Genomic DNA, 60,948 nt, shown 5'->3' on the forward strand with positions numbered 1-60,948 from the left:
GCCAGCCATCGGGCCGTGGGTGGCAGAGCCCCAGCAAGCTCTCTGGACCCCGAAGCCTCAGGGGAGCTTCTCGGGTTGACAGTCACCTACAAAGTTTGTCACATGTGACAACCAGGAGGAGGGAACAGCCCGGGACAACTGGAAAGTTTGCATTTGAGTCCCTTTCCGACTTGCGCCTATGGGTCCCTCCTTTGGACTGGCATGGCAGTCCGTGGAAGACTGTGCCCTTAACTTTTGAGTTTAGCAGATTTGTTGCAGAAGGATCAACAAAGAATACCCTCATCTTCTTTTTTCTTTTTTAAGGGGTAGTGGTAGGTCTATTGGGGTTGAACCCAGAGATGCTCTACCACTGAGCTACATTCCCAGCCCTTTTTATTTTGAGACAGGTTCTCGATAAGTTGCTGAGGCTGACCTCCAGCAACTTCTGATCCTCCTGACTCGGCCTCCCAAGTCGCTGGGATCACAGGTACACACCACTGGACCCGGCCACCCTCATTTTCTTGCAATTTGGGACAGGACTGAATTTCTCCCTCGGGTGCTAAGAATATGATTTTGCTTGGAAATCACACCTAAGACTTCCACGTGTTTGGGTGGGGAGACATTAAAGCTCAGGACTTACTATTTCTAACCTTGTACAGAGGTTGTGAGATTCCTATGCAGGCAAAAATGTTTGAGGAGAGCCCTCTGGCCTCTGGTCTATGCAGATTCCTCTGATATACCTTTCGTTCAAGCCTATGGGGCCCCTGAAGTCCAGCAAGACCAGTATCTCTGTGCCACACTTTGGCGCACGGGTCTCCATCTAGACTGGCCATTCTGTATCAGGATCAGGCCTCCAAGGGTTTCACTTAGGATGTGTTAGGAGTCGTCCATGAGTTAGTTGCATGTAGGTCATGGCGCATGGAAGCCTTGTGGACAGAGACATCTGGTGTCTGACCAGTGGACATTTTCTCCGGTCCATTTCCCAGGGACAATGTGAATTTCCATCCTGCTCTGCCGTGGCCCACACAGCACCTGAGATGGGTGTGACCTGCCAAGATGTCACTCAACCTGCTGACTTCAAGACATCTCGAAGCAAGACTCCCCTCTGGAAACCTTATCCCTGCCTTTGACGTACCCCTTAAATAAGCCACCAGAACCTGTGTGGACCAGATCTATCAGAGGCTTCGGCTTTTGTAAATGTATTTCTGAATATTTGTGTTCTGTTATTCACTAATCACTTGAGATTTTAAGTTTGAGGGTGGCTTAGATTCTCCTGGGCAGGAAGAAGAGACCCCCCGATAGATGCTGATCCTCAGAACCTCCACAGCTCTTCTCCTAGCTTGGGGGCATGGCCTGCTTCTCGTGAAACACCAGCCATTTCTCCAAGAATGACTCAGTCCCAGGCCTCCTTTCTGTAAATTGCAAAGTACATCTGTTCCCAGAGTCTGCTGCCCCACAGAGAGGGACAGGGGACTTTGGCCTCATGGTTTGTTCATTCCTCTGGGGGACAGGGTGTGGGGGGGTCTCTCGGGCTCTCCAGGGTTGGCGGTGTGCACGCCAGACTGTGGCTGGTTTTCTCTCAATAGATTTGAAATCAAACGTGTCTCAAACCACCAGGATTAATTTCCTTCTGAACACATTCCCCTCTCTCTTCTGCATTAGGAATTCATATTCCTCCCAGGTACAGGGCCGGGACTTAATTTCATGAATCCTGACCTTATCATGCTAAGACAACATCACACCCTCCCTGCTCAGGGTCACAAAGGCTTCTCATATGAGTGGCTCCCAGCAGGGTGTGTGTGTGTGTGTGTGTGTGTGTGTGTCCCTGGCTACAGAAGCGACAGAGGGCAATCTTGTTCGAGCAGGCTGCATTTTTTAAGTGTTGGGCATATTAAGTTCTCAATACATGCAGATGCTGGGGTCATTTGTAGCCAATTACACATCTAGTATACATTTCTCACTTTTCCTTAGTAACACAATCCTGATCTTGTTGCCTGGAATAAAGACATTTCCCAGTCTCTCTTGCCCCTCTTCGTGAGGTCATGGGATGACATTTTATTCCATGTTGTATGAGACTCCTCAAAATCTCAGCTTTGATCACTGCTTTTGCTTTTCTACCTGTTTCTGCTGCTTGGAATTTGGATATCATGGCTGGTGCTTCAGCAGCCACAATGGACTAGGAGGTAAACCTGAGTACAGATGCTACCTACTGAAGATGGTACAGCAGAAAGGTAAAAGCATTGGTGACATTATGGAGGCCTCAGTCTTAGACTGTCTACTTCTGGAAGGAACAAACTCTTATGTGTTTATGCCACTGTCACTTTGAGTTTTCTGTTATATATAGCTAAACCTGATACCTAATTGGTACCTTTTTAGAACTGAACTGAATGAAAGCTTTGATGAAATCAGGAGTGTCCTGCTCCTGTAAGTGATCAAACAGAGATGTCGGATTCACTGATTCATTCTTCACATGTTTAACGAACACCACTGTGTGCCAGGACTTATTTGGTCATGAACAGAACAGAGACGTCACGGAGTTGTAGTTGACAGGGGAGAAACACGTGTAATTACACATGTTAACAAGCACCACAAAGGAGCCACACAATGCAGAGATGGGGAGTAACAGAGGGGACGGTGTTTCGATGTGTCAGGCAGTGTGATGGTGACATTTCAGCTGAGGAGTGGGATGTGCATTCGTCAGCTTTCTGCCACTATGACAAATACCTGAGACAATCAACTTGTCAAGAGAAAAGGTTGACCATGGCTCCCAGTGTGGGAGGTCTCAGTCTGCCGTTGGCTGGCCCCATTGCCTGGGATCTAAAGACCTCCCACTAAACCCCGCCCCTTAAAGGGCCCACCACCTTCCAATAGCACCCTGCTGGAGGCTGAGCCTCTAATGCATGGACATTCAGGACCCAAACCGTAGCAGGGATCTTAGTCTCTTCTGGCTGCCGTAACAAAACCCCATAGGCTGATTCCCACGGTTCTGCAGTCTGGAGGTCGGGGAGGACCTTTTGCCAGGTTGGCATCTTCTGGAGACACCCTCCATGGCAGAAGGACCAAACAAGCTCCCACGAGCCTCCCAAAGAACCTCTTCATGTCATCACTGTGGGAAATAAGTTTCAATATGTGAATTTGGTGGAGGGGGACACAGACCTCCTGAGGACAGAGGGAGGGATGCAAAGGAGCTGCTGGGGGGAAGAGCTGGCGGGGGGGGGGGGGGGGGTTTCAGCCAGAGGGGACAAGATGGGCAAAGGCCCTGGGGCAAGCAGCTTTGCCGGTCTGAGAACGGAAGGAGGGGGCCATGATGGGCGGGGTCCTCTCTCCCAGTCCCGGTGGCCAAAGTAGGGTGGGTTTCCCAAGTGCTGGGCAGTCCTAATGCCAGGTTTTCCTACTTCATTATGGTCCTGGCCATTTCCATCTACATCCGGGTAAGACTCTTGGCCCACATTATCCCTACTTTTAGATGAGGACACTGAGGTTCAGAGTGGCCCTGGGGCTCTCTCAAGGTCACACCACTAAGGCAGAACTTGCTTAACCTGTGCCCTCAACTAACCCTGGGAGTCCCGGGTAATTTATTTATTTGTGCTTTGTGCTTCTGTATCACAGCTCTCTCTGGGCTTTTCTTGTTGGAAGCAGATTTTTATCTTCCCTCCTGCAAACCCGGAGGACAGGAGCCAATCTGAGACACCCTGGGGCTGTGAGCTGGACTTCCACAACTTGCTTGATCCTGAGAAGCTTTCATGAGTTGTTTATGCAAACAAGAGACTCTCTGGCATTTTGACTGGAGAGTCTGATTGAGGAATAATGAGACTGGGCCTGGGACTGTGAATTCTAAACCCACCCCACTGGGCTCTCTTAGGCTCAGGCAGGGCTGGAGGGTTTTGCAGCGTGGAAGTAGAGCGCCCTCTGCTGTCCAGGAGGAGGATGGCACCGACCCCCAGGCATTCCCAGGCAGGGCCCTTCTCTGCCTTGCGCCGGTGTTTTTCCTCTGTTTTCCCCTGGAGGGTAATTATGCGTCCAGATCAGAGTTGGGCAGGGGCCAGAAGAGTAAAAGGAAGGTCAAGGTTGTCCCCACCTTCCCAGAACTCACGATCTAATTCTATTGACAGTTATGAGAAAGGCATCCAGAAACCGTCCAATTTACACTTGGCAACTATTTCTTGGGCACCTGCCGTGTTTGGAGTTCTAGGTGTGTAGGTGTCAGTGTCTACGAAGCCCTGCACATCCAGGGACCGCTGGAACGTTGTTCTTGTCAACTACGGCCAGGTGACAAGCACCTGAAGATCCAGAGACAGACAAACACCTCTCACAGGGAGCAGAACTGTGGACTCTTTTTTGAGGGGAAGGAAAGTGGAGGTAACACCCAAATAAAAATAGTACTTTTTTTCTGACAAATAATAAATGTTCATATCAAATGATTCAAATAGTTCAGAAAAGAATAAGCATGAAAGTAAAAATGACCTGGAATTCCACCACCTAGAGATAACTACAGATGCAACTTTAGGAGACCATCCATACGGCTTGCTCTGGTTCATACCCAGACCTGAACCAAATCACTTCATTATACAGGAGGTGTTTTACTGGGGGCCCATTTTCTTTAGTTCTTTTCCCCTACGCTGCTAGTGTTTTGTTTATGTGTTTGTGCAGACCTCCCCGCCAAAGGTAACTGATGTGGAGAGTTTGGAGTACATCCTTTCACACCTTTCTCAAATACTTCACTACAAACATAGCTACAGAACAACATTCAGTTCTCTGCTCTTTGATGCAAGGAGCTGGCATATTAAAGAGATCCATCCCAAACCTACTAAATTAATACCTTGAAATGTGGGCCCCTGAATCTGTATTCCTAAGACTCAGAACATGGAATTCAGGGTATTCTGGTGCTACCGGCTGTATTCTAGTGAGCAGGGAAGACCATCTAGTGAAGGCTCTTGTTGCTTTAAGTAGAAGGGATTAGTTGGAGATTCTGACCAGGAGGATCTTGAACATGGTAACAGGCCAACAGACGGAGGTTTCAGGTAAAGAAACAGTTTGTACAAAGGCACAGATATAATAAAGTTCAGGGTGTGAAGGAGACGGCAAAGAGTGTGGATGTCCAGGTAGGGGCTGTGGAAGAATATGAGGCTGGAAAGATTCAAATTAAAGAGGGCTTTGCCCGTAATTCCAGCTATTCAGGAGGCTAAGGCAGGAGGATTGCAAGTTCAAGGCCAATTTGGGCAACTTAGACTCCACCTCAAAAAAAAAAAAAAAAAAAAATTGAGGCATGCTTTAATCCCAGGCTAAGGAACTTAAAAATAATGATTTGTGGAGATAAGGTCTTGCTGTTGTCCAGTGTGTTAGTCAGTTTTTTGTTGCTGTGACAAAATACCTGAGAAAAGCAACTTTTTAAAGGAGGAAAGGTTTATTTTGGCTCCTTTGGTCACGTGGCTCTGTTGATTCTGGGCCTGAGGTGAAGCAGACCATCATGGCAGCAAGGGCCTGAGGAAGTGAGTTGCTCCCCTCATGGCAGCCAGAAAGGAGACAGAGGGGAGAGGACAGGAGAAGGAGAAAGAGAGGGCTCCAGAGGTTGGGGACAAGATATACTTTTGCAGGGCCTGTCCCCAGTGACCTACTTCCTGCAACTAGGCCCCACCTCCTAAAGGCTCCCAATAATGCATCAACCCATTAGTGGATTAAGCCATTGATGAGCTTAGAGCCCTCATGAGCCAATAACCCCCCCACCCCGCCTTCCCCTCTTCTGAGCCTTGCTGTGCTAGAGATCAAGGGAGTCTTCCAGATGCAACCCATAACACCCAAGTTGGCCTTCAACTCCTGGGCTCAAGCCAGCCTCCTTCCTCAGCCTCCAAGTAGCTGGAACTACAGGCACACACCACCATGCCTGGCAAACAAAATCTTGTAATCTTGTACGGGTCTTTTTTTTTTTTTTTTTAATCTTTTTTTCCAGTGCTAGGGATGGAATCCAGGGTCTTGCACATGCTAGGCCAGCACTCTGCCACTGCCCTCACCCCCAGCTTGGGAGTCAAAGCTAAATATTGTCCTGCTGCATTCTCTAAATGATGGAACACAGGACGGTTTTAGGTGATATGGACCCCTTTGGTCATGTACGGAGAACACTGTCTTTATAGTTCCTTTGAAAATGATCACATCAAAGAGGAAGCCTCAGTCAGGAGCTAGTCTATCTATAACATTCTTCTGACAGTGGCTAATTTCCTTTTAATACAAAGGGGACAGGCCTCCGGCTTAGAGGCCTGGCATGAAACCAGACCAAGGGAGAAGACGTCACTCATTTATTCTCTATTTATGGTAAGGAATCCTTTTGTTGTTGTTGTTTATAACTTTTTTTCTTTTAAAACACATTTGTTTGATTTTTTTGAAAAGCGAGTTGATAGGACCCCAAACTTCTAACTAAATAGTGGTATAGGTGGCACTCAAATGTGGCAAAAAAAAAAAATGCAGGTGGTCCTGGGTTCCTGCATTGGAGAAATAATGTTATAGGAAATGGGGAGCTATTGAAGGTTGTTGAGCAGGAGAGTGACCTTGAGTTTTAAGGAGATGATTCTGACAGCAGGATGCACCCATCTATTCCACGGGTATTTATTGAACAAACAACTGATGGGTGCCAGACAGTGTGCAGGTGTCTGGACATAGAGTGTGAGTCCAGTGTGGTCTCTGCCCCCCAGGAGCTCATCGTCTGATGGACCAAACTGATGTTTAAATAGGAGATGAGGCAGCAGTAGGTGGGTGGTGGAGGGCCGACTGCAGATCAGGGGCGCCCTCTGATGGGTTTGCAGGTGGTATGATTCAGCTGATGGTGTAATTCAAGGCCAAAATATTTGTGACACAGTGAGGACTCAGGAATTCTGAGATTGGCTAGAGTGGTCCCCATCAGTGGGATACTCAGGGCAGGCTTCCTGGAGAAAGGGCCCAAACAGGGACTTGGACATCATCATCATCATGGTCAACATTGCCCGGGAGGCCAACTCTTCAGGAACAGAAAGGCCAGTGCCAAGTGTTTACACCATATTTAACCCTCATAAAACTCTATGAGGAAGTATCGTTACCACTCCTTCCTTGCAATAAAAAGCAGGTGCATAGCTGGGTGTGGTAGTTCACACCTGTAATCCCAACCCTTATGGAGGCTGAGGCAGGAGGACCGAGAGTTCTAAGCCAGCCTCAGCAATTTAGGGAGGCCCTAAGCAATTTAGCAAGACAGTGTCTCCAAAAGAAAAGAAAGAAAAAGGGCTGGGGATGTGGCTCAGTGGTTAAGTGCCCCTGGGTTCAATCCCTGGCAAACAACAACAACTAAAAACAAACAAAACAAAAACAAACTAAAAAACCAAACAGGTGCAAAGAGATTCAGGCCACCGCCTCCTGTCCCAGAGCTCCTAAGTAATGGAGCTGAGATGGAAACCCAGTTTTTTTGGTCTCTGGAGCTCATCAGGAATGGGAGGAATATCAGGTTGGCCTTCTGAACACCAAAGAAACGACCCCAAACCTCCCACCCGACCAGATCTGCAGCACTTGCCTATTTCCACGAAAAAGCTTCAACGTGGCCAATCTGGCTTCCCAGGGTTTGGGGCAGGAGGCGAGGAGAGAAATTTTGGAGGAAACACAGCGCCATCTGTCGGCCACCCTGTGAACTACCAGCTCGAGGTTTTCCTGCGAAGGTTGAAGGAGGCAACGTTCCACGATGTCATCACGACTTCCTGAGGCTGAGTTTATGGCCGCTCTTGAGATAAAGAGCAAAGTGCCTTGAAAAAAATTACTGCGGAGCAGGAAATGAAGGTGGTAGAATCCAATATAATGCCAAAGTTCGAGCAGTGGTGCAAAGCCTGCCACATGAATTCCATGAATCCTACTGCAGGTGTATAAGTGAACCAAAAGATGATTTTTCAAGTTATGCACATTATTTTTTTCAAGCAGATGCTCAATTGTTAGGTCATAAATATAAGTCGTTTTTATCTGCCTACTTACTAAACGTGACTGCTATTTTGGTGGGAAGAGGTGGTTATGAGTGTCCTCAGATGCGGAGCCTGCTTTGAACCACAGAAGGTCAGGGCATCATGCCCTTTATGCAAAGTTGTCTCAAAAACCCTATCAGAGCCATACTTCTGTTTTAAAGATGGTCAAGAAAAACTAACTCAGCCAGGCACGGTGGCGCAGGCCTGTAATCCCAGCAGCTCAGGAGGCTGAGGCAGGAGGATCACAATTTCAAAGCCAGCCACAGCAAAAGCGAGGTGCTAAGCAACCCAATGAGACCCTGTCTCTAAATAAAACACAAACTAGGGCTGGGGATGGGGCTCAGGAGGCAAGTTCCCTTAGGTTCAATCCTTAGTACCAAAAAATATAAAATAAAGAAGAAGATTAACTAACTCACTTGCCCAAGGCCACCCCGTTGCAGGTGGACACAGTGAAATTCAAAGACAATCCTGGGTGCTTCTCAAGAATACAAGCTGCCCGACTGGAGGATGTTATGTTGAATGAAATAAGCCAGGTACATGTTCTCACTTATACATGGCCGTCAGCATGTCCTGTGCAGCCAGACCACCTGGCTCAGGGGGACTGAGACCTCAGCTCTGAAGGACTCTGAGTTGACAGTTATTTAATCCTCAGAGCTTCCCTTTCTCCTCCTGCAGGATGGGAATAATAATGGTCCCAAGTCATAGTTTTTCTGAGAATTTGCTACATGACTAAAGCACAGTGCATGACTCAGTGTACACAGTCAGAATATCAGCATCTGAGGAAGGCGGCCTCCCTCTGTGTAATCCCATGGCAGAAGGCAGAAGGGCAAGGGAGGGGGGCGGTGCCAGGCAAGAGAAGTCAAATTCACTTTTGTGCCAGATCCACTTTTTTAACTGCTAACCCACTCCTGCCCTCAGGATCTACCTGCTTATTATGAGGCCTCACCACTCAACACTGTCACACTGGAGATTAAGTAGCATGTGAACTTTGAGGGAAATATTCAAACCATAGCAGACTGGATTCAAGCCCCAGGGCATGCCCACACCTGCACGGACAGACACACACACACACACACACACCCCACATACACAAACAAAAAACTACAGGACATAGTTGCACTGAAATTTAGCCATTCATTTATTTAACCAGTATTTATTGAGCACCTACTATGTATGGATAAGGCAATATACTAGGCCTTGGGAATACAGCATGAACAAGACAGACCAAAAAGCCCTGCCCTCATGGGACTTACATTCTAGCAGAGGACTATTTATGAGACAAAATCAACATAATACATAAGTAAATTATAGAGCAGCACCAGTGGAAATATAATGTGAGCTACATATGTAAGTTATTTATTTATTTGTTTGGCAGTGCTGAGAACGGAACCAGGTCCTTGCACATAATAGGCAAGTACTCCACCACTGAGCTATACCCCCAGACCTATATATATTCAATTTAAAAGTTTCCAGTAGTACCATTAAAAAAGTAAAAGAAACAGGTGAAGTAACTTTTTTAATTTTAAAAATTAGAAAGTATAATTTTCATTAATCAAAATTATATTCAATTCAAACTATTTAAAATTCAAGTTAATTTAAGTGAATTTAAATGACCTATAAATATTAAGATTAATATATTAGAATATTAGAATCTATCCGAATATTAGAATTAATGTATTTAAAATTAACTTTTTAGTCTAATTTTTTTGGATGTGGCATTGAGGATTGAACCCAGGGGCCCTCCACCATGGAGCTACATCTCTGACCCTTTTTATTTTAAATTTTGAGACAGGATCTGCTAAGTTCCCCTGGTTGGCCTTGAACTTGTCATCCTCCTACCTCTGCCTCCCGAGATTACAGGCGTACGCCACTGGGCCTGGCAATTTTTTTAAATTTAAAATTTCAGCCTGGTATGTCCAACATATTATTAGCAGTTCAACAAGAGGCTCAGCCGCGGTTCAGATTGTTAGTAATGGCTTGGGGCTGTGCCACTTGCTGTGTTGGAGGAGGTTGGAGGTTGGGCAAAAGGAAGAGATTCAGGGAAAGGGACCAGGAACACCAGGTGGGGAGGGAAGGGCATCGAGCTGACGCAGGGCAGGAGACAGGGAGACACACAGACTGTCTCTTGTAACCAGCCCTCGGGCTCTCCTGCCCCACAGGCAGGGCTTCTGGGCCATGGCTCCTTTTCCTTCCTTCCATGGCCAAGCACGCCCCTGGCTCCCCAGAACCCTGAAAGGTACCTCTGGACACCACCCAGCTTGGCAGGAAGCCCCTCAGCACCACCCCAGTGAAACTCCGGAGTTTCCAGGGGCTCAGGGAGGTTCCCGCGGTCAAAGCAGGTTCTGGTGACCCCAGCCCCAGCCGCGGGAACCACACGGGTCTACCTTCTCTCTCCGTGGGTTTGCCTGTTCTGCAAATCTCGTGGAAATGGAACGAGGCCTGCTGTGACCAGCTTCTTCACTTAGCATGTCTGCAAGGTCCATACAGGCAGTGTCATGGGTCAAAACGTCATTCCTTATCATGAGAGAATGATATACTATTGTATGTTGTACATCTTGCACTTTGTTAATTCATATGTTGATGGTAGTTATGTTGTTTTTTTTTTGGGGGGGGTCCTGGGGATTGAACTCAGGGGCACTAGACACTGAGCCCCACCCCCAGCCCTGTTTTGCATTTTATTTAGAGACAGGGTCTCCCTGAGTTGCTTGGTGCCTCTCAGTTGCTGAGGCTGGCTTTGAACTCGCGATCCTCCTGCCTCAGCCTCCTGAGCTGCTGGGATTGCAAGCGTGCGCCACTGCACCCGGCTGGATATTTATGTTTTCTCCCCACTTTTTGGCTACTATGAATAATGGTGCTGGGAATATCCGTGACGTTTTTTGGGTTGTTTTGGTTTTGGTTTTGGTGGTGCTGGGGATCTGAGCCAGGGCCTCATGCATGTCAGACAGACACTCTCCACTGAGCTCCAGCCCCAGGACTCGAACGTGAGAATTTTTGTATGGACACGTGCTTTTAGGGGTTTGCCTTGATTTTAATTTTTAAAATCCATTGCATAAAATCTTGATTACTAAGGTTGTGGGTGCCCCCTGAAAATTTGTACTGAGGCAAGTGCCCGGCTCCTGTCCACCTAGTCCCATCCCACAGGTCTAATCCCTTCCTGTGTGACTTTGGCCACGTTGCTTCACCTCTCAGAGCCTAGATTTCCTCCTCTATAAAATGGAGACAATCCCTGCACCCACTCACAGTGAAGTAAAGGCACACATTACAGACCCAGCGCCATCCCTGAGCACAGGCCTGGTGTAGTGTGAGAGGGTCCCCAAATGAACAGGACCTAGCTCTGTCCTTGACAGCTGGCCCAGTGGCGTAAAACTTCCTGTGGCTTCTATTCCCCTAAAGAAATGGGCTTTCTGCGTCCTTCTGCCTTAGCCTGACTTCCTGCAAGGCCCTGGGGGTGGGCCCCAATGCTGCCCCCTGGCTCCTAGCACCTTCTGTCCAGCTGCCATGGTCCCCCCTCCGCCTCCCCACCCTCCCCTGCCCACTCCCACCGAAGGCCACGCTCGGGCCCTCTGCGGCCATGAGGCCTGCACTCTGCAGGGCTGAAGTCCAAAGTTCAGTCCCCGCGCTAAGCACACGGATAAATATGAACCTTGGAGAATTTCCCCAGCTCCAATGTAAACAGCAGGCAGGGGCCTGATTCACCGGCCGCTGGGGCCAGGGTTGGGGGCTGGGGGTGCCCACTGGGCTTGGCTCGTGGGTTTGGGGGGGCAGCGGTGCAGGAGCCTGGCTCGTGGCTGCCGGCAGGCCAGTGGAGGCCCTCGGGCGGGGGAGGTGGCAGCTGGTGGCCCGGCCGCGTGGCCCTCGGCGGAGCCATGGTGGCCAAGCTGAGCCAGCTGCAGACCGAGCTCCTGGCCGCGCTGCTCGAGTCGGGCCTGAGCAAGGAGGCGCTGATCCAGGCCCTGGGGGAGCCGGGGCCCTACCTGCTGCCCGGAGAGGGTCCCCTGGACAAGGGGGAGGCCTGCGGCGCCGGTCGAGGGGAGCTGGCTGAGCTGCCCAACGGGCTGGGGGAGACGCGGGGCTCCGAGGACGACACGGACGACGACGGGGACGACTTCACGCCGCCCATCCTCAAAGAGCTGGAGAACCTCAGCCCCGAGGAGGCGGCCCACCAGAAGGCCGTGGTGGAGACCCTTCTGCAGTAAGGACCCCTCCCCGTCCCCAGCTGCCAGGAAGGAGCCCCCAGGGCCACCCTCCGCTCTGACCAGCCCCTCTGCCAAGTCCAGAGTCCTCCTGAGCCGTGGCCTTCAGCTTAGCTGTCGGGGAAGGGGACAGGGCCCAGGCCAGCGCTCGGGGGTCCCTGTTCAGAGGTTGGAGCCTCCAGACACCAAGAGCCACGGTCTTTGGCCGTGTCCTCGGGAAGTGGGGACAAGCCCTGGGGAAGCTCTGGGACAGGGACCCCAGACACCTGGAGAACAGAGGGGGTGGGAAATCCTTAGCCATGTGGCCCTTCGTACCCCTAGTCCCTGGCTCCCCACGAAGTGCTCAGATGGTCGGCCCCGGGGGCAGAAAGCACCTCTGGGAGGCAGAGCTGAGACTGGGGTTTTGGGGGGCTTCCCTGGCCCCCCCCACGGGGAAAGTCCAGGTCTTTCTTAGCTGAGGCAGAGGGGACTTCGGGGTGGGAACTCTTACCTCTCCTGCACCGCCACGGGTCCCCAGCAGGCTGCATGTCGAAGCCCCCCAGTACTGTCCTGTACCCCCATCCGCTGGCCTTCTCCCCACTCCTGGAGAACTGGGTGGGTCCCTGGCGATGCCTCCCCTCTCCCCAGCCGAGCTGCCCTGGTTACTAATTACCCACGCGCTTTATTATTTCTCTTTTGTTTTATAAATTTATAAACAGCAAAAGGCTCTGATAAAAGCTGTGATCATTAACTTGTAGGATCGTGGCCCGCAGAGGCAGGAGCCACCCCCCAACCCCGCCGTGGGGGTGGAGAATGGGAGAATGGGGGGCACCGGGTTGGGGGAGAGCAACCTGGGGGCTACGGGACCACCAGTCCCCCAAGCTCCCTAGGCTCCCCGCTGACGGCCACTGTTCCTGCAGCCCGTCTGCCTGCCGAGGGGCCCTGTGTGTGATGTGGAGCTGAGCCCGGGGAGGAAGCTGTTGACCACTCTGCTTCACAGATGAGGAAACTGAGGCACGGAGCCGGAAGGCACTCTGGCCAGGAGCCAGGGCCCAGCTGGGGGAGGCTGAGGATTTGAGGGAGTGCTCCAAAGTGCTCTGTGGGGGACCGTCTTTTCTGTCCAAGTGCTGATCCCTGCTTGGGGTGGGGGAGGCTGGTGGAGGGACCTTCTCAGAGGCTCAGGGAGCCTCGTGGGGCCCTCGGCAGGGGGCAGGGGAGCAGCCAGGCCCCCGACTTGGCAGGAAGAGGAGGGCAAAGGCTGCGGCTCTGCAGGGGAGGGGCAAAGAGCCAGGCAAGGCCAGACCCAGGGCGAGGGCCACCTGGACAGGGTGGGGCTGGGCCTGACCTGCTCAGGGTCCCAGGTGGAACTGGGGGGCTTTGGGGAGAGGGCTGGGGTAAGGGGCACCAAGGGTCTTTCTTACCTGGCTCTGGGGGGCCTCTGGATCAGCAGCCCCTGTGGTGGGATGGTGGGGCGAGGGAGGCTTGTTCCACAGCATTTGGGGGGGAGCAGAGGTCAAAGTGTCCTTGGGGACCAGCAGAGATCTGGAAGCTGGGGGGAAGAGGGACAGCAGGGAGGAAAGGAGAGGCTGTCGGGGAGGCCGAGAGAGAGGGCAGAGGAGCCAGGAGGGGAGAGGGGTTCAGGGCCAGCTGGGAGAAGGGGCAGGGGAGAGAGTGAGGCACCCCAAACTGGGAGGAGGCCGGAGTGCCTCCCTCCTGCCCCGATTGGGTTTTCTTTAATGCTAACAGCATGCTATTTACTTTCCATTTAAATTTGAGATGTTGCTATAAATTATCAACCAGCTCCTCATTCCTGCAGAGTTTATAACTAACTACCTGGGTTACTTATTGTTCAGGTAACAAAAGGGATCTGAAACGCCCCAGGGATAAAAGGGGGGCCTTCAGCCTCAGGGCAGGGGAGAGGACCCCGGGGAGAGGGCTGGGGGACCCCTGATGGAGGCCTGGGCAGTGGAGAGGCTGAGGCTGGGGAGACCACAGAGGCAGGACCTGCAGCTGGAGATCTTTGTGTGGAGCAGGGGGTATCTGGGAAGAGGCAGGGAGGGTCCCATGTTTGAGGCCACAGCAGGAACCTAAGTTCTTCCCTCAGGTCTCCACCCTCAGTCCACTGTGTGACCTTTGGGAAGTCCCTCCCCTTCTTCTACCTCAGTTTCCTTATGTACAAAATAAAAGTAACCTGAATTCCCTGGTTCCACCCCGCTGCCAGCTGACCACCTTCCCTGGCCTCTTCTCTGGCCTCTTCCCTGGCCTCCACGCTTTCTCATTTTGCTCCCTTATGCTGACTTTGCTGCCCCTCAACACACAAGTTGATTCAACCTCTGGGCCTTTGCACATGCTGTCCCTATTGCTCAGAACCTCTTTTCCTGATCTTCCCGGCTTTTAGCTCCCTGGTTGCCCCATTCATAGGTGGGCCTCACCCCCATCTCTCTCCTTCACCACTTTCACCTTCCCTTTCACCTTCATTTAGTTATTATGATCATATTTGTTTTCTGTCACCTGCCATGAAAATAGGTCTCCTTCACCACTCACACCTCCCAGCAGCAGCCCTGGGGCTGACCTGAGACATGTGGGAATGATGGACCAGTCTCCGAGGCCCTGAGAGCACCTAGCTAAAGGAGGTCCAGGGTTCCATCCTGAGCATCCTGCAGGCCCCCCCCCCAGTCCTGAACAGCTCAAACCCCAAAGCTGGAGCTCTGTGCTCCTCCTCGTCAAGCAGCGCCCAGGCACTGAGAGCTAGGAAGACAGTGGCTGAGGTGGGACAAAGGACCTGACTGGGGCCAGCCTGCCTGGCCCTCATCCCAGTTCTGTTCCAGCTCAGGCAGCTGGTTTCAGTTTTCTAAGCCTCAGTTTCCTCTGCAAAGTGGAGATGAAAATCACATTCCCACCCAGGATTGAATGGCATGGTGCCCGCAGAACTGTGCATGGAGGACTCGCAGTGACGGGTAGCTGACCCTACTGTTTCAGGTGACCCCATTTTACAGACGATTCAATTAAGGTTCAGAGAGGCAAAGGACTCACCCAAGGTGACACTTCCAAGTACTGAGGCCAGGACTGGGCCTGCGGCATCCTATGCCCACTAGTGCGGAGCCCTGTGCCCATTAAACTCTGAGGCCCCCCAGGCTTCCAAATGCATGGGACTCGTTTCTCCCTCCTGAGGATCTCTGAGAGATGAGACATTTCTAGCCAGAGTTCACAGACAGGAAAACTGAGGCCAGGCTCCTTCCCAGGGCATTCCGATCCTGGGCAGCAGAGTTGAGATTCGGACTCAGATCTCAGGCCGGAGATGGGGGAATTCAGCTCCTCTTCTAGGGGAGCAGCCCTTCAGGCCAGTATCCCCCATTCCATGACCTTGGGGACCAGAGGACAAAAGGCCCAAAGTCTTGGCTGTCCGGTTGACCCCAGGGTGGGCAGAAGGCGAGAGCAGGAGGAGGTGGGCAGATCCTTGGGCTTCCTGGGCTCTGCGGGAGGCCGGGTCTGAAGGACCACATGGTGGATGGGGATGTGAGGGTGAGGACCAGCATCACAGTATCCTACCCTTACTGAGCCCCTCCTGAGGGCCAGGCCTTGCTCCAAACCCTCCCTGAACGCTCCTGACAGGTGTGAGGGGGCATGGATCACCCGTGTTTCCGAGCAGTGAGGGCAGGTGAGCTTACACAGCTGCGGGATCTGAACCCAGCTTGGTGCGACTCTCAAACCCACTGGGGTCAAAGCAGGATGCACCTGGGGCCTCGGTCTCTTAGTTCTGAGCTGGGGAAGCTGTCCCGGGAAGGGTCAGGTCCTTGGAGACCAAGGGGGTGCATGAGTGTAAGAGAGGGAGTGACCGAGAGACAGAGACCAACTCAGTAGGTTCTAGAAAAAAGGAGCACTGGCTACTTTCCCCAGAAAAGGGAAAGGGAGGCCCTCTTAGCTTTTGTTTGCAGACTGACTGTTTTATTTTTATCCTTTGGTACTGAGGTGTGAACCCAGGGCTTTATCTATGAGTAGTTACATTCACAGCCTTTTAAATTCTTTTCTTTTAATTTTGAGACATCATTTTGCTAGATTGCTGAGACTGGCCTCAAACTTGCAGATCCCCCTGCCTCAGCCGATCGAGTTGCTGGGATCTTAGTTACGCATCACGATGCCTGGCCTGATTGGCATTTTAAATTCATTTTTTTGTGCATCTGTTGTCTAACTTTACTAGGTGTTGTTCTTTATTATTATACCTCTGTTTTATTTATTTTTTTAATGTAGTACTGAGGTTTGAACCCAGTGCCTCACATGTGCTAGGCAAGTGCTCCACTGCTGAGCCACAACCCCAGTCCCAGGAATTGTTTAAAAATGGAAAGTTCTGCCAGGTGTGGTGGCACATACCTGTAATCCCAGTGTCTTGGGAGACTGAGGCAGGAGGATCTCAAATTCTGAGAGCCTCAGCAATTTAGTGAGGCCCTAAGCAACTCAGTGGGACTCTGTCTCTAAATAAAATATAAAAAGGGCTGGGGATGAGGCTCAGTGGTAAAGTGACCCTGGGTTCAATCCCTGGTACAAAGAAAGAAAGAAAGAAAGATCCTATTAACTGAGTTTAATGCTTCTGCTTGTCATTTTCCCCATCCAGGTAACTGTCCTATGTTTGTGGAAAGTGGCTGGACTTTATTTTATTTGACCTGGTGTGCAGGAGAGAGAGAGAAAGAGAGAGAGAGAGAGAGAGAGAGAGAGAGAGAGAGAGAGAGAGAGAGGCAGAGAGAGACATGGGTCAGAGGGACAGCTACATAGATTTTCAATCTGAGCCCAAGAGAGGCCCTGGGGAGAGGACTGACCCCATTCTCCAGGGAGGAGAGAAAGGGGAGGGAGGAGCAGGGAGCAGGAGGGGGCAGCTGCCACCAGGGGCAGGGGCGGGGAGGCCATCAGATAAACATGTTTGCCCGCTGCACAAGGCTGGACTTTGTACTGCCCTTCCCTCCTAGCTCTGAGTGGCACCCAGGGAAGGGGGAGGTGGCAGAGGCTCCCAGGAGCCCCTGATCACAGAGCGAGAAGCCAGGGAGGGGCGGGCAGGCCCCAACAACACAAAATATTCTTGCACCCCAGTTAGGTCACCTTGACAACAGCCTCACCTTCCTGAGCCTCGGTTCCTCACCAGGGGAGTGGGCATCCCAGTCGAGCCTGCTTCCTGGGTTATTATGAGATTAAATGGTCACCCACAGGACAGTGCTGGGCTCATGGCAAATAATCAAGGGTCATTAATTCTCATCATTGTCATTTTTCACACAAGTGGGACTTTGCAGTACTACGCTGACCAATTTTGACTTACCTGTCCCCACCTTCCTTTCCTCCCTGCTCTGCCGTCAGAGAACTGCTGATAAGGAGGAGGAAGTCAGAGGGTCCAAGTGACAAAGGCTGGGGTCCCTGATCCCTGTGGAGGGCACTGCCTCCTGAGGGAGCCAGGCAATCGCTGCTTCTTGGAGGGAGAGAAGGCTGTGGGGTGGCTTCTGAATCTAGGGGGTTGCAGTTTCATTTAAAATCGTCTATACAGTGGAGCCCTGTATCTGCAGGTTCTGAATCCTTGGCTGCTAAGTCTGCAGATTCAACCAACAGTGGATTGAAAATACTCAGAAAAAAATGTGTCCATTTGGAACACAGAGAATTTTCTTGTCTGGATTCCCTAAAGAACACAGTGAAATAATTAGCTCTACAGCACTGACGTTGTATTAGGTATTATAAGGAAGCTGGAGATGGCTCAGAGTATGCAGGTGAGTGTGGCAGGTTCTCTGCGAATACCATGGCATTTTATACAAGGGACTTGAGCATGTCCAAGTCCATGGATTTTGATGTCCAAGGGGGACCTGGCAGCGGGATCCCCCTTACTGAGGGACTGTATGAATTATAGTATATGATACAAAATTGCAATGTATCAAGTGATTTTAAAAGTACAGAAGAGCTACAGAGAAAACCGTCCCTCTCATCCTGTCCCCAGCCCCGCCCCCTGAGGGTCACCTGCATCTCCGGGTCCTGGCACGCCTTTCTGGTATTTCACATGTGCACAGTCAAACATGGAGAAAGCCTGTTTCACCGCCCTTTACATTTTACTCAAATGGGAAAAAACAAATTTTACACAAATAAAGCAGAGTGGACGTCCCTAACTGCTCCGGGCGGCTGCGCACAGGGCTTCTGCAGGAGCTCCCAGGGCGCAGTCAGGACGCAGCCTCTTTTTGCTGGACTGGTTGCTTGCTTGGGGTCTTCTGCCCGGGCAAGCAATGCAGCAAGAGTTGCCTTCTATGAGCGCCATGTGTCATGTGTGCAAACAGTGGAAGCCTCAGATTCTAGAAGCAGATCGCTGAGTCAAGCCCGGAGGGGAGAACGGGGGCTTTGGAATCACGCAGATGTGGGTTCGAATCTCGGTTCCGCCAGTTCCAGCGCCGACGTCCTGATCTGCATTTCCGTTTGTACTGTAAGCGAGGGGTGGGGGCTTGGGGCAGAGCAAGAGAAGAGAGAATTGATACGGTATGGGCAGTCTGATCCCTTCTTTCCTCACAGGGAGACTCACAGTGAGCAGAGGATAGAGACATGGATCACAGGTGACCTCAGGCCCCTTGAGTCACTCTCCTGGAGAGCTTCAGTCCTCAGAGTGGGATTCCAGAACTCAGTTTTATTTTGGTTTTGGTGCTGGGAATCCAACCTGGAGCCTTGCACATGCTAGGCAAGCAATCTACTCCTGAGCTACATCCCAAGCCCTTTTTATTTTTTGTTTTGAGATAGGGTCTTGTGATGTTGCTCAGGCTGGACTCGAACTTGTGATCCTCCTGCTAGAATGACAGGCTGCTTTACTGTGCCCAGAAAAACACAGTTGTTGTTGTTATTGGTGGTACTGGGGATTGAATGCAGGAGTGCTCTACCACTGAGTGACATCTCCAGCCCCCTCCCCTCCTTTTTGAGAAAGGGTCTTGCTAAGTTTCCGAGGCTGGCCTCAAACTTGTGATCCTCCTGCCTCAGCCTCCTGAGTCACTGGGATTCAGTGTGCACTACTGAGTCTGGATGAAAAAAACAATTTTGTTGTAATGAGGGTTCTGAATGCAGCCTGCAGCCTGGGTTCACCTGGGCCTCTGCTGGTGCCGTGGAGAGACTGCTAGGCTGCTGCCAAGGGCTGAGGGCAGATTTCAGGCATTTTGACCCTATGATTTTGCCTGATGGGCTGACTTAGAACTGAATCCCTTTAGTTAGGGTGGGACCCTCTAGGCCAGCCTTGTGACCTTGGGCAAGAGACAAGAGTAATTCCGGCTCTCTGAATCTCAGTGATGCTGGCTGTAAGCCAGAAGGATCCACATTTCTGCTTTTTGTCCCCAGTGGGTATCCTCCATACCCATCCATCCTCTGTCCATCTGCCCACACATCATTTCATCAGCCCTTCCATCTGCCCTTAGTTCCCCCTGTCTGTGCATCCATCTACTTACCCACGCACCCTTCCATCCGTCCTTCCAACCACTTATTCCCATGTTCCCCTATCAATGGCATATTCTAAGTCAGGCCCATTTTGGTGCTGAGAGGACAGTTCTTGCCCTCGAGGTGCTTACCGTTTCTCCAGGTGGGTAACACACATTTAACATTCCCAGGGCCAGGCCAGGTGCACACCTGCCATCCCAGCAGCTTGGGAGGCTGAGGCAGGAGGATCGCAAGTTCAAAGCCAGCCTCAGTGACTTAGCAAGGCCCTAAGCAACTCAGTGACACTCTGTCTCTAAATAAAATATAAAAAAGGGCTGGGGGTGTGGTTCAGGGGTTAAGCACCCCTGGGTTCAATCCTGAGCACCAAAAAAAAAAAAAAAAAAATCTCAGAGAGGATGAGGATGAGGGGAGGAATCCGTGGGAGTCTGTTCATGCCTATATCTGTGTCCATCTGTCTGTGTGTCCTCAGGCCTGTGTCCTAGGGTGACCGTACCTCCCTGTTCCTGCCTGGTGCAGCTCCTGGGCTCTGTATCCACCTTCCTCCACAATCCCCACCCAGGTGCAGAGGAGGTCTCAGGTCCCCAGGCCCCAGCCTCACCTGCTGGTTGGCAGGGGTCACCCGGCAGCCCACAGAGCTGACCCCGTCCTCGCTCTCTCGCAGAGAGGACCCATGGCGCGTGGCGAAGATGGTCAAGTCCTACCTGCAGCAGCACAATATCCCGCAGCGGGAGGTGGTGGACACCACGGGCCTCAACCAGTCCCACCTGTCCCAGCACCTCAACAAGGGCACCCCCATGAAGACGCAGAAGCGCGCGGCCCTGTACACCTGGTACGTCCGCAAGCAGCGAGAGGTGGCGCAGCGTAAGTAACCACCCCAGCAGGTCCCCGGGCTCGTCCCGGCCTCGACCCCACCTCGGGTGGGGCTGGAAGCTTCCCTGCCCCATTACACAGACAGGGAGACAGGAGCCAGCGGGACTCAATCCACATTTATTAAGGCACTCTGGGGGAGGGTGCAGGGTTGGTCCAGGGCGTCCAAAGATGGATGGACTGGACCCCTCCTGCCTTCCACGAACTCACTGTTTAGTGGGAAGGGGATGGAGACTGTTAGGTTACAGCGAGACATTATAACGTGGCAACAAAAACAACCATGAGATCTAGTATTTATTGAGCACTTACTTTGTGCCAGGCCCAGGGTAGAGTAGTCAGTATTTCAGAGTAGTGAGTTGACTGTGGAGGGGGGAGATTAATCTATTCTACCTCAGGGTGGCAGAGGTATCAGGAAGGTTCACACTGAAAGCATGACCTTTAGATAAGGTCTTCAGTGTGAGTCGAATTTTAACCTTTGGAGATGCAGGGAAGGGTGTTTCAAGCAGAGGAATGGCACCAGCAAAGACTCAGAGGCAAGGGGGTACACTCCACTGATAAACTGGGAAGACCCGGGTACACAGTTACTCTGGGAATGGTGAGTCTCCTTATTAAGGCTTCCCTCCCCCCAAGTTCCCAGTGCACTTGCACGCTCATTTATATGTAAAATTTTGACCTTTCTTTTATTCATTTTCCAGGTCTTAAAAAAGGCAATATGTATTTGGTTTTAAAACATGATAAAAATTAGGTGTCCTTCCCCTCAAGCAGCCACTGGCATTCCCAGGGTCCTGTGTATCCTTTCAGAGATATTGTATGCATATACTAGCTTTAGGTGTTTCTTTCCAGTCAATGGGAACATACTACACACAGTTTTGGCACCTTGCTTTTTTCTCTCAGCAATAAAATTAAGCCTGTACATCTTCTTTTTTAAAAATATTTTTATAGTTGTAGATGGACACAATATCTTTACTTATGAGCTGAGGATCAAACCCAGGGCTTCATGCATTCGAGGCAAGCGCTCTACCACTGAGCTATAACCCAGGCCAATAAAATCAATCCTATATATCTTCTTATATCAGCATTGAGAGATTGATTGCACGCACGCACTCTCACTCGCTCTCTCTCTTTCTCTCTCTCTCTCTCTTTTTTTTTTTTTTTGGTACCAGGGATTGAACCCCAGGGTGCTTAACTACTGAGCCACATCCCAGCCTTTCTATATTTTTTATTTAGAGACAAGGTCTTGCTAAGTTGCTGAGGCTGGCTTTGAACTGGAAGCCCTCCTGCCTTGCCTCAGTCCCCTAAACCTCTGGGATTACAGGTGTGTGCCACTGTGCCCCGCCTGACCTCATTCTTTTTAAGGGCTACTGGCTATTATTTGAAGGTACCTATAAGGGCTTATAGGGTTTTTCCAATCTGCTATTGCAATCACCTGCTGCAAAGAACATCCTATTTATACACGTTCATGCTCACGTGCGAGTCTGTCTGTAGGAAGAATTCCTAGAGTGGAATGCTGGGTCAGAGTAGGTACTTTGGAATCTTTGATAGATCCTAATGTAGCCAGCTGTCATCCCAGCAACTCAGGAGGCTGAGGCCAGAGGATCCCAAGTTCAAGACCAGATTCAGCAACTTAGTGAGGCACTAAGCAACTCAGTGAGACCTTGTCTCTAAATAAAAAGTAAAAAGGGCTGGGGTTGTGGCTCAGTGGTAGAGCACTTGTCTAGCACATGTGAGGCACTGGGTTCGATTATCAGCACCACATAAAGATAAATAAAGGTATTGTGTCTATTTACAACTAAAAAATATTTTTTAAGAGAGAGAGAGAATTTTTTAATATTTATTTTTCAGTTTTTGGTGGACACAACATCTTTATTTTATTTTATTTTTTATGTGGAGCTGAGGATCGAACCCAGTGCCCCGTGCATGCCAGGCGAGCACGTTACTGCCACATCCCCAGCCCTAAAAAAATATTTTTAAAAAAGGGCTGGGATGTGGCTCACTGGTTAAGCACCTCTGAGTTCAATCTCTGGTACAAACAAAACAAAACAAAACACCTGCTCAGGAGGTTCCTTTTTTTTTTTTTTTCTCTTGGATTATCTGTTTTTTCTACTGATGGTTTTATAAGAGTTTCTTAAAATACACTCTGATTATAAGGCCTTTAAAAAAATTAAGTACTGTAAATATAATCTCCTGCTCTGTGGTTTGCCTTATACTCTAAATTGGATGTCATTTGATCAGCAAAAGTTCTTAGTTTTTAAGCTTATAGTTAGTTTTTGTGTCCTGTTTATGAAGTCTTTGTTTAACTCAAGGTCATAGAGAGATTCTCCTATATTTATCCTGATCATTTAATTTTTCCTGGCCAACATTTGCATTGTAAGCTTAATTTCCAGGTCTGGAGAGGTGACATGAGCTCTGAATCTGCTCAGGGGACAAGGTGCAAGTTTCTGCTTTCTTGTGTGGCCTTGGAAAATTAGATAACTTCCCTAAACCTCACTTCCCTCACCTATAAAATGGGGATAGTAAATGTGCCAAATCTGAACAATGCTAACGCTTACCCAGAGCCTTGTACTGAGGATTGGGAGATGACATCTTGGCTCAGTTGAAAAGTGTGCAGGGGTTGATTAGTGATGTCTGCCTGGGACACGGGTTAAGAAAGGGGCTGTGTGCTATGCTTGTTATTAATGGATTAGCTGATTAGATGGGACGAGCTGAGTTCTGGATATAAACTCCTCTGGTTCAGCCCCCTGACAATGAGAGAATCGGGGGGATGGTCAGGTGAACTGATGCCCTGCTCATGTCTTTCTGGGCCTGCAGAGTTCACCCATGCAGGGCAGGGTGGGCTGATTGAGGAGCCCACAGGTGACGAGCTGCCAACCAAGAAGGGGCGGAGGAACCGTTTCAAGTGGGGCCCAGCATCCCAGCAGATCCTGTTCCAGGCCTATGAGAGGCAGAAGAACCCCAGCAAGGAGGAGCGAGAGACCTTGGTGGAGGAGTGCAACAGGTGGAGTGGTGGTGGGGGTGGGGCTGCCTGGGGTGGGGCTGGGGCAAGGCCAGGAAGGTAACTCTGGATCTGAGGAGGGCTCCCCAGTTCTTGAGAGCTCCTGCTGTCAATGAATGTGGCTTGGCCCAAAGAGTTGTGAGGACTCAACAGCTGCTCAGTGTCTTGAACCTCATTCTATTCCTAGTGTCTCCCACCCACCAAGGTGAATATTCACCTCATTCCAACCTCTCCACAACCCCATGGCTGTTTTGCTCATATGATAACTGAGGTCAGAGAGGCTAAGTCACTTGCCCAAAGTCACACAGCAGAACTGGTATTAGAATCCAGATCTGCCAGCCCCCAACACTCAGGTAGAGCTCAACTTCTCAGGACCTTCCCCAGGAGAGGGCTTCTCTGCGCCCAGCCTGGAGGCTCATGGGTGGCCATTTCTGCAGGGCGGAGTGCATCCAGAGGGGAGTGTCACCGTCGCAGGCACAGGGGCTGGGTTCCAACCTTGTCACGGAGGTGCGTGTGTACAATTGGTTTGCCAATCGGCGCAAAGAAGAAGCCTTTCGGCACAAGCTGGCCATGGACACGTACAGCGGGCCCCCATCGGGGCCAGGCCCAGGACCCGCGCTGCCTGCCCATAGCTCCCCTGGCCTGCCCCCACCCGCCCTCTCCCCCAGTAAGGTCCACGGTGAGTGCTATCTGGGGGGTAGATTGGGACAGCGGGTAAAGGGGCAAGCGGGTGGGCTGCCCCAGTGGCAGTAGACACCCAAACCTCTGAGCACTTGTTGGTTCCACTTTATAAGCCCAACACGCTCCCCCACACGTACTCCATGGACTCGTCCAGCCCATCCCACCCACCTGTCCTCCACCCGCGTCCAGTCATTGCCCCGCTCCATCAGAGCTGACCACTTCACCTCACTCCACTCGCCCTCTTCAATTCCACTGAATCTGACTGGGGTCACTGACCTCAGTGGACCACGGTCACCTCAGATCCACTGACTCAAACCCTGTTAGTTCCACTGAATCCAATTCGGTTCCCTTCAATTGTGTTCAACTCATTATAGGACAGTTTAGCTCACTTAAGGTTGGCCTCACTCAACCATTTCCCATTCAATCCCCTCAGTTTAACTAAGTGAAGTTCAAGGCAATTCGCTTTAACTTTAAATTTGTTTAATTCAACTTGATCCTATTCAATTTGGGCTTCATTCAGCTCAACTTGATCAAGCTCAGCTCATTTTCGTTCAATTCAACTAGATATAAGTTTAATACAGTCAGTTCTAGTTCATTCCATTGAGTCAAGTTCCCTCCAGTTTCCGTCCACTAGCTCCAGTGTAGCTCAGTTCCATAGTCATTCCTTGGGGTCTGCCAGAGGTGGGTTCCAGGACCCCCTGGAGATAGCAAAATCCAAAGATGTTCAAATTCCTTATATAAAACGGGGTAGTATTTGCATTTGAGCAGTTGGATCCTCTGTATTCTTTAAACCATCTCTAGATCATTTACAATATCTCAGACAAGGTAAATGCTGTGTAAATAGCTGTTACACTGTATCGTTTAGAGAAAAATGACAAGAAAAAAGTCCATTTGTGTCCACTACAGAGAAAAAAAAATGTTTTTCAAATATTTCAGTTGGCAGTTGGTTGAATTCAAGAATGTAGAGCCCACGGACATGCAGGGCTGACTGTAAAGCTTAATTCAACTTAATCCAATTCAGTTGGGCTTCATTCAGCTCAACTTAATCAAGCTCAGCTCATTTTCGTTCAATTCAACTAGATACAATTTAATTCAACTAGTTCCAGTTCATTCCATTCAGTTCCCTTCAGTTTACCTCCACTAGCTCCAATTCAGCTCAGTTCCATTCTCTTTTATTGAGCACCTACTGTATGCCAGGGATAGAACTAGGCAGCGGGCGACATGAAGCTGCAAGCACAGGCCAGGGCCTGGCCCAAGGTGATGCTCAGCAGTTTGCAGCTGCGGGAGGAAAGATGGGTCAGCTGACCTGAGCCAAGCCATGGAGTGACAAGGTCTGTGAGGCAGGAGGGGACAGGGAGGGTGCTGAGGCTGGACACTGTCCCCACTCCAGGCGTGCGCTATGGACAGCCTGCAACCAGTGAGGCAGCAGAGGTGCCCTCGAGCAGCGGTGGTTCCCTAGTGACAGTGTCCACCCCTTTGCACCAAGTGTCCCCCACAGGCCTGGAGCCCAGCCACAGCCTGCTGAGCACTGAAGCCAAGCTGGTGAGTGTCCCTGACCTGTGGCAAAAACCTTTCCAACCCCACTTTCCTTTGGCTAGGAGACCCCGGGGTGGTCCTCTGGGAGGCTGTTTGGGCCGCACCCTGACTCAGCTTGACTCCCCTTGGCAGGTCTCAGCCACTGGGGGCCCCCTGCCCCCTGTCAGCACGCTGACAGCACTGCACAGCTTGGAGCAGACGTCGCCGGGCCTCAACCAGCAGCCCCAGAACCTCATCATGGCCTCGCTCCCTGGGGTCATGACCATCGGGCCCGGTGAGCCTGCCTCCCTGGGCTCCACGTTCACCAACACAGGCGCCTCCACCCTGGTCATTGGTAAGCTGGTGGGAAGCCGGGCACCTGGGCGGGCACCTGGGCGGCTGCTGCAAGTCCCCTGCAGAATCTAAGGGGTCATTCATTCATTTGTTCCTACCTACAACACGCACTGTCTTTTCTTGTCTTTCTGTTTTTGGGGATTGAACCCAGGGCCGCTGAACCACGGAGCCACATCCCCAGCCCTTTTTATATTTTATTTAGAGACAGGGTCTTGCTGAGGTGCTTAGGGCTGTGCTAAGTTGCTGAGGCTGGCCTTGAACTCACGATCCTCCTGCCTCAGCCTCCCAAGCTACTGGGATGACAGGTGTGTGCCACAGCGCCCAGTGCAACATGCATTTTCTGAGTGCACAAAGGAACCAAATCAACCCAAATCTCAGAGAGCCCAGTGTGGAAGGCAATGAGCACAACACAAAATCATATAGTACCTCAGATTAAAAGGTGGGGAAATAGCACAGGGTGAGGGGGGCATGGATACTTCCTATTTTTTTTTAAAGCCCAGAAAGCCTTCTTTTGCAGAAATTAGTATGCAAATACACAACAAGACAGAGAGGGGCTGCTGGGAGGGGGCAGCAGGAGCTGAGCCCAGGAGCGCTGCTCTGCTGGGGAATACCGGGGTTCCAGGGCACCCAGTCTGACAACCTGGGCAGGGGTCGTTGCCCTCCTCTCCATCAGCTAACGGGAGCTAAAGGCTCAGAGAGGGGGACTCGCCAGGGTCATGTAAGTTCCTGGTGGTTCAGTGCAGGCTGCTTCCTGACTGCCCCACCCTCCCCTCTTTTCATCCGGGGCTTTGGGAAGGGGGTTGGTGCCTCCGGGGGTCTGGGCTGAGTCAAGGGGACTTCGGGGTGGTGGCTCAGCCGACTCCACCCTCTTGCCCCAGGCCTGGCCTCCACTCAGGCACAGAGCGTGCCGGTCATCAACAGCATGGGCAGCAGCCTGACCACCCTGCAGCCGGTCCAGTTCTCGCAGCCGCTGCACCCTTCCTACCAGCAGCCTCTCATGTCACCCGTGCAGAGCCACGTGGCCCAGAGTCCCTTCATGGCCACCATGGCCCAACTGCAGGGTCCTCACGGTGAGAGCCCTTGCCCTGGGCTGGGGCAGGTTGGCCGTGCTGGGGGCAAGGGAAGCAGCAGCGTGGCAGGTGCCTTGTCTGGTGTGGGCACGAGCGCTTCTGGGACAGGGTAGCTGCGGGTCACCTTATGTCCCCACGCGTGAACACACACGGGCGTGTGCACATGTGCGGCTGGAGGCTGCATTTCAGTGTGCTCTGCGTGTTCAGAGGCTGTGCGTCCCTCGGGGTGGGGGGGGGGGGGCAGGCCACAGCCCTTTCTCTGGAAGCCTGGAGTTTGCTGGTTGTGACTTTAGAAGGGTAGCTAGGTGGAAATGCCACGTGTCACACACTGTTCCCATCCCGTCATCAAGGGGGTCTCTGCAGCAGTTCCATGAAGCAGGTTGGAGATTCAGTAACTTGTAGCCGGGTTTTGTGTTGGGGGGTAGCTGCCAAATGAGCCCTGGGGCCACACCATGGGAACCTCTGGGCTTCAGACCTCTTTGGAATGAGGAATTGTGATAAGGGCCGTAGACCCCTGTGTGTGTGCGCATGCATGAGTGTGTGTGCATGTGCGTGCACAGAGTTCAAAGTGTACATCTTTGTGTGCCTGTGATGTCAGGCTTCATCTGAGTCCCTGAGAAGTGTCTGTGTGCCTCTTGGGGGTGCTGAGGGGACACACTGACTTATGTGTTGGAGAGCTGTCCTGCAGATGGAGGCATTACTGTCCTCTGCCCTGCTCACCTGGATGGGGCCACCTGCCTTCTCTTCTGAGGCCTGCACTTATGCAACAGCACCTGTGCTTAGTACCGTGGTGCTTGTGCTTAGTACAACTGCACCTGCACCGTCCCTTCCTTTTCATGCCTGTGGGCTCTAGGTGGTATGAGGAACTGGAATTGGTCGCTGGCCTTCCCCAGGTTCCTCCCCATCAATTCCAGCTGAGCAGGTCTGGGTAAAGAAGAGGGCCCCCCCTCCTGCTGGGGGCTGGGCATTCAGAAGGCCTCATGACCCCTTCCCCCACAGCCTGTTTTGAGGCCTCCCAGGGGAGTCCGGGGTGCCATGTCTGTATCCTCTTTCACTCCCTCTGTCCCCACCAGCTCTCTACAGCCACAAGCCTGAGGTGGCCCAGTACACCCACACAGGCCTGCTTCCGCAGACCATGCTCATCACCGACACCACCAACCTGAGTGCCCTCGCCAGCCTCACGCCCACCAAGCAGGTAAGGCACTGGCCTGTCTGGCCGTCCCGTGGCCTGTCCCAGAGCCTCTTGCTCCATGCACCAGGGCTCAGGGGACTGCTCTGGGCCCCCAGGTCTTCGCCTCGGACACTGATGCCTCCAGTGAGTCTGGGCTTCACGCGCCAGCCTCTCCAGCCACCACCATCCACATCCCCAATCAGGACCCTGCCAGCATCCAGCACCTGCAGCCTGCCCACAGGCTCAGTGCCAGCCCCACAGGTGAGTGGCGCTTGTCCCGTCCCTGCCCTGCTGTCCCTGAGTCGGGGCGTGGGGTGGGGTGTGCACAGAGGCAGGTGGGGGGCTAGTGTCCCAAACACGGCCTGGGTATCCAGAGTGCACCAGGTGTGTGCCCGGCCACAGGGAAACGGGGCCGAACTTATAGGACTAGGGATTGACTCAGTTAAGGACAAGACATGGCTCTGGAGAGGACGAGGAGCGAACTGGGCTGTGGACCAGAAGGGACCGGGATGTGTTTAGCTTGGCTCAGCTTTTGATATTCTTCAAATTAATGGGCAACATTTAAAAATCTGGAGTTTTCACAGAGGAATCTGGCATTCTGGTTTCTCCTGGGGAACTGGGAGTCCATGTTCCCTCTCCTCAGTACAGGGTATGCCTTCCGGCCACTCTGACCCCACCCTCTCCTGGCCACATGCTGGTGACCCTGGAGGCCCCTGCCTGTGACCTATGGGTTTAGGAGCAGGCGCCTGGGAGTCGGGCTGCTGGGCACTGGGGCCTGCGTGGCCATCAGGACCCCTGAGTTTAGGCAGCTGCCCTCCCCGGAGGCCCTAGGTCCCCCGGCCCCGAGGGCTAGGCATTCCCAAGGGCACTCCATGCTTCAGCTCCTGCTCTACCCCATGGGGCATGCGCCTTATCCTCATTTTACAGAGGAGGAAGTGGACACTCGAGGTGACGGACCTGTCTCATCTACTGGGTGGCAGAGCCAGGACATGAACCCAGGTCCATCCCCAAAGCCCGTTCTCTCACCCCCATCCACCCGTCAGGGTTCCCCCAAGGCACAGGCCCAACAGGAAGCGCACTACACACAGGGAGAGTTACTTTAGGGAACTGGTTTGTGGAACTGTGGGGCTGGCAAGTGTCCTCTGTGGCTGGTCACTCAGGAGTTAATGCTGCGGTCTTGAGGCAGAATAACCTCTTCTTTGGTAAACTTCAGCTTTTGCTCTTCAGGCCTGAGGCTGACAAGCTGAGGCCCAACCACACGATCAGGGCAACCCCCTTCACTTAGCAGCCAGCTGACCCTAGACCTTAACCACATCCGCGAAAGGCCTTCCTAGAAACAAAATCAGCCTGGTTCAGCTGGCTGAGCTGACTGCAGCTCCCATGCCATCTCGCCTGACCTCTGTAGTGTTCCCACTAACATATCGTGAGGAGGCTGCATTCTGGGTGGCCCCAGGTAGAGGCCTGGCACTGGGTTTCTGGAACCTCGGAGGCCCTGCCTCTCCTGCCTTGGGGGAGGTGTGTGGGGTGGGCCCAGGGTGTGGCCGGCAGCCAGCAGCCTCCCTTGCCCCCCGCAGTGTCCGCCAGCAGCCTGGTGCTGTATCAGAGCTCCGACTCCACCAACGGCCACGGCCACCTGCTGCCATCCAACCACGGTGTCATTGAGACCTTCATCTCCACACAGATGGCCTCCTCCTCCCAGTGACCTCGGCAACTTCCTACCAGGGGCTGGGCCCTGGAACCTGCACTGCCTGCCTGGGGGGTGACAGGCAGCAGTCACCACCACCAGGAGCACTTCTGAGCCTGCCACAGGGCTGCTGTCTCCCCTCAGTCCCCACCTCTCCCTCTGCCAGCATTGGAAAGGTACGGTTCTGAGGAGCCTCAACCCGAGGAGATTGTCACTTGCCTAAGAGGGGACTGTGGAGAGTGGGAAGCAGAGCTTGTTCCTGGCGGGACCCTCTGTCTGCTGAAGTCGAAACTTGTTACTTGGAAGAGAAAAGGGCAGCCTTGGGCTCCTGTGCCCCCAACGCGGGCCTGTGGACAGCCCTGGGACTCACGGGGCTCTGGCAGCCACCTTCTCAAGGCACAAGCCTGGGAGCTGTGACTCACTGAGCTCTGCAAGTCCCTGAGTCAGCCCTAGGTCAACGCAGCTGCATAGTCACCTCTGCCTCCACAGGCCACTCGGCCCTGCTGCAGGTCCTCCCAGGGAGTGAGACGTGTGCCCATTTGTACCCTTGCACCAGGCATGTCGCAAGGGGTTGCTTTCTCCCAGGCCTGGGGCTCAGCGCCCAAGCCCTAGGCAGCTCAGGCGAACCGGGAGGTCACGCAGGGCTCTCCTGCCGCCCTCACCCCACCCACCTCCTCTCCACGGCCCCAGGACTTCTCATTTTCCTGGACATTTGCTCCTGATCCTCAAGCCTTCTGAAGCAGGCCTGGCATCTTGCCACTACCAGAAAGACCACTTTGGGGCTAAGGGGCCATCCTTGCTCCTGTGACCAGTTGTGTCAAGCCCAGGTCCCAGGGCAGCAGCTCCTCTGGCCTTGGGGCGCCTGCAGGCCCTTCCCTGGTTGGAGACGGGAGGTTACTGAGCTCCAAAGGCAGCAAGGCCTGAGCACCAGGCAGAGCTGGGGTGACCGAGGGAGAAGAGAGTGGCAAGATCAGCAAAGGGACCACCTGTGTGGTCGCACTGATGTTTGGAGCCCTGCTGGCTGAGGACTGGGGCCTAGGCAGTTGGCAACCACCCTGAGGAGTCTGAGGTCCTGAGTGTCATTGGGAAGGGCAAAGCAGCTGTGAGAACCTTGTCTCCTGGGCCTGCGGTGGAGAACCCAGGCCTCAGTGGGCAGCCTCTACCTGGGACTGAGCAAGGGTTCTGGGGAGACCCAGCACCTCTGTGGCTCATAGCCAGCTGGGGGGGAGGGACTGTACATTTATTTAACTTTTAGTAAAATCTCTAAGAAATGTATGGAAACTCGTTGCTTGTTAATGAGTCTCCTAGCTGGGGGCTGGTCAAAAGGAGGGAGGCTGTGGCAGGCTGGGGCCTGAGGCCGGAGACCGGCTGAGTGCGCATGCTCGCAGCTGCCTGGTGAGACTCAGGCAAGATGAGGAAGCCGGAGCGGCTACTTTGCAGGACACCCTGCTGCATGAAACCAGGTCCACAGGTGCTGGGACACTTCCTGAAGTCTCGAAGCTAGGTGAAGGGGCACTTGCAGGTAGGTGGGAGGATTCCACATGGGATGTCACTGAAAATAGTTCATGAGAATCCAGCATGATGGGGAGGACGTGCCCAACGCATTCCAAGCACTGGGTACCTCCAGTTTCCTTTTTTTCATTTTGTGCTGGGGACTGAACCCAGGGCCTTGTGCCTGCTAAACATGTGCTTTTCCACTGAGCTACATCCCCACTCTAACAATTTATTTTATTTTTTTTGGTACCAGGGATTGAACTCTGGGGCACTCAGCTATATCCCCAGCCCTATTTTGTATTCTATTTATAGACAGGGTGTCAATGAGTTGCTCGGTGTCTTACTTTTGCTGAGGCTGGCTTTGAACTCGCCAATCTTCATGCCTCAGCCTCCCAAGCTGCTGGGATTATAGGTATGGGCCACTGTGCCCGGACTGACAATTTATTTTTGATGAATTAGTTGGCTCGGAGACATCATTGTGTATGATAAATTCATAAATGTGGAGAAAGAAAATTCTGGAGAATGGCACAAGGGGGTGGAATCTTTCCTCTTTTGCAGTTCTACCAAGCTTATGTGGGCTAGAGGGAGGAGGACAGAGGTTTCCCTGGGCCTTGGCACCTTGGGGGCTCCTTCCCTCATTTTCTAAAGAAGACATTTTCTACACCAAGCTGAAGAGGTCGGGGAGGGAAAGAGAACTTGCCCATCTCAGAGGGTAAGAGGGAGATGACAACTTTTAACACTCGGCCACTAGTCTTAAAGAGCTGGAAGACTCTTTCCTGAGGCCATGGAATGTTCTGGAACCACAGGTCCACCCCGGCCCTCCGTGGAAACACGGGGATAGGCCTTGCTGAGGCTTCTCTGCCCAGACTCTGGGCCAGGCCCCAAACTGTCAGGTCTGTGGGTGGAGGCAGCTTGCCAGCCAGGTGCTCTCAGGTGGAATCGCGGTCCGCCGCCCTTGGGTGCCTTGTCCTCAAGCCGGGGACGGCGCCCACAGACTGGTCAGTGGGCAGGCGCAGCGGCTGTGCTCTTTGCTGGTGAAAATGGTGACGCCTCGCTGGCTTTCTTTGCCTTTTTCTTCCTTTTCTTCTTTTTGGTCCCCAGTGATACCGGGTCCCCATTGGCCCTCCCTGACTCCCTTTCCAGGGTCTGGACTGAGGTCCCGCGGGCGGGGCTGATGGCTGCAGCTGAGCCAGCGCCCGCCCCCTCCTGGGCTTTCCTCCTCAGCCTCCTTTTCTTCTTCTTGGCCTCCGTCTCCACCTTGACAGGAACGTGGATGGCCGACTCCTGCAGAATGTCTGAGGCTGACACAGCCGCCTCCCGGCACCGCTGCCACTCCTCATCACTGTCCTCACTGCTGCAAGGGGAGGGTAGTGTAGGTCAGCTGCGGTCAGGGCAGGTCCCAAAGTCGCCTTCCGCCGCCCCCCCTTGGTCAGAGTCTAAGATAGAGGCAGTTCGAGAGCGAGCGCAGGCTTGGGAGTGGGGCACACCTGGGCTCTAGTCTTCTCTGCCAGAAACCCTGTGACCTACACCTCATTAAGTGACTTAACCTCTCTGACCCTTAGTATCTTCATCTACAAAATGGGGATCTTAGAATCCAGACCTCACAGGGATGTCTTAGGAGGCAAATACAAGAAAATAAGGAGTCTGACCCAAAATGAGTGCTTAAAAAAAGTACAGATCTACCCCAAAGAAGCCCAAAACACCCTGCCTGCTGGGTGTGCCTCTCCAGTTACCTGACAGGCCCCTTCTGCGGCCTGTTGGTCTGGCATCTGCTTCATTACACCAGGGGGACAGCCAAGACGGGAGGAGAAGACAGGAGGGGCTGTGAGGAGAGGAGTGGACTCTCACCTGGAGGTGGAGGGCTGGCGCTTTGGGCGGGGGCAGGGAGAAGCTTCCTCTTCGGGGCCTCCAGGGATGGATGTGAAGAAAAGGCGAAAGCCTAAGATTCACAGGGGCAAAGTCAGCGCTGCTGGATGCCAACCTCTCCTCTCCCGGGTGCTGAGGCTGACGGCCTCTGCCCTCAAGGAGCCCCTGGTGCAGAGCTGAAGACCTGGGAGTCATTGTCGTGCGACTGCAAACTAAGGCCTCATCTGAGAGAGGCCTGCTCCATACCTGATGGGCCAGGACATGCAGTGTTTGCAGGGCGGCAGCTGCCAGATTGGGGCAGTGAGCCCTCAGAAGCTTCTGGAAGTCACTAGTTAAGCCTCCCAGTACCTAAGGCAGCCTCCAATGAGCTCACAGAGCTGGGCAGGGCAATGGACTCAGGGGGGAGCCTGCTCCTGCTCAGGGTCAGACAGAGGAGCTTAGTGCAGACAAGTGACTCTGTCTCAGAGCCTCAGTTCCCTGTCTGTGCCTGGGGTATCGTCACCCGCCTTAGGGCAGGGCCTGAGTGGGTGAAAGGACATAAAACACCCAACTGTCTGCCCAGCTCTAGGTCACAACAGCTGCTGTTTGCAGTGACTACTCACCGTCATCCTCCGGGGCCACCTTGTGTTTCTTAGCTGTCTTTGGCGCCTTCACTACCTCTGAGATGGTAATGGAGCTAGGGGGAGAGGAGACGGTTGATTAGGGTGTGATTTGGGGTAATGACAAAAGCAATTTTTGTTTTTAAATTTAAAATACATTTATTTTTAAGTGGAGGCGATGGGGCACATGATCCTAAATGCAAAAGTGGAGACCACACTGGCCTGGTAAGAAGGCTGAACCTTCAGCCGTGACAGCGCAACAGCAATAGCCCCTTCTGATTCTGCAAGGTTTCTTTTGTTTAAACCTTACCATAATTCCAGAAAGTACTGGAGAACTTTTAAAGATACAGTACAAAAAAAAAAAAGTAATTTCAACAGGGCAGAGAAAAAAAATGGGAGAAGGAACAGGAAGAGCCGGAAGTGTGATGAGGGAGTCTTTCCTATGTACTTTACTTACTGGAGAAAGGCCACAGATTTTGCTTTGAGCTTACTGCAGAATAGCATGAAAAGGGAAATAGGACCAGTCTAGAGAAGTGGTTCAGAAGTCAGCTTCTAGAACAGGGCAGAGCTGCTCATTTTTTTCCTTCTTTTTTTTTGGACCACTGAGCCACATCCCCAGACTCCTCACCACCTTTAAAAAATTTTTTTATTTAGAAACAGGGTCTCACTAAATTGCTTAGTGCCTCACTAAATTGCTGATGCTGACTTTGAACTTGCAATTCCGCTCCCAAGCCTCTGGGATTACAGGTATGTGCCGCCGTGCCCAGCTTTTTCTTCATTTTAAAAGAGTTTGAGATAAATATAGATTGACAGGCAGTTTCAAGAAATAATAAAGATTCCAAATACCATGCAAAACTACAGTACAACATCATAACCAGGAAACTGAAATTGATACAATTCACTGACATTAGTCAGACTCCAGAGTCCTCTGCGCTTTTGTGATACTGAGGATTGAACCCAGAGGTGGTGTACCACTCAGCTCCATCCCCAGCCCATATTACTTTGAGACAGCATCTTGCTAGATTGCCCAGGCTGGCCTTGAACTCGCCATCCTCCTGCCTTAGCCTTCTAAGTGTCTGGGATTGCAGCCATACCCACTGCGCCCAGCAGAGGCCTGGGTTTTGGATGCTGGCTTTGTTACTTACTGCTGTGACCCTCTGGCAAACGACTCCACTTGTCTGAGTCTCTGTCACATTTCTGTAACTGGGAGCAACAACGGTCCCTTCCTATTAGGGCTGTCAAAAGGATCAGATGAGAAAATGGATGTGGAGCCCTTGGCACAGAGCCGGCCACAGCAGGTTCTCAGGACACAGGAACCATGGGGGGTGGTGGTGGTGGAGATGATGATGTCATCAGCTTCCTAGAACCTCTCACAGAAACCAGCCACAGCTCTCTAGAGGCAGAGGCCAGGAGGTGGGTCCTGCTGTCTGCTGAGGTAGAGTCATGCCCTGCAGGACCGGCGCTCTCTGCCATTACAGCAGGCCTGTGGCATGCGCTCAGCGCTTTTCCTAACTTCCCTCTGCATAAGCCACAGGCATCTCCCAAAGCCCTGTGCAGGGAAAGAATTTGGGGAGAGGGAGTGGAGATAATGCTGTCCAGGCCCTAGTCTCTGACCTGACAGAGCGGCTCAGTGTAGGTCCCTGGGTGCATGTGGCAATGCCTGGAGACACAGTTGTTTGTCATGACTGGTGGGGCAGGTGCCATTAGCACCTCCTAGGTTGAGGTCAGAGAGGCTGTTGAGCATCCTGTGATGTGAAAAGCAGCCCACAACAAAGAGTTATCCGGTCAAAAATGTCCAGTGTCCAGGTTGAGATGTCCGATCTAATAGAAGGAACCAGCTAGGGTATCATTTTGGAGAGAAACATGAAGCAGTACAGGGACTATTCTGGCCATGGTGACGAACATTCTGCTGGACTGCCACCCAGGGAAGCATCTGTGCTGGTTCAATGCAAAGCCAAATGGTCATGCAGAAAAACTGCTCCCTCAGGCTGAGTTGACCTGGCCTTCCTGAAGCCCCTTCTGATCCTGGAGTTGGGGACCTGGAACCAGTGCCGTGGGGGCTCAGGCTGCTGGGCTCTGGCCCTCTGGTCAGCCTCACAAGAACAGCTGTTCCACACGTGGGAAGGCCCATCTGTCGTTTTGCATATTTACTTCAAATTGAAGGACCATGGCCCCAAGTGCTCGTCTCCTTTCAAAACCTGCCAGGACTGTCAATTAGAAATGGACGAGAAGCAGCCTGCCCTGCGATGTGTTCCACAGTACGGGTACTGATCTATGAGGCCAGGCCACATACTGTGGCTGAATGAGTTTGGAAAACACAGGGCCAAGCAAATGACACAGGTTTCCTCGCCACAGCAGCTCCCGGAGCCCTGAATCCACTGTAATGACCCTCATTCTCCAGGGGCAAGGGGATACATGTGGACTGCAGTGTTTCTCAAACTTCTTTGCTGTTGGATCCCTTCTTCTAGAGCTGCACTTTGGGCCAGGCCTACTGTCTGCATGTCTGTGCAGCCCTAAAATTTCTATGTCGAAATCCTAACCTCAAGGTGATGGTGTTAGGAGGTGAGGTCTCTAGAGGTGCTTAGGCCACGGGCCTGGGGCTCTCGTGAATGGGATTCATGCCTTTGCAAAAGAAGCTTGAGAGAGAGACCGCCTGTCCCTTTCCGCCATGTGGGAAGATGGTTAGAAGGTGCCATCTGTCAACTAAGAAGAGGGCCTCGCTAGACACTGAGTCTGCCGGTGCCTTGATCTTGGACTTCCCAGTATCCAAAATGTTTATAAGCTACGTTGTTTATGGAATTTTACTATAGTCGCCTGGATGGACTAAAATAGGTAGCATTCTTGGTACTCGCTTTGGGAATGCCAACCTGATTCTTTAAAGGCTAACCTTTCTTTTTATTTCTTTTCTATTTTTTTCTAAACAAGTATGTTCATTTGAATAAAATGAAGCGAATGGTTATTAATTTTGGGGTCAATCATTTTCTTTTCCTCAATTCCTGCTTCTCCTCAGGGTTCCTCTTATCCCATGATAGCAGGATAAGGCAGGGGTAACAAACACTTTAACCGTGAAGTCACACACAGCTGGGTGAGGCCCAACTCTGCCCCTTGCTCCCTGTTACCTCAAGAAAACACATCTCCTTGCTGACAGCCTGCTTCCTCACCGGGGGTAAGGACATCAGCATGACCTATATGACGTGTTGCTTATGAATGCACTGAGGAGACCAATGCTACACCCCGAGCTCCCAGCCAGTGTGTCCGCTGCACTGGTGTCTACGTACGCTTTGGCTCACCTGTCCAGCAGGGCTCCCAGCTTCTTGGCTACGTGGGCTCGGAACTCGGGGGTGGTCTGAAGTTCGTTGCCATCTTGTTTGTGCTCATCCACTTTATGCCTGTGACAGATACACAAGAAGCTCATTTCCTGCTGGCCCAGGAGCCGCCCCATGGGGTAGAGACTCCCTGCGTCCATCTCACTCTGACAGCCAGACTAGCATCTAACCCAGCAGAGGGCAGTATCTGCTGATGAGTCAAGGGAACTGCTCTACTGAGGGCGCAGTACCTGAGGCTCAGTCGGGGGGCTGGCAACTTGTTATTTGCAGCATCTGTGGAAAAATGAAAATTGAGGAAGTAGAGGCAACAACAATAAAAACATCTATTTGTGACAGGGACTTTTTAAAGTGATTTACATGTGTGACTAGGGAATCATCTCCAAGCTCCATTAGAAAGATTACCATTATCCCCACCTGAAGAGGGAGGGAGATTCAAGGAAAGGCAAAATCAACTTGGGCAGCATCTAACAGCCAATTTAACAGAGCTGGGAGGGGACACAGGCCACCTGGCTCCAGAGGCCCCTGTCCACCACTGTGTTGAACAGGCAAGTCTAAGTGTAATTTGTACAATTTGTTAAATGCCTACTACGTGCCTGGTTGTGTGCTAAGTGCTGCAGGAGAAGATGGAAGAAGGTGGCTCTTTGTGCTGATCGCATGTTTCAAGCCAAAACACTGGGACTGTCTGGCCTGGTGGTCATTCACTCAACCAAACACCTGCTGCCTTTTAATCACCAGGTCTCTCAGTTGCTGAACAACTGAGAGGCTATTCCTGTTTCCATGCAGCTTACATTCTAGACAGATAACAAACATGTAAAAACTCACTATAAAATTGGATAATGGCCAGTAAATTAAAAAAACAAAACAATGCAGAGGAGAGAGGTGGGCTGTGCTGGGGGGGGGGGTCACTGTATAAAGGTGGGCAGGTACAGTTTCTCTGGTATGGTAACAGTGGAACAGATATCAGAGAGGTAAGGGAGTGAACCAAGTGGATACCTGGAGAGAGCCTTCCAGGCAGAGGGAGGGGCATCTGCAAAGGCCCTGAGGCAGGAACTGTCTGGAGTATGAGAACCAGCAAGAAGGCCAGTGTGGCGGGGACCCACCCAGCCAGCAGGGGCCCAGTAGAGATGAAGAACTCCTGGGGGTCGCATCACAGAGGGCCCCCCGTGTGGGTCAATGTGAGGATCTGAGCTTTGAAGATGAGCAGCCACTGGAGGATTCTGGCCAGAAGGGGGACATAAACTGACTTAGATTTTTATATAACATCTGTGGCCACTGTGAGGAGTGAGAGCAGAGTGGGGCAAGGGCAGACGCAGGGAGTCCCCTGCAATGATTGGGAATCCTGATACACACAGTTTCAAGGTGGAGTCCACAGGATGTACTAATGGACTGGACACAGGTGTCAGAGATGAGCACAAGACAGCTCGGAGGCTTCTGGCATGGATAATGGGACAAAATGGGCTTGTGCCTTTAAGGAGCCAACTGAGCAGAATGGATGCATGGCACCAGGCTGGGTGTAGGGGCACGGTGTGTTAAACGACTCCAGTGGCCCTGCTGTGCCTACGCCATGATACAGTCACATGTGTGTGATTGCAGGCATGCTGTGATCTGTGCTGATGTGCCATGGAGCACACCAAAACTGCAAAAAGTGCCTGATGCTCCTAGAGGAGAGTGTGTGGAGCCAGCGGGATGTCTTTACAGGCACAAGGAGGAAGACCGTCTCTTGCCATGGACGAGAGAGGAACCATCACATCAGGTCCTGCTGTGGAACACAGCATTACTCACCTCCCCAGGGAGGCAGCTCGGTGGAGTCCTGGCTCTGACACTAACAAGCTGTGTGACTCTGGGCAAGACACTTTATATCCCTGAGCCTGTGTTCTCCTCATCTACTATGGGGTAAGATCACCCACCTTCTAGAGTTAGTGTTATGGACACACTGCATGTTCACCTTCTTGCATTTGAAACACAGGATTTGTTATTATTATTATTTTCTTTCTATTTCTATCTCCTAGGACTGTGCTTTGATTTGAAATAAAAGTTGTACAAATGAATCAAAGTATGTAATTGGTGCCCCCAAATTTAAGTGGTTTGAAGGTCTGGTGACCTGTTCCTCATCACTACAGTTAAAAGCTGTATCTGAAGGCTGCACTCATAAAAACAGTGACTTACATTTCCACATGGTCAGAGGCCAAAGGATGAGAGTTTAGTCCACAAAAAACACTCATCTGTGGCAGGGAGTGACATACCAGAGAAACAGAACATGGGCTTAGAGTCTGAGCGGTCTAGATTTACACCTGGGTCTGCACTTTCACAAGGCAAGTGACCTTGGCCAAGGCACTTCATCTTCAGTTTTTTCATCTATAAACTGAGGCTGATAATACCCTGTTTGTGGAATTGCTGGAAATATTGAACCAGACAACACAAAGTATGTAGAATAAGAGTACATGGGGCTGGGGTAGAGCACTTGTCTAGCACAGGTGAGGTGCTGGGTTTGATCCTTAGCACCACATAAAAAAATAAAATAAAGGTTACTGTGTCCACCTACAACTAAAAACAAACATTAAAAAAAAAAAAGCACACATTATGGTGACATTATTATTAGAATCGCCCAAGACTGTCTGAGGTCCAGCATCTTGCCTGGCACATAGTAGGTGCTCAATAAAGAAAAGTACTTATTATTAGCACCTACATGTATTTTCATAGCAGAGAATTTTTCTCCTCCTGGTACTAGATTGGAACTAGGGCCTTGGACTTACTAGTCAGGTGCTTTACTCCAGAGCCAGCTCCCCACCCCCCTTTTATCTCCTGAGCCAGGCTGTTTTCAAACTTGTGATCCTCCTGCCTTAGCCTCTAATGCAGCTGGGAACAGGTGTGCACCCTGACACCCAGCCTAGCAGGGGATTTATTGTTGAGAGCCACAGCCAAAGGGGCCCCAGCAAACTTCCAGCTGCCAGCAAACTTCCAGCTGCTGGCTGATGATTGGCTCACAGCGGCCCCAGCAACATCTAGCTGATTGGCTCCTCGGCCCCAGCAACATCTAGCTGATTGGCTCCTCTGCGGTGATGCTCATTGGGCTGTTTCCCTGCCCTTTCAGACCACGGAGCTGCTCATTGGGGGACTTTTTGGCTCCGCCCACGTGACCCAGCCAATCGGCCTCAAGAGCAGGAGGATTGTGGGAGGTGGGGAGAAGCTTGTGTGGGAGAGAGAGGCTTGTGGAAAGGCGGTGGTGGCAGTTGAGGCTCTGAGGGTTTTTCCTGAGAGGCTGTTTTGTTTGGCGTGTGTGGTTCTAAAAATAAAGTTAGTTACTTTTGACAAGTGGCTCCTGATTGTGCCCAGCCAGACTGCGGCAATTTATAATGTCACAAAAACAATGAATTGAAAAGCTGGTAGCTTGCATACCACTTCTCAGGTGTTCATCTCTTACCACTGTGTTAGAGTCTGTAAACAAGTCTGGATGGCGCCTGGCATTTTGCCAGAGGGAGTGGTTTGTGAAGTAACGCCAGTGAGTCATTAAGTGTGGAGATTCCTTATTGGTTGACTGCTGAATCTAGTTTATGTTAATTAAGATAAGCTGTGTGGAATGTATATATACGTCTCCTGTCCTACAATAAACGGCTCCCACTCCTGCTGTATGAATCTACACAAGTTGTTTGTCATCCCCCCGGTTATTTTGCTGCAGCCGGACTGCGGCACCACTGCCCACAGAAACCCTTTAGACTGGGAGTTGGCTGTAATCCCGGCCTCTCTCATCAGTGAGGTGCCCATTGTGCGAATTCATTTATTCGAGCCCTGTGCTAAGGTCCTCGGAATACCATGGTGAAAGAACAGGCCATGAAGTTCATATCACATAACCTCTCAATAAGTATTTGTGCAGCAAATATTGGCTAGGGATGCAGAATTAAAGGGGAAAAAGATAAGACAAATAAAGAGGTAAATTGCAGGAAAAGATGAAAGTACTATTTACAAAGGGAATCACACAAAGAATGATGGGGGCACACACAAGGCAGGTAACCCCAACTTGAAAGACTGAGAGAGCTTTCCCAAAGTGGTTTTGTCTCGTTACATTAAAGGATGAGCAAGAGTTAAGTCTGGGGGAGAGGCAAGCAGTCCATGTACAGAAATCAACCACACATTTGCCACCATTTACGGGGCCTTTCCTATGTGCCAAGCACTGCAGATGCATCATCTCAGTAACTTCCCAACCTTATAAGAGGAAATTCAGGTACAGCAGGATGTAAACAGTATGCTCAAGTTCTTACTGCTAGTGAGTGGAAATGGAGACAGAGAAGCAGATTTGTCCACCAAAACTGCAGGAAAAACTGCAGTTCTCCGTGTTCAGAGGTAAGTGGGTAGGGTGTAGTTTGGCCTCTACCTGTGGGAAGTGGAGAATGGCAAGAGCACTAGGGAGAAACAGGCAGGGAATGGGTGACCAAATACATGGATTTTAACCTTTCTTTGCTTTGGTTTTCTTTTTTTAATTTTATTTACTTATTTAGTTAGTTGTAGTTGGACATAATACCTTTATTTTATTTGTTTATTTTTATGTGGTGCTGAGGATCCAACCCAGAGCCTCGAACGTGCTAGGCAAACGCTCTACCACTGAGCCCCAGCCCCAGCCCTTTGCCTTAATTTTCTTTAGCAGCACCGTGAAGCCTGGATCCCTTCTCAGAATGTTTCAGGTCATAAAATGCAACATACTGACTTATGGAAAACCCCAATAACGCTGAAATTTAGCTATCTTAATAGTAAACAACCAAATTTATGATATTAGTGCATATGCTTCTTTATTAATGCAGATCTTTATTAAATAAGATCTAGTAATGGGTCTAAAATTCACTGTTTTTTAAAGCAAGGGGATGAGTATAAATGACCTCTTTCCAACATACTGTGAATAAGAAAAATATTTTTATATATGGACAAAGATTGTAATGCAATTCGAAAATCTGGTAATTCATGTTGTAACAAAGTAACAGGTATCGTCAAAGCAACTGTAACTTGTTGCTCATGCGCACGACAGAAAGAGCTGCTACATTTTAGTTAGGGGTTAATGAAAATAAAGATGCAATATTTTTTGCCACTTCAAATACAAGGACCCTAAGGATTCTAACCACGATTATGTTGAGGGATTTCAGATTTAATCCCAGGGCACTAGAGAGCCGGTCACACAAGGTCTCAGAGACGTGGACAGAGCTCGTTGGCGTCCAGAGGGTGGGGAATGCACTGCAGGCGCGGAAAGGCTGGACGCGAAAATGCAGGGAGCGGGGCTGCCAGTCCTCTCAGAGAGGAGGCTGTAAGGATGCCCTGCAGAAAATGCAGTCGAGAGACATTGAGGTGTCTCAGTTTCTCCCGCTGGGACCACGGAACGACCCTCCCTACTGCACCTTGAATGGGGACTCCCTCCTCACCACCCATGCTCTCAGGTCCTATGGGAAGAACTCACGCCCCACGGACAGCCTCCCAGAACACACCCCCTACCGGCTCGTGGTTTCTCTGCTCCCCGCGGGTGCTGCTCCAGCTCCCAGGCCGGCATCGCAGCCTCACGGCACCGCGCCAGCTCCTCCTCCTCGCTGCTGCTACTGCTCTCTGAATCGCTCACGGCGCCACCGGGAGCCGCCATCTTGGGCTACCGCAAAGGATCGCGGGAACGCCTCTATTGTGGGCCCGCCCACAGGGCCCCACGTGAGGGTGGAGAAGCGCAGGGCATTATGGGGATTGTAGTCCTCAGATTCAGGCACGCTGTGGGCCCCAAACTGTGCTAGAAGGTGGAGGCTGTCCTCCAACGTGAGCGCGTGAAGAATCCAAGAGATGAACTTCTCCAGTCTTGTCTTGATGAGAAAAATGAGACCCACAAGGCTGAAGGGAATTGCCTGAGGTCACACCACATTCCAACCACGTTCAGGTTTTGATCCCAGGTAGTTTAGACATTATTTATTTATTCCAGTAATTTTATTTTTTTTTAAAGAGAGAGTGAGAGAGGGAGAGAGAAAGAATTTTAATATTTATTTTTTAGTTATCGGCAGACACAACATCTTTGTATGTGGTGCTGAGGATCGAACCCAGGCCGCACGCATGCCAGGCAAGCGCGCTACCGCTTGAGCCACATCCCAGCCCTATTCCAGTAATTTTAAGTCCATCTGTGGGTCAGAATCATCTTAGGGAACTTGTTAAACTGGGGATTTCTAATTCTAACTGAATTAGAATCTTTTTATCAGCTTTGGGGCCCAGAAGTCTGTTATTTCTTCTAATACCTTGGGGCCTTGCTGCTGAGAGCTCAGTTCATGGCCCCGGTAGCAGCAGAATTCTTGGGAGCTTGTTAGAAATGCAGAAAAGTCGGGCTTCACCACGAACCTTCCAGATCAGAATCTGCATTCTGAGAAGCTCTTCCTGTGATTTGTGTGTAAAATGTGAGATGTATTGTCCTGGCTAATTCAGATGGGAAACTCGGCAGTTTTCCAGCCCAGGACTTTTCAAAAAATACTGATTCCCAGCACTGACCCAAGACAGACAAATAAGAATCTCTGTGTCTAAGATATTCCACGGGTGAAAGATAAATCAAAATAAGTTTTGTCTTTTTGGAATGCTTTGTTTATTTCTTAGGATGAGTGTGTCAAAACATCATTCAAACAAATTCTCTGGCCTTGGATTTTCTATCAAAAAAAGAAAGAAAGAAAGGTAACTGCTCTGATCAGAATATTTGTGTCCCCCAAATTCCTGTATTGAAATCCTGACCCCCCAAGGATTTCAGGAGGTGGGGCCTTTGGAAGGTGAGTAGGTCATGAGGGGCAGAACCCTCATGCCTGGGATTAGTGGCCCTCATGAAAGAGACCTCCTCCTCACTTCATCCACCATGTTGTTGAAATTAATTAGTTGTTTATTTTAACATCTCTTCCACCATGTGAAGACACAGTGAGAAGCTGCCATCTAAGAACCAGGAAGAGGTCTTTACCACATAGCAAATCTGTTAGCACCTTGATCTTGAATTTCCCAGCCTTCAGAACTGTGAGAAATAAGCGTTTGTTATTTATAAGCCATTGAGTTCATGGTATTTTGTTAGAGCGACGCAAATGGACTAAGACTGATTTATTCAATAATTCATTCATTCATTTATTTATTTTCGGTACTGGAGATTGAATCCCGGGGTACTTAACCACTGAGCCACATCCTCAGCCCTTTTTAAATGTTTTATTTAGAGACAGTTTCAATCCTGAGGGCTCAAATTTGAGAGGTTCAAATGATTAAATAATACCCATTAGGATAGCATCAGCACCTGTGGAAATGAACGACCACCCAAATGAGAACAGAGGTTGTTTATTCACAACTTTCAGGCACTATCCTTTGCCTTCCACAGAGACTCAGGGCAGGCAGGAGAATGGGAAAGCTTTACAGTGAACCTGACAAATGATGAAGGCTTCAGGCATAGCATGATCAAGCTGGTTATCGCTGGGAAGTTGTAGGTGCCAACTACAAGCAGACTACCTCTGTGATCGGTTTGGGGAGCTCATTTGGTTTTCTCTGGTTGGTCCTAAATGGAAAGTGAGTTCTAGGTGGTGTGGGAAATTAGATAAACGGCAGTGATTGACTTAGTCCTGGACTTGGTTCTGGGTTGGCTGCTGTGGAGAATGTGGGTCAGAGTTTTACTGTCACATAGGATCTGGCCATGGGCCATTTGTATATTTAGTCTCTAGCACCTCTTCCCCTCCCCTACTGGCAGGGCCAGTAGAGCTGTTGACAAAGTCGGTGAAGATGTGGCACCGGGGCCTGGATTAGAAGACAGAGAGGCAGACAGAGAAGCTTCCCGGAGGAAACTAGCTGGAAGGAAACCGAGCTTCTCCTGCCTTCTTCTCGGACAGAGTGAGAGTGTCGCTGTCTCCGACGCCGTAGTAGTCCAGACTGAACCAGTCCTGCAGGACGTGGCCCCGGAACTCCAGGCGCTGCAGCTCCCGGAGCAGGCCCTGCCGGTCCTCGATCTGCTCCTTCAGGCTGCGGACCAGGTGGGCGGGCTGGGCGGCGTAGGCGTGGCTCCCACCGTCCGGGCTCTTCACAAAGACCTGGATCTCGGGGGAGACGGTGTCCAGCAGGCAGACGCTGGTGTGGGAGAAGATCCCGTAATAGGCCAGGGAGCAGTGACTGCGCAGGAGCTGCCGCTCGCCGCCGGGCTCCTGGAAGGACAGGCGCTGGAGGCCCGCGCAGCCCCGGCTCTGTCGGATCTTCTCCTTCATCTTCTTTATGGGCGCGTAAGGGTTCACCCAGAGGACGAGATCGGAGAGACCCCACTGCTGCACCGTCACCTGGATGTCTCTCGCTGACTGCAGGGAGGGGAGGGGGAGGGGGAGGGGAGGGGAGGGGAGGGGAGGGGGAGAGGGAGAGGGGGAGAGGAGGGGAGGAGGAGGGGGAGAGGGAGAGGGGGAGAGGAGGGGAGGAGGAGGGGGAGAGGGAGAGGGGTTATCTTCATGCTTCCCCACGTGCAAAAATTCCCTTCACCTTTTTCTTTGCAAAAGCAACCCAACCAGCAGCAGCAGCAGCAGCAGTAGCAAGCCTTTAGGGAGTCCCGGCCCCTTCCCGGGGCTGCGCGTCCCCTGCTCTAGTCTGAATGCGGTTTTCTTCTTACTGCAACCCTAGGAGGACGGATCTCCCAGGTTTTAGGGATGAAACCATTGTGGCTAAGCAGGGCTAAGTGGTCACTGGATATTAGTTCCAGAGGGAGTAAGGGCCCCGCAGTTCTGGGCAGGAATCTAGGTGGAGCGCTGCAAAGTCTTCTCATTTTTCCAGATAAAAATGTGTGCACAATTTTTTTTTTTTAATATTTAGGAAAAACCCAGAGGCATGTCATTTTCAGCATACCTGTAGGCCTCATGTGGTTGGTGAACCCCTGATTTGCTCTCTGTGCCTTATTATAGAGTCTCTGTTTTTGCTTCTGCCTTCTGCTCTGATGGGTCAGTCTCTCGTTCCTGCACAGAACCTTGCTCATTCCCACATCCCGTCCTTTATCCTTTAGTCTCACTCCAGCCCTCAGTCTAGAGTGTCCTTTGTTCTGAGCCTCTATATCTATATCAGAGCATCCAAACACACAAGGTGAGGTCTTTTGGGTTCACCTTAAGCCCTAGTTCCTTCAAGGAATCTTCTCTGGTAACTTTAAAATCACTTATATTTCCTTTTTTTTTTTTTTGGAGATCTACAAAGTCCTGGCTGTGAATCCTGACTTTGCTGACTCTGAGCAGTGTGACCTCGATTAATTGACTTAACCTCTCTGAGCCTCAGTTTCCTCATGTGTTAAATGGCAACAATAGTGATATTATTATATTATAATGGAGATAATGATAATGTTTGAATTTCCATTTTTTTTTTTTAGAATTGCCCACGAGGATCAACTGAGACAATCCCTGGATAAGCACTCTGCAAATTGTAAAATATAATATGTGGATTAAATAGATTATGATGATCTTTGCCTGTAGGTTTGGTACTGCATAATAACTTAGTAATTTCTTTTTTTCTGAGTATCCAGTCTCCTCTGGTAATTGTTCAATCAGCTTTGTGCAGTTTGTTTAGTGGACTTGCTTCCGAACAGCATTGGGTGAGTTCTTTGAGGCTAGGGACCACGTCTTATTTTTGTATCCCTGGTGCTGCCCCTCCCCCACTCCCAGCTCCAGTTCTGGAACCTAACAGCTGATTGAGTTGACTTGGCAAGCTCAACTCCTGCAAAGAATGCTCAGGGACATGGAACTGATTTTTTCAGTAGGTTATAGGGGGAAAAGAAAAAAAAGGAGGAGAATTTAAAGATGGGAAATCTGAACCTTAGTCAAAGAATTTTTCTAGGTTTATGGAACCAGTGGGCGGTGCACCGGGCTTCCCTCTGTCTCCCTGTAAAGTGCTATTCTTCATCGGCACAAAAGCAGATAGATCAACATCCCCTTCTGGGCTTCAGGCCTGTGGTGGACTCAAGAGGAGCCATTACCTTCACAGTCCAGGTGGGGACTGGGATTTCTCTGCTGTCATAGCAACAGTCCTGTTTCAGGCACTGTCTGGCCCTCTGAGCGACTAAGTCCCATCTGTACCCTTCTGCCACATTGTGGGTGGGGTCCACCGGATCCAGGATGATGGGCCTGCAACACAGGGACGGGATACCCAGGCTCCTTCTGGCTTGGGGACTGCGAGCCAGAGTAGCCTCCCAGCCACCATCTATTCAAACCACCAAGCCTCTGTAGGTCCAGGGCCTCCGGCTCCGAGTACAGGAGGTCCAGAAAGATCAGAGCAAGAGGACAGAGACCATCAGATTTCCAAAAATTCATCTCGGGGAGAGTTCTCTAGGTCATTGCAAGAAATTTTAGGATGGAGCGAGTGAGGCCTTAAAAGTCACACTGGAGCAATAACAGAGACCCACTCAGGCAGGTGTACCATTCAGAGGCAGAGCAGATGGTGCCAGTTTGAGGCTAGCACAGCTGAGTGGCTTTGGGTAATAGTAACAGTGCCAGCACCAACAGTGGACTTTCATTGAAGCTCTAGAGACAAACCCTCTGTACATGAACCTAGTTCACTCCGTACAACAATTCTACAAAGTAGGGACCAGTATTACTCTTGTTATGCCCAAGGGCATGCGAGGGCTACAGGTGAGAAAACGGAGGCACACACATCTCCCTGTTCTCAGGACTAGCAGCTAGGGTTCTTCCTCATTCTAATCCTACCGCCTTGACCCAGAGGAGGCTGGGCTGCCGCCAGGTCTCTCCTTTATATAAATGTTGAATGAATATTTCAACTAATGTCAGCTCAGTGTAACAGCCTGAGTGGGCCATCTGGGGAGCAGGGGTGGGTAAAGCCAGGCCTCTCACTCCAGGATCTTTTGTTCTGGGAGTCCAACTGGTGTGACAGAACCTGAGAGCAGGCTGCTGGGTGGACGGTACACTCTGGGCTCCCTGCTGGCTACAACCAACACTGGCCTCTGCTGCCCTGCTCCCTGGGGTGGTCCTGTCTGAAGGCCTAGGGGAGCAGTGCAGGCCCCCCCATGGGACTTGGGACATCTGAGGCAGAGTGGCTCATCCCGTGGTGGGGCACGTGATCTGCCACACAAGGCTTGTGACCAGGGATTGGTCTGGTTTCCTCTTGGGTTTGGCCCAGGGACGAGAGGGGGGCCCCCACTAACTGGGTTGAAGAAGAGGGCAGGATAAGGAGGAGGAGCGGAGGGGACTGGAGGGGGAACCCGGTGGTAGAGCACTGAGCACTTGCCTGGCTTGCAGGAGGCCCTGGGGTGGATCTCAGCACTGCCAGGAAAAAAGAGCAGAGACAGGCAGGGGAGAAGGGCAGAGAGAGAGAGAGAAGGAGGGAGGGAGGAGGAGGGGGGAGGAACAAGGAAAGAGAATCAGTCTCTAGTCTACCTAAGATCCTGAAGTTATTTTCCACCTGCAACTTTCTAGATAATCCTCTCCCCCTAAGGAGACCCCCTATTTTCCTTTGCATGTACCCCCCAATACTCACATAATGGAATATTACAACTTCTACTCTAAAGTATTGATCTGCTTCCCCCAGAAGCAGATCTCCAAATAAGGATTTGGCTTATTTGGAAGGAGAGCCCGGGAAACACTAAGAAAGGAGTGAGAGAGTGAGACAAGAAAAGGAAGGAAACCTAAGAAGAGGGACGGTGATATCAAGGTCATTACCACGGTAGCAGCTAGAGGTTTGTCCTGCCAGGGAACCCTGGGAACCCGTGTGGAAGAGGAGACCCAGAGTTCCTTCATCTGAGGTGAGCGGGAGCTGGGGCACTCTCACAAACTCCCTCCAGTTATTAGTTGAGGGCTATTCCAGAGGGGCTCCTGCTAGGGAGGGACCCCCCCCCCTCCCCAGGCAGAGGGGTGCAGGTGCTGGCACTTGGAAGCTGAGCCAGCTCTCACCGGAGCCATAAAAGCCAAGGGCATTCGAGGTCTATAGCAGTGAGCGTTTTTGCAGCATCTACCCCACACTAGATACGGCGGATCTTTCAAGCTGATTTTTGGTGACCCTTGTGGAACTCCTGTATGGGACCTTCCCATTGCATAGCAATGAGAAAATGACACAGCTGAGACTCAAACTGGAGGCTCCAAGAATCTTTTCTAATGCATCTCTAAAAAGCACTGGAATGGTCTCCTGAGGGCCAGAGGGCTAAGGGAGGGTGGAGGGGTTGTTTTGGGGACAAGGGAAAAGTTCATAACCCCTCACGGTGATCTCGGTGATCTCGACAGTCTGCAAACGTGAGACACTAACTGGAGCCATTGAGAATCTCAGGGTCAACTACTGTGGCAGCCTCGCTGTGTACTTAAGTCAATGCAGACAATTCCATACCATATTTCCCTCGAGTCTCTTCCCTCCCTCCCTCCCTCCCTTCCTTCTTTCTTTCTTCTTCTTCTTCTTCTTTTTTTTTTTTTTTTAATGTGAGACTTAGTGGGTAAGCTGGGCCCATACCTCTCTTTTTTGAACTGTTCTCTGACAAAGTCCTGGATGGTTGGGTGCTGGAGTGTGTAGTACTTGGTCCAGTAGATACAGATGAATTCATAATCCTGGAGCAGCTCCATCACTGTGCTGAGACCCTCGTCCAGCTTGAAATTCTCATTCTCCTGAGTCCCTGTTTCCCAGGCATAGATGGTCAACAGTTCAAGGGCATAGACAGGGGGCAGGTTGGCTCTGGGGCACTTGGCTCTCACGTACTGTTTAAAGAGATGGGAAGACAGAGAGACCCCGAGTTTATATGTGATGATGGCATTGGACTAGAAGCTGGAAATCCAAATTCTGGGCCTCATTCTGCTGTTTATTGGCTGTGTGGCTGTAGCCAAGTCACCTTCCCTCCCTGGGCCTTGGTTTTCTCATATTAGAATTAGAAGTTTGGGTTAATGCAGTGTTTCAATTGTTCTTAACAAACATAACTCCTGGCATGGAGTCGTGAAGAGGTGGCCTAAGGAGTGAGCTGGCTGGGACCTGCCACCAGCATCTCAGCCTCAGAAGCACTGTTTTAATTTGTTTCTACGTGCTGAGCTTTTGGGAAGGGTTTCTTTAAACAAAGGGCTTTTCACTAACAATTGAGGGATTGAGGGAGGTAATGTTCTATAGTGAACCTTGGGATAGACTTTAGGAGACATTATTTCCTATACCATTGTATTGCAGCCATACTGTTTGGGTGGGGTTGATTCTACTCTTTTCTTTTTAGGTGGAAACAATATCTTTATTTTATTTTTATGTGGTGCTGAGGATAGAACCCAATGCCTCATGCATGCTAGGTGAGCACTCTACCACTGAGCTACAACCCCAGCCCGATTCTATTCTTAACTCCAAAGTTGGCACAAACCGAACAACATAAACTTTTACCTCTTGCCAAGTGACTGATTCAAGAGAAGAGTGTGTAATTTGAGGATGATTCAATTAGAGCATAGTTCTTTTATTAAGTGATTGAAAGAAGAGAAGTCCTTTCTTGTGTGTGGATGTGAGGGCAGGAACAACTGTGGCCATTTTGCCACTACAAGGAAGACCAAGGCCCAGGGAGGGAAGGTGACTTGATCACAGTCTCACAACCAGTAGGTGGCAGAAATTAGAATTCTTTTTTTTTTTTTTTTGTATTTTTTTCTGTAACTTGCAAAACAAAACAAAAAAACTCCAAAAACATTTTAACTGACACTGATCACTTCCTGTCTGAAAAACCTCTCTAATATTCAGCCTTGTGCTAATCTCAGTTCCTTGGAAGGCTGAAATGGGAGAAGCATGGATTTGAGGCCAACCTGGGTAATGTAGTGAGACCCCCATCTTAAAAAAAAAAAAAAAAAAGCCTTTCAAACAGTCAGTTAGAAAGTGAAAATTTTTGTCAAATATCCAGCTATTGGGCTGGGGTTGTGGCTCAGTGGTAGAGCGCTCACCTAGCACGTGCAAGGCCCTGGGTTCGATCCTCAGCACCACATAAGAAATAAAATAAAGATGTTGTGTCCATCTACAACTAAAAAAAAAATAAATATAAAAAAAAAAATATCCAGCTATTGATCTGTGAAAGCAAAATTGCTCTTTCTTGTGGCCATTATAAATGAAGAGTGTACCACATCCCATAGTTAAACAGTAGCAGCAACAACATAAACAGCAACAAAAACAGACACAAGACTTTGACCTTAAAACAAACAAACACAGGAAAGCTACAGGGTCATAGGAAAGCCTTGTTCTAGTTTTCCAAATAAGTGGAACTTGGAGCCTTCCTAGAGGTCAGTGATTCCTTACAAAAAACAACTTTATCCCTGACCTAAAATTGTTTTTAATTGAACTCAAATTTATTTATAACTTGTTGTAGCTTTTCATGAATCCACACTTAATGCTCAATGTTATAAATCCTCATTAATCAATTATAATTTTGTTGGAATTTAAACTCATGTCAATACAATTTATTTTCTCCCCAAAATGTTGTTTTCTCCAATACCAGTGAGATTTTACATTCTTAAAACTTAGATATTCCCAAAGTACAGAATGCCTGTAGTCGTTCAGATGTAAGCTTTAGGAAAAATGAACCCTATACATCAGATAGGGTGTGCGTGTCTTGTAATTACTGCTGCTGGGGAGGCTGAGTCAGGAGGATCCCTTGAACACATAGTTCAAGACCAGACTGGGCAACATGGAACACCCTATCTCAAACCAAAACAACAACAAAAACCCACAAAAAATTTCATTCCTTAAGAATTTTTGGAAGACTATTTAAAAAAGACCTATGTACTCCTCTAGGGCTGATGTTCAGGGATGCTGGGTGGGTTAATCAGTCTTCTGTCTTCATAACAACTTAATAATCAACTTGTGAAGAAATAAAGTTGAGCGAGGCATGGTGTTGCATCCCAGTGGCTTGGGAGGCTGAGGCAGGGGGATGGCGAGTTCAAAGCCAGCCTCAGCAAAAGCAAGGCCCTAAGCAACTCAGTGAGACCCTGTCTCTAAATAAAATACCAAATAGGGCTGAGGATGTGGCTCAGTGGTTGAGTGCCCCTGAATTCAATCCCCAGTACCTGCCCCCTCTCCAAAAAGAAATAAAGTTGAGATAATTAACTTATAAAGAAAAGTTCATTTTTTTTCCAGTCATTGATAAACGTGACACCTTTATTTACTTTACATGATGCTGAGGACCACACCAGTGCCAGGAGGCAAGTGCTCTACCACTGAGCCACCACCCCAGTCTAAAAATGCTCATTTTGGTTCAGAATATTGGAGGCTTCAGTCCCTGACTGATGGGCCCCATTAGCTTTGGGCCTGTGGCAAGGCCGAACATCTTGGTGGGAGCAAATCCACTCACCTCCAGAGAGGAAAAGGAAAGGGGTGGGGTCGTCCCCTTCAAGGCCACACCCCCAATGACCCGAGTGCCTCCCACCAGGCCCCGCCTCTTAAACGGTCTACCTCCGATTAGCACTAAGCTGGGGACCAAGCCTGTAATGCACCAGCCTTTGGGGGACAGGTAAGGTCCAACTGTAGCAGATGCTATGACTTCCTCATATTTTGGATCTCTAACTTTTACAACCTTTCTAGATAATGATAAACATCTGAGAAAATAGTTTTCTACTGTCAACAGAGCCTAGCTATAGACCTTGTCATCTTGGTACTGTGTCTTATATATTTTATTGGGTTAACCCTTTTCTTCTGCAACCTGATTCCCTTGCAAATTCTCTGCAAGCTTTTACTTAATAAATGAGTTTCTTTTTTTTCTTGTTTTTTGAAAATTTCTTTGGGACAGGGTCTTTCTGTGTTGCCCGGGCTGGTCTCAAATTCCTGGGCTAAGCAATCCTCCTGCCTGCGTCTCCCAAGCAGCTGGAACTGCAGGTGTACGCCACCACGTCTGGCTATGTTGTTATCTCTAATTCTGATTCTTGTTTTGATTTGGTTGGGGCCACTACACCCCTGATGATATAATCTGTGAGTCCGGTTTTAGGTTTTGACCACTTGCTGGTGTCCATTTGGAGGTAGATGGCACCCATTTATTCCCTAGGGGACAGTAGTCAGTGGGTTTTGATTGTTCTTTCTTTATCTTGAGAATTCTGATATCTCTTGGGAGCCTCACACCTATTGTCTTACATGTTATTATGAATTTAAATCAATCAGTGTGTGTGGGGGTGTGTGTGTGTGTGTGTGTGTGTGTGTTTAAATACAATTCCCGGAAAAACAGTCCTGTGAGACTATGTGCTGGCTGACTGGTGTACTTTCTGTCGTGTTTATTTTTGTCTCATAATTAAAGTTGTAAAACCAAAACTGCTGGTTCATTTTGTTTTTATAAGTGAAAAAAAACATTTATATCACTTTTTTTTAATTAGAGTGGTCTCATTTGCTGTATAATTTATCTTTGGGCAATGTCTTTCTCCCCACTCCACTCCAGCGAACTTATGGAGTATAATTGGAAATAAATTCATGGGCAAAGATGAATATTTAAGGGAGGGAAAGGCAGGGAGAAGGGGAATTGCATGGATGGTGGAAGGAGACCCTCATCATGTACAAAATACATGTAATGAAGATGTGAATTTGGTGTCAACATATCTTATCTACAGAGATATGATAAATTTGGTATAAAGGTGTATTAAGAATTTTAAGGCAAAAAATAATAAGAAAGCTCATGTAAAAATAAATAAACAGATTTAAAAATAAATAAATAAATGTAATATAAATTTTTAAAATAAATATACATATACAAGCGCGCGCACGCACACACACACACACACACACCCCACGATGAATATTGACACCTAAAGGGACTGAGTCAGAATTTTACCAGACTTATTCCAAAAGCAGGTGACTTCATAGAAACAGACTGCTTAATGAAAGACAAATAAAACGAGAATGAACTACAAGGCTAGTGTTCTACACAGCTCTACTTGTGCACCATTAGATTAAACTCAGTAATGACCATGACACTGAGGAACTGGATCGTTGAGGGGGATGGATGTGGGTAGAATTCAAGGAGTCTTTCTTTCCTCTTAGGAGTCTTAGTTTGCTGGGATGGATGTGGGAGTGAAGGGCACATGAACTTGACATTAGACAGTAACCACAGCATGTCCAGCCCTTCATTACTGAAATACTATAGGCCACCTACTTTTCTCTTTCCTTCTCTTTCTTTTCCTCCCCTTCCTCCTCCACCTCTCCCTCCTCCACGCATCCTGGCAGCCCCCTTACCTGCTGGTACCAGTGTTTGACCAGCCGCAGGAGACTCTTCACTTTCGTTGGCCGATGTTTCACGAAGCATCTCTGCAGCTCACTGAAGGAAGGGGAGAAATTTCCAGGGTATCCACAGGCCTTGATCAGATTCACGTAGACCTCAGGGGGTGGCTGAGAGTTGGGGACAGCAGGCCCTGAGGAGAGAGGAAGCAAAGTGAGGTTGACTTAAGAAGCCCCCGAGGGATAAATAGTCTCTGGAGGAGGGCCGACTCATTCATTGGGGTGACCTTTTCAGGGAGACTTGAGACTTCATGTCCCTGGATATGAACAGTTTAGGGTTTGATTATTCTTCTTGTGAGATTCCTCCTCTGGAGAGCCAATGTTGGGCTTTCTATGCCTCAGTCCACTCCAGGACTATTATTGTCCTCCTTGGATGTCCCCAACACTGTCAGTTTTCCTTAACATCTGTTTTAGACCGCTTTCTAGTGATCCATTGGAATCTCTCAATATCAGAGAGGAGAACCAGTTCCCTGGCACCATCTTTCTTGATAAGATCAGATCTGTCTCTCTGACATCTTCTTCAAAGGACGATTCCATGCAGACGCTAATAGGACAATTCATAGGAGCTGGTGCACGATATGGAACCTGCTACGGTTTGGATCTTGAGTGTCTTCCAAAGTCCCATGGGCTCAAAGGTTTGGTTGCCAGCCTGTGGTGCTATTGAGAGGTGTGAGACCTTTAAGAGGTGGGGCCTACCGGGAGGAAGTTAGGTCTTTGGGGGCATGCCCGTGAAGGGCTATAGGGATGCTGCTCTGTGTTTCCTTGCCACCATGGGCCAACAGGCCTCCTGACCCCATGCTGCCGCCCTGATGTACTGTGCCTCAAAGTCCAAAGCAACAGGGCCAGGTGACCACAGACTGGAACCTCTGAAACCATGAGCCAAAATAAAACTTTCCTCCTTTTGGTTGGCTTATCTCTGGTATTTTGTCACTGAGTGACACAGAATTTACATCAGCTGGTATATTTTATTCCAAGAATCTAGAACTCTCTGCCTGAGGATTAACCATAAACGACATCAACCTAATGCTCCAAGAAGCAACGCTTAGCAAATGCCTTCCAAGAAGTTTGCAGATCAACACTCTAGTAGCCCTTCTGGGATAATGTTGAGATGTGCTTTATATTATTAATTCGAGTCCCACAGAGGCATGAAGCCCAGTTGTTAGGAGTGATGACTTGCTCAGTAATGTACCTTGTGTTGATTTCTCCCCTCCCCTGTCTTTTTTTAAAACCAGTGTTGAACCCAGAGATGCTTAACCACTGAGCCACACCCCCAGCCCTTTTTTAAAATTTTGAGACAGGGTCTCACTAAGTTGCTTAGGGCCTTGTTAAATGACGGGGGTTGGTTTGAATTTGCGATCCTCCTGCCTCAGCCTCCGGAGCCACTGGGATTACAGGCGGGTGCCACCACGCTCAGCTCCCTTCCCTGTCTCCATGCCCTACTTCCTTCCCAGGGTTGGATCATCTTCCTCAGGCCCTTCCTGCAGGATCTGCTGCTAGGATAGTCCTAACAAATGACAGACCTCTGTGCTACTTACTAAAACTCTTGGTTATTATTTTAGATCCTTTACTTCGTTAGGTCTCTGATCTTCCAGAATATCCTTTCTACAGGAAGACCCTTCCTGAGCACCCTTTCTGTGGCTACCCAGGGCACCCCACTCTTCTCCTCTGAGCACTGACCACCATTTATCGTCTGTTTATCTGTGTGATTCTTTGTTAAGCTTCTGTTTCCCAAGTTGGGCATCTTGACAGACAGAATGTGTTATGCTGGGTTCAGGGAGAAGCTCAGGCCCCAGCACAGGGCGTGGGAGCATAAATGAAGGACTGCAGGGTCTCCAAGGGATCAGGAGTGACAGGTGAAGAAGTTGGGAGTCTCCCGGAGAGAGCCAGTGTGGAAGTCATGGGCTTCCGCTCCCCTTACCCAGAGCTCTGTAGGCAGGCACGATGGTGATATTGATGGGTTCCGCGGTCCCCCTGGTCTGGATGGTGAAGTCGAGAGCACTGGGGACTCCTTGGGTTATTCTCAGGTCACTGAGCCCAAGATCCAGCAGGTCCTGGCAACACCACAGTTTTCCCCAGATCAGTCTCAGGACAGTTTGGTGGTACTTGGCCTCCTCCTGGAAGCTGTGGAAACAGCTCAGGAACACCACCAGTTCCACGTCTGCCTCGCTCCTGAGCACTGTGCCATTCCCAAAGGAGCCCACCTGCAGGAGACAGAGGCCTGTTACCGGGAGGCCCTGTGCCCTCTGGGAAAAGCGGTGCATTTTCCCAGTTTGTGCATGACCACCCTGAGGGATGGGTGGGCAAGCTGAGATGTCCAGAGGAAGGGTCACTCACCCAGAGTCACTCAGTTTGCAGCCTGACTTCAGAGCCTAGGCTGCTTATCTATTCTGCACTGCATGGCTCCTGAGACCCAGTCTTGTCCCCCTGTGGAGGAACGCCTACTCCCAAGGAACACAGGGTGAGCATCTCAAGTCCCCAAATCAGAAATCCAAAACGCTCCAAAACCCGAGCTGTTCTGAGAGCTGACATGACATCACAAGCGGACATTCCACACCTGACTTCATGTGACAGGTCACAGTCAAAACAATTGTGCACTCAAAGTATTGTATAAAATTATGTTGGGCGTGGTGGCACAAGCCTGTCATCACAGCAGCTCAGGAAGCTGAGGCAGGAGGATCTCGAGTTCAAAGCCAGCCTCAGTAAAAGTGAGGCCCTAAGCAGCTCAGTGAGACTCTGTCTCTAAATAAAATACAAAACAGGGCTGGGAAGGTGGCTCAGTGCTTGAATGCCCCTGAGTTCAACCCCTGGTAATTCCCCTCAAAAAATGATATTCAGGCTATGTGAGTAAGGTATTTATAAAACAGAAGTGAATTTCACGTGTAGGCTTGGGTCCCACTCCCAAGAAATCTCATGATGTACACGTAAATATTCCAGAATCAGAATATTCAGGACCCTGGAACACTTCTAGTCCCAAGCATTTTCAGGAAGGGATTCTCAACCTGTAATAATGTCTATTCTGTAGCATTTGAGGACTTGAGGGTGTATATCTGAAGAAACTCAATGCATTAAAAAGCAGGGAGCAGGTTTGACTATTGAAGTAGAGCCGTGAGCTGTGGAATGGGGCAGTTTGACTTTGACTGCGACTCTTTTGCCCTGTCTCAGCTGTGTGATCCTGGGCTGCTCTGAGCAGTGAGGGAATCTGAGCCATTGGATTACTAGGAGGATTAGATAAAATACTGTATGCCAAGGGCATGGCGTGGTACAGGAAGTCAGCAATGTATTTCTCTTCCTGTTTGTGTACTTGACTTAGCTAATCCTTCTGCCCTCTGGGAATCCATTTCCCATCTGGAATGGAAGGAGACTGGATGATTTTTTTTTAATTTTTTTGACCAGGGATTGAACCCAGGAGCACTTAACCACTGAGACACATCCCCTGCCCCTCTTTTATTTTTTTACATTTTATTTAGAGACAGGGTCTCGCTGAGTTATTTAGGGCCTCACTAAGTTGCTGAGGCTGGCTTTGAATCTGCAGTCCTCCTGCCTCAGCCTCCCGATCTACTGGGGTCACAGGTGTGTGCAGCACTGCACCTGGCCTTTGCCTGGATGATTTTGAGGGGGAGCTTTTAGATATTCTGAAATTCTAAACTTGCTCTCTGAGCCCTGCTGCCTGATAGACAAAGCCCCCTCACCTCTCTGGCTCCTCTCTTTCTCATCTCTGGAGGAAGAATGGGTGGGGAAGGCCAGACCCCAGGGGGGCTACATTTCCTTGCAGATGGAGTCACTGCACATGGATTACAATTCAGCTGTGACAAGCTGAGCAGGCCTTGTGTCTGGCACCACTGGAAGCACTTTATGTATATTACCCCTTTAAATTCTCACACTCACTGATGAAGCTGGGAATTACTAAGAGAATTCCCCAATGTACAGATGAGAATACTGAGGCTGGGGGGTGTTGATCAACTCGCCATGCCTCCCCCAGTCAGCCAGGAAATCAGATGAGTTAGAACACCAGTAGCTGGCGGCTCTTCCTCCTCTTTCTCCCCACAACCTGAGTCTGTGAGTCACAACCTACTCCTAGTAGGAGGAGGAGACACCTGCCATCTTTCCCCCACTTTACTGGATTTCAGACTCAGCATTTCCACTTCATGTGAGAAGGTTGAAGTGGATACTGTGTGGGGGCGAAGGGCAATGCCCCTGGAGACCATGTCTACCCCGCCTTTTCTGCTTTTCCCAGTGGTAAGATCCAGGCCGAGAAGGAAGAACAATCTAGAGCAGGCTTCGTGACTTGCTTCCATTGGAGCCATTTAAGCCCACTTCTTTCAAAGGCAAAGCATTGGCTCATGCAGAGGGCTCAGACTGCCAGGTTTTCAGAAGGTGGGAGGAAGGGAGAGTCTAGAGTCTAAATAAAATACATTCCGTCTCACTGGTCATTATTCTTTGGGAGTCTCTACCTTTTAGGGGTTTTAGGGTAGGATCGTGGTCTGTAAGAAAAATCGGATGGTCTATAAGAAAAACTGAGGCTTGTGTAAATACCATTTCCTGCCATCAGAACTTAACCTGCTTGTAGCACTCCTCTCCCCCCCCCCCCACCTCATCCCCTCCCTTCTTTCTCAGAGTTGTCTGGAGGGGGTGGGGACTGCCCAAGTTCCCCAGGCCCAAAAAAGGCCTGGGCCAGGGTTACAAATGTCCTTCTGTTTTTCAGCAACTACCCTGCACTGATCTAGCCTGCTTTTGTCCCATTTGCTTGGTGAAAGAGAGGTGAGGAGAATCATGTGCTCCAGACAGTAGATGAGAGGAGATGGGATAGCTAAGGTCATGCAGCAGGCAGGACAAAAAGCCACAGCTCAAACCCAAGACTGTCTGATGTCAGAATTCGTGGTTTTGCACTTCTAAATCCATGTCCTCAGCCTCCTGGGCTGCCTCTAAAGGGAGAATTGGAGTTCTAGACTAGGAGTCAGTAAGCCAAATTCTAGTCTTGCTTTTGCCACCAACTTGCTGTGTGACCTTGGGATATCTTTTACCCTCTCTGTGTGTCCATAGTGTTTAATGAAGGTTTGGCTGGGACTGATTCTTCAGGGCCTTTAGAGCTCTGGCCCTTTTAAATTTTGATCCTAGCTGGTATAGGAGGTGACATGAATCACGAGAAAATGTGCTTGGGGAAAAATCCTAGTGAGGGGGCCCGATCCCTAGCTGTGGAGTCAAAATTCAAATCCCAGCTTCAATACTAGTTGTGTGTCCTTGGGAAAGCCACCTCACTTCTCTGGATCTCCATTATAAAATCTTCTTATTCTCAAAAACTAAAGCTTGTAGAAAAACAGAAAGAAAACAAAAAGATATATCCAACCTGGTCAGTTCCACACACACAAACTCCCTGCTACAGCAAGAAACTTTGTCCCTGAATATTTCAGCATTGTGTCCACAAAAAAAAAAAAAAAGAAAAGAAAAGAAAAGAAAAGAAGAGAGAGAACATTGTCCCCCATAACCCAAAACTACTATCACACCTAAGAAAATCAACACTGATTCCCTCATGTCATCTAATCTCCAGGCCATGTGAAAATTTCCCCAGTTGTCCCCAAACCATATTTTACAGATCATTCACACCAGGATCCAAAGACCTCGAATCTGGTTGTTATGCATCTTAAGACCCTGAGTCTTCATTGTGCTCATATGAAAAATGGGAAAAGAACCATCTCTACTTCATAGGATGCAAGAATCAGAGATGACATGATCTTAAGGGATCAGGCCCTCAGAACCCTAAATATCAACTATTGAATCTAACATTATTATTATTCGGTACTGGGGATTGAACCCCGGGGCTCTTAACCACTGAGTCACATCCCCAGCCCTTTTTTATATTTTTTAAATTTAGAGACAGCGTCTTGCTAACTTGCTGAGGCTGGCTTTGAACTTGCAACCCTCCTGTATTGGCTCATTCTTAAGGCAGCGGTGTAGTGGGGCTATGGGCAGCTAGCTGGGGTGTCCTGAGACGTCAGCAGTGTGGGCCAGGAATACTGAGGCCAGGGGTCCCCGGTATCCTCAGGTAAGTGGGCTCTTGTGCTGGGCGTCCCCTGCGCTGGCCAGAGGACGGAGGGGCCCAGGCTTACCTTGACCACCTTCAGCACCCGCGCCTCCGGGTCCAGGGCGCGCTCTCCCTGGAAGGCCTCCTGCCTCAGGAACTGCTCCACCGTGTGCACGGCCTCCAGCACCTCCTCTTTCCATCCCCGGCTGGGCTGCAGCCACTGAGCCACGAAGGAGTCCAGCCTGGAGGCTGGGACACCGTACAGCTCCTGGGCCAGGGCCATCTCTGCCGAGGGTGACACTGCTGGGCAAATATATAGCCACCAGCCCACCCAGCTCCCGAACACACACCCCCTTCTTAAGGGGGCTCCTCCCCCGCTGACCTCAGACCCCTGAAGGATAAAGGACGGGGACAGAGAGGAATCCAGGGGTGAATGTGCTGCTTTTCTTGGAAGACCCCCTTGCGGCAGAAGGTGCAGTGTGCTGAGGGGACACTGGGCTGGGGCCCGCAGGTCTGGGGCCACCTTAAGAGGGCTGGCGTCCTGCCAACCTTCTTGCTATTGGTTTCGATTCTCAATTTCTAGAGTTTCCTTTTTATGACG

At 50.3% G+C, this 60,948-nt stretch overlaps 3 protein-coding genes and 2 long non-coding RNA genes across 14 annotated transcripts; 2 read left to right on the top strand and 3 right to left on the bottom strand.

The window, feature by feature from the left end:
* Nucleotides 1-9,063: 9,063 nt before the first annotated feature.
* On the bottom strand, nt 9,064-13,882 carry LOC124100839 (uncharacterized). The gene is made up of 2 exons (XR_006854427.2): nt 13,537-13,882; nt 9,064-13,249 (listed from the first exon to the last, which is right to left on the bottom strand). It is a non-coding gene; the product is annotated as an uncharacterized LOC124100839 (long non-coding RNA).
* Hnf1a (HNF1 homeobox A) lies at nt 11,688-31,152 on the top strand. 6 transcript variants are annotated; one of them, XM_046456472.2, is made up of 13 exons: nt 12,007-12,135; nt 17,659-17,856; nt 18,412-18,681; nt 20,205-20,404; nt 23,219-23,405; nt 23,840-24,081; nt 25,474-25,625; nt 25,752-25,953; nt 26,831-27,022; nt 28,096-28,217; nt 28,310-28,454; nt 29,121-29,192; nt 29,768-31,152. In XM_046456472.2, exons 3-13 carry the CDS (start codon nt 18,671-18,673, stop codon nt 29,893-29,895), a joined length of 1,653 nt encoding a protein of 550 aa, XP_046312428.1. In that variant the 5' UTR covers nt 12,007-12,135; nt 17,659-17,856; nt 18,412-18,670; the 3' UTR covers nt 29,896-31,152. The 6 variants fall into 6 exon arrangements, with proteins under 6 accessions (XP_046312427.1, XP_046312425.1, XP_046312428.1 ...); XM_046456474.2 differs by lacking the exon at nt 18,412-18,681; XM_058583177.1 differs by lacking the exons at nt 12,007-12,135; nt 17,659-17,856 and having other exon boundaries at nt 17,890-18,554; nt 18,641-18,681.
* A 625-nt stretch (nt 31,153-31,777) lies between these two features.
* On the bottom strand, nt 31,778-42,795 carry CUNH12orf43 (chromosome unknown C12orf43 homolog). 3 transcript variants are annotated; one of them, XM_046456477.2, is made up of 6 exons: nt 42,635-42,795; nt 37,393-37,435; nt 37,127-37,225; nt 33,840-33,913; nt 33,220-33,310; nt 31,778-32,722 (listed from the first exon to the last, which is right to left on the bottom strand). In XM_046456477.2, the coding sequence occupies exons 1-6, from the start codon at nt 42,774-42,776 to the stop codon at nt 32,371-32,373; spliced, it is 801 nt and encodes a 266-aa protein (XP_046312433.1). In that variant the 5' UTR covers nt 42,777-42,795; the 3' UTR covers nt 31,778-32,370. The 3 variants fall into 3 exon arrangements, with proteins under 3 accessions (XP_046312433.1, XP_046312432.1, XP_046312434.1); XM_046456476.2 differs by having other exon boundaries at nt 31,778-32,725; XM_046456478.2 differs by lacking the exon at nt 37,393-37,435 and having other exon boundaries at nt 31,778-32,725; nt 42,628-42,795.
* Nucleotides 42,796-44,451: 1,656 nt separating this feature from the next.
* On the bottom strand, nt 44,452-60,645 carry Oasl (2'-5'-oligoadenylate synthetase like). Of its 3 annotated transcripts, XM_046456480.2 has the most exons (6): nt 60,433-60,645; nt 56,247-56,529; nt 54,287-54,462; nt 49,586-49,827; nt 47,112-47,259; nt 44,452-45,465 (listed from the first exon to the last, which is right to left on the bottom strand). In XM_046456480.2, exons 1-6 carry the CDS (start codon nt 60,628-60,630, stop codon nt 44,965-44,967), a joined length of 1,548 nt encoding a protein of 515 aa, XP_046312436.1. In that variant the 5' UTR covers nt 60,631-60,645; the 3' UTR covers nt 44,452-44,964. The 3 variants fall into 3 exon arrangements, with proteins under 3 accessions (XP_046312436.1, XP_046312437.1, XP_058439161.1); XM_058583178.1 differs by lacking the exons at nt 44,452-45,465; nt 47,112-47,259 and adding an exon at nt 47,277-48,411; XM_046456481.2 differs by lacking the exons at nt 44,452-45,465; nt 49,586-49,827 and having other exon boundaries at nt 47,149-47,259.
* On the top strand, nt 45,011-46,598 carry LOC131424636 (uncharacterized). The gene is made up of 2 exons (XR_009227991.1): nt 45,011-45,150; nt 46,509-46,598. It is a non-coding gene; the product is annotated as an uncharacterized LOC131424636 (long non-coding RNA).
* Nucleotides 60,646-60,948: the final 303 nt, after the last annotated feature.

Source organism: Marmota monax, unplaced genomic scaffold (genome assembly GCF_021218885.2).
Source record: "Marmota monax isolate L192 unplaced genomic scaffold, Marmota_monax_Labrador192_F-V1.1 WCK01_AAM20220418_F8-fsc00185, whole genome shotgun sequence".
Classification (NCBI taxonomy): Eukaryota; Metazoa; Chordata; class Mammalia; order Rodentia; family Sciuridae; genus Marmota; species Marmota monax.

Bases quoted from the DNA above. Each gene is read 5' to 3' on its own strand.
- Hnf1a (XM_046456469.2), top strand. From the start codon at position 11,810: ATGGTGGCCAAGCTGAGCCAGCTGCAGACCGAGCTCCTGGCCGCGCTG. The intron at 25,954-26,830 runs GTAAGCTGGTGG...CTCTTGCCCCAG, and splicing joins CGCCTCCACCCTGGTCATTG to GCCTGGCCTCCACTCAGGCA. The intron at 29,193-29,767 runs GTCCATCCCCAA...TGCCCCCCGCAG, and splicing joins GAGCCAGGACATGAACCCAG to TGTCCGCCAGCAGCCTGGTG.
- CUNH12orf43 (XM_046456476.2), bottom strand. From the start codon at position 42,776: ATGGCGGCTCCCGGTGGCGCCGTGAGCGATTCAGAGAGCAGTAGCAGC. The intron at 33,914-37,126 runs GTGAGCCAAAGC...CTCTCCCCCTAG, and splicing joins CTGGGAGCCCTGCTGGACAG to CTCCATTACCATCTCAGAGG. The intron at 32,726-33,219 runs GTGAGAGTCCAC...CTCCCCTTGCAG, and splicing joins CGCCAGCCCTCCACCTCCAG to CAGTGAGGACAGTGATGAGG.
- Oasl (XM_046456480.2), bottom strand. From the start codon at position 60,630: ATGGCCCTGGCCCAGGAGCTGTACGGTGTCCCAGCCTCCAGGCTGGAC. The intron at 56,530-60,432 runs GTAAGCCTGGGC...TGTCTCCTGCAG, and splicing joins GGGTGCTGAAGGTGGTCAAG to GTGGGCTCCTTTGGGAATGG. The intron at 45,466-47,111 runs GTAATGGCTCCT...CCCTCCCTGCAG, and splicing joins TCCCCACCTGGACTGTGAAG to TCAGCGAGAGACATCCAGGT.